This window comes from Lepidochelys kempii, chromosome 3 (genome assembly GCF_965140285.1).
Source record: "Lepidochelys kempii isolate rLepKem1 chromosome 3, rLepKem1.hap1, whole genome shotgun sequence".
NCBI lineage: Eukaryota > Metazoa > Chordata > Testudines > Cheloniidae > Lepidochelys > Lepidochelys kempii.
The window spans coordinates 150084588-150143113 of record NC_136382.1 but is presented as its reverse complement, the minus strand read 5'-3'; the positions used below and the strand labels follow the sequence as shown (position 1 = coordinate 150143113).

Genomic DNA, 58526 nt, shown 5'->3' with positions numbered 1-58526 from the left:
CCTCAAGGCTGTGTCGGCCTGGCTGTAACACCATGACTTCAGAATGCACCATCCCATCCGTTCCAACATGGCAGGGAATATTCTAGTCATCAGTGGGCAGAATCCTAATGATTTTGCTGAAAATCAGAACAAACAAATGGGGCTACATTGAGCCCTTGACATCTGGTTAGCAGAACTACCAGCTTCAACCACCTGTAACTGTTTATAGAGCAAAGAATTGGTTGATGGCAGCTATTAACACATGCCAGTATAACACCCCCCCTCATTTTAGCTCTGCCCAGCCTCCCAATATGGTTTAAAAACATCTCTACTCTGAAAGAGGAGGGGGCACACGGAGCACCTGGCATGGGGGTAATAAGGGGTGGGTTACAGCAAGTCCCTGAAATAGAGGAGTATGGGAGGGTGGTGCACAGGTAACTTGTGGGGTAGAATGGATGGGCACAAGGAGTCCTTCGGCCATGCACAGGCCCCCCCCCCAAGTTTTGTGTTCCCCATGGTTTTAGAAAACGCAGACCAAAGAGCATCAACACCTTTGTGAACTAAAGAGCTGTACTGGTAATACACAGACAATGAAAGCAGAGAAATCAACACAAAATGATACACAGCTTAATACAATACATTGTGCAATCAACAGACGTAAACATTCCCTTCAGCAAGACATTCCTCCTCCTCCCCCTGGAGCCAGTGGGAGAGCACAACTTGGGTCAGCCCCTAGCCCTAGGCCAAGTTTTCTACCATCCCTTTGATACTAAGGCATTCCCTGCCCCACATGATCAGACTGAACCCCCTTCCACTCCCCCCACACTAGGGATGAGCAGCTCTGACGCACACAAAGCAGGGTACGTACAGGGCTTTGTCCTCTGGGTTCCTGGCCTTTCAACTCCGATCAGATCCTTTTGGGCATTTCAAAGCAAGCCATGGGTTCCCGAGCCCGGAGGAGCAATGGGGGATAGGAGAGTCTTGAGCCAGAGAGGGAAGAGGGATAAAACCTTTTCCCTGCAGCAGGGAAGCAGTAGTGAGGTGCTGGTGCTTCCCTCCCAAAAGAGGGTGGGAGGTGTGGTTCAGTGCATCCAAAAAATACATCTCCTTGTAAAAAATACAATCTACTAAAAGCAAAGGAAATTGGGGCAATGGGGAAAGCAGGCAGCATCTCTCAAACCGCCTGCAAGCAATTGGGTTTCTTCTGCACCCTGGGTTTTCAGGACCAGGTAAAGGCTAATGGAGGCCTAGATTATCTATGGTGTATTCCCTGCGGGACGTCTCCATCCCCACAAACAGGGAGGGGCCAAGGCCCTCAGTGGGGGACACACCCTTGAGGCTGCAGAAGACACAGTAAAGGACCACAGGAAAAGGAACAGGCTCCAAGGTGGCCTGTTGGCTTCTTGCTGGCATCATGGCTGCCTTGGGGGGTCGGGGAAATCAGCAGAAGCACCAACACTTAAATACATGGTTTTAAAAGCCGACAGTGTGAAGGCTCCGAAGCGAAGCTACTGGAGGCACCATCTTCCCCATTGCTCCTCATGGAGGGGCCTTCAATAAATATAAAGTAGCCAATAATTAGCTGCATGGGGGGGCTGCTGCCCTCTCCAGGAGAAAGGCTGCTCTTAGGCCAGGTGCCACATTCTGCCAAGGCTTTGGAGCACCTGGGACTAAATTCTGCTAAGGGATTTGAGTCAGAGCCACATCCTGCTCTTGGATGGATTGGCAAACCTTCCCCTTGGCTGCTACAGGGCACAGGGAAAGTAGGTCTGACACTTCCTCAGCCACCTTTCTGGAAAGGCCACACACCCTGAGCTTGCAGGAGGCAGTATTCTAAATACGCCAGGTCTCTTCTGGGTTCAATAGGGGGATACCCAAATACAATATGGGCTCCCACCATCCTCCAAAGTTGAGAGCTTAGTCTCCCCGTGCAATGACGCTCCAAGGACAGCATTAGCCCAAGGCTGGGCAAGCTGTGACAATCCCCGTTCTGCAGCCATCAAGCCTGAACGTGCGGATCCACGTTACAAGGCACAGCAAAGAAACCACCCATGGTTAAACTCATTCACACCAAGCAATTGGGGGATTAACAGACAGATGCCTGGCCACCAACTGATCCTGCAGACGCGGAAGGCTGCGCGCTCGGAAAGCAAGGCCTATGAGCTCAGGGTGAAAGTCACCCTGTGCATCACTTGAGCCCTATGAGGCTCACAGATCTTAAGTGATGCCCAGTCCTTGCGCTGCCCCTAGTTGCAAGATGAATCTCACCCACCAACTTCTACTTCCGCCAGAGCTGAACTCTCCACGTCCTAGGATACAGACCCATTCACATCCTGCATTGGTATGGGGAGGATGGAGGGGGGATGAGAATCTGAAAGGCTGCCTCTAGTTTCCAGGAGACCCACAGCTTTCTTTAAGGCACGGTCCAGGTAACCCCCCAGTCAGCTTTTCCCTTATTGCCAACCTGTGTAAGAAAAAATAAGTGACTTTGCTGCATGGACCAGAGCAGCCAACTGCCTATTAACTTCTGGTCCAGTGGGAGAACAGGCCAGAGGTGTTTCTGAAGCCCAGCATGAAGTTAAAACAGGCAATGAGGGCAGCCCTGTCCTTTGCGGGGGCTTTGTGTACATGACGTGTAGAGGGCCCAGCACAGAAATGAGTCATGATTTCTGACTGCGATCTGCTGAAACACCGATGTCCTGCTTGCCATGCTAGAGAGTCCCAGGTTTGTGCCTTCGCTACAGACATGGCTCCAGCTCTGGACCAGACACGGGGAGGGGGGGTGTTCAAAGCCTGTTTTAACCAGGAAAGATGGGTTTCCCCTACAACGGGCCTGGTCGTGGGATTGGATTTGACTAACCAGCATGGTCAGAGTCAAGGTCTCCTTCCCACATGACAAGACAAGGACTTTCACAATCTCCTGTGAAAAACTCCTACACCCAAAGGCCTGCAGCCTTCCCCCTTTTTCTTTCATCCCTGAACACAGAGGGAGGGCCATTGTTAAAGGGAAACTGAGGATGGTTTTGAGCACTGAAAAAGGCAAAACATCTCAGCATTGTCCTAGGGCAGATTCATGAGCTCACACCTAGGCTGCTGGCTTGGAGTTAGGGACCTCCTGCCACGAGGACTGACTCCCTTCCACCGAGATCCTAGCATCCAGGAACTCCCGACAGCCTGCCAAGTGCCTCTGGAGTGGAAGTGCTGGAGCCACTAGCAAAAAGTGACCATCCTCGCATGCCAAGAGCCTGCATTTCCCGATGAGTCACCCAGCGTTCAGCAAAGGCCCATCGGCTTGAGGCAAAGGAGACAGAGGTGGCTGCTGGCAGCACTGCAAGGCCATTTAAATGCACTCTCCCCCAGCTCATTCCTCCTTGCAGTCCTGTGACCATCCTCCTTTCCTCTTGGTGCTTCCAGGGAACCATACGCAGCCTCCTAATCGCTCCGGCACATGCAGGAGGGGAACCCAGAGAGCAGACGCCTGGCTGTAGTTTGGAGCACTAGGGGGGAAAGCTGCCAGCCCCTCATCCCCAGGAGTGCAGTGGGATAGTACAGAAGAGCATCGGACTTCGGCTCCAGGCATCCCACCTCCGAGGCACCCACAGCTGTGCTGCCTGGGCCAGATACTTATATACACTGCTACTCACAGGCTGGAGCTTTGTTCCACTTCTTCTGAGCATCAAACCCCACCCCCCACCCCCCAGGAATCATTCTCCTCCACAGAAGGCTGCAGCTCCTGGATGAAAGACTCCCTTCTCCTGTCTCAGTCTCCCCGCTCCAGTCAGTCCCCCACGATTCCAAGCTGGGGGGTCAGGGGTAGTGCGCCTGGATGAAGGACAGGACTTCCTCCTTCGACAGCTTCTCCGGATCTTGCCTTTTCTGGGAGTCGTGCACTTTGACGCCTTCCCCCCACTCCCAGAAGAGACGGCTGAAGTAGCAGATGCTGCAGGCAGAAAGAGGAGGCAGACAGATCAGCACAGCAAACACTGAGAAGGGATGCACTCAGCATAGGCTGCAGAGACTCTTTAGAGACAGCTGGCCTGGGACCACACACGACATGATTCGAGGGGGTAGCGTCAAGGAGGCCCAGGTTATTTGTTTTATCTACCCCGAGGGTTCTTCACATTTTTCTCTGCCCCAACTCCTAACTTTGGCTCTGCAGTGCCGTGCCCCGCCTGCGTCGTCGGCCGCAGAGGCTGAACCAAGGATCTCTGGATCCAACCTTGAGTGTCTACCCCCTGCGCTGAATCACCCAGCTCCGTCAGCAAAGGCTGTTGTAGGCTCATCCACTTCGGTTTGTGGCCAGCCACACGAGACGGGGCAGCACCACACCAAGTAGGTGTAGGCTACAGCTAGTAAGAATAGCCATCATTTTGTAGGGCCTACTCAAACAAGCATGTGCTGACACAAACCCAGACACCCGAACATGGCATATAAACTGAAGCGTGTTCCATGGAAACGGCCCTGTTAGTTGCAGCTCTGGTCAAAGCAGCAGGAGGGACGAATCAATGTCCGCTGAGACCAGGAACAATCAGTTAGGGAAACTATGTTTTTCAAGTTCCTGAGAGGGTGAAGCAAACAAAGTAATTTCATTAAAGACTCCAGAGAAGGCCTGAACAGAGCACTTGGAAGGGTCAGCGGGCAGAATGGACACAGCAGGGTCTAAGCACTCAGCACACTATGGATATAGCAGGGCTGGGGGAGCAAACTAACCCCCACTTTGCCAACATGGGCCACAAGTACTCCTTTTCTTTTTGCAGATACAGACTAACACGGCTGCTACTCTGAAATCTGGAGATACAGTGACTCTCCAGAAATCCGGCCCTTGACTCTTCCCTGAGCATAGACTCTCCCTGCCCCATCTGGCTATTAGTCACCCAGTGTGAAACCAGAGCTGCTAATTGCTGCAGACACAGCAGCCTTAGATTCCTACAATTACTGACACTTAATATTCACAGCTTATTTAGGTACGCTGTTCTAACAGAACGATATTAGCATAGCGACAAACGCATGTGTCAGCGGCTAATTACAGACACATTAGTGCTCACTAACTACAAGGCAGAGCATCCATTACAGAGTCACACACAAACCCCTTCCTTGCTTTGTTTTCATAGCAGTGGTTGAGTTTGGTGCTGGAATTCTGCCGGGGAGGCTGAGAGGGGCTAGCACCCTCCCCAGTTTGTGAAGCGGAGCCCTCCCAGCACTGGGATTACGAGAGCTTTTTCAGCTAGTTGACAATGGAAAGCCTGAAGGATTCTCAGAGCACAGCTGCAAGCCGAGGAGGAGGCTAGAGGGGCATGCAGGGAGCCCCCGTTTCACATCAGCCTCTCCAACTGGGACACAATCCAGGGGCCTGTGCAGTTTGCATATAGCTGCACTGTGCTGAGAAACAGACTCACAAGACTCACTTACCCAGGAGACAATAGCATAATGATATCACACGGTCCCTATTCTCTGAACCTTAAGGGCCAGACCTCCCTGTCTAAGGAACTCCCAGTCTGTCTCCATGATCTACCGACTCCCAGTTACTCTGTTCTTGGAGTCCCAGTTTCCCAGGAACAGAAGCCAGAAGTCTGGAATCCCAGTTTCCTGCTCTAGGGTGTACAATGGAAGTGATGGGTTGAGTCTGATGGTCGGGAAGAACGCCCAGAGATCCCCTGCTGGGGAGTGCTCAAGTGATACGTTCCTGGAGCTTCACGGAGGGTACCAGGTAATCCGTATCCTTCTTTCCCTAGGAGCCAACACGATGCTCCTGTTTCACAGGTCTCCTTCCCATTCCCACAGTGCTGCTCCGGCTTCATGCCCACAGGAGATCCCGAGACAGACAGTGCTTCTTCCTCTGCTACCACTGGGTAAAGCTGCCTGGCATGCCCAACACCCCAGCCCACCTGGAGTGCGCTGGGAATGCAGCAGGAACCCACACACACATGGTTAGACTGTGGAGCTGCAAGCTCCTCTGGATGTGGTGCCCAACACAAAAGTCAGAACTAGGGCTGTCGATTAATTGCAGTTAACTCATGCGATCAACTCAAAAAAATTAATCACGATTAAAACAATTGATCTCGATTCATTGCCATCTTAATTGAACTGTTAAACAGTAGATTACCAATTGAAATTTGAAACCTTAAATATTTTTGGATGTTTTTCTATATTTTCAAATATATTGATTTAAATTACAACACAGAATACAAAGTGTACAGTGCTCACTTTATATTATTATTTTTATTACAAATATTTGCACTGTAAAAATGATAAACAAAGAAATTTTATTTTTCAATTCACCTCATACAAGTATTGTAGTGCAATCTCTTTTTCATGAAAGTGTAATTTACAAATGTAGATTTTCTTTTTTGTTACATAACTGCACTCAAAAACAAAACAACATAAAACTTAAGAGCCTTAAGTCCACTCAGTCCTACTTCTTGTTCAGCCAATCCTAAGACAAACAAGTTTGTTTACATTTACGGGAGATAATGCTGCCTGCTTCTTATTTACAATGTCACCTGAAAGTGAGAACAAGCGTTCGCATGTCACTTTTGTAGCTGACATTGCAAGATATTTACATGCCAGATAGGCTAAACATTTGTATGCCCCTTCATGCTTTGGCCACCATTCCAGAGGACGTGCTTCCATGCTGATGACACTCGTTAATTAAATTTTGACTGAGCTCCTTGGTTGGGGGAGAATAGTATGTCTCCCGCTCTATTTTACCTGCATTCTGCATATATTTCATGTTATAGCAGTCTCGGATGATGACCCAGCACATGTTGTTCGTTTTAAGAACACATTCGCTGCAGATTTGACAAAACGCAAAGAAGGTACCAATGTGAGATTTCTAAAGATAGCTACAGCACTCGACCCAAGGTTTAAGAATCTGAAGTGCCTTCCAAAATCTGAGCGGGACGAATGTGGAGCATGCTTTCAGAAGTCTTAAGAGAGCAACACTCCAATGCGGAAACTACAGAACACGAACCACCAAAAAAGAAAATCAACCTTCTGCTGGTGCCATCTGATTCAGACGATGAAAGTGAACATGCATCGGCCTGCTCTGCTTTGGATCGTTATCGAGCAGAACCTGTCATCAGCATGGACGCACGTCCTCTGGAATGGTGGTTGAAGCATGAAGGGACATATGAATCTTTAGTGCATCTGGCATGTAAATATCTTGCGATGCCGACTACAACAGTGCCATGCGAACACCTGTTCTCATTTTCAGGTGACATTGTAAACAAGAAGTGGGCCGCATTAGTTCCTGCAAATGTAAAGAAATGTATCTGTCTGAGTGACTAGCTGAACAAGATTTGAGTAGACCTGTAGGCTCTAAAGTTTTAGACTGTTTTATTTTTTGAATGCAGTTATTTTCTGTACATAATTCTGCATTTGTAAGCTGCACTCTCACAATAAAGAGATGGCACTGCAGTACTTGTACGGGGTGAACTGGAAAATACTATTTCTTCACAGCACAAATATTTGTAATAAAAAATAAACATAAAGTGAGCAGGGTACTCTCTGTTCTGTGTTGTAATTGAAATCAATATATTTGAAAATGTAGAAAACATCCACAAATATTTAAATACATGGTATTCCATTATTGTTTAACAGCACGATTAATCGTGTGATTAATTTTTTTTAATCGCTTGACAGCCCTAGTCAGAACCTCTTTACAGGGCTCCAGGAGCAGATTTTCAAGAAGCTCTGCCAGTTAGCACCATTACACAGTGTGGCGCTGCCAGGGCAGGGCCTACCACCATCACCCAAGTGCAGAGCACTTGCCTGCTGGAAAGGATGAGGCACACTGCGGAGGCATGGGGCCCTGCTGTGGTATGCTGCCACGCCTCTGCCCCCCTGGTCGCCTGACTGCTGGGACTGTACTCACTGAAATGGTGCGATGGATTCGTGAGGAAGGTCATACGTCGACTCCTGGGTCGTCCTGTTATAGAAAAATTTCCTCTTGGAGTTTTTGCTGAACGCCATTGTCCAAGGATCTAGGGGCAAAGCCACAGGGAACAAACAGAGGGCGGGACCAGAATGGAAGCACATCAGATTGGGGGTGATTTGAGAGGCCAGCTTGACATTCCACTCTTTTCTCCTTTCAACCCCCCAAAAGCCCTGTGTACCCAAGCTATTGTCAATTCAATGAGGCACACGCTCTGCACTCCCAGGTCAGCCTGAGCTAGTTCGGAGAGTGATCTTTCCAGCTACGAAATCTGTGATGGCAAAAACCAGTCACTATGCATGTGACTGAACTGAAACCCCAGAGCAGCTACTCAAACCACAATGGGGGCAGCGGACCCATCTTCATCCCAATGCTGCCCGATTCAACCAGAACAGGACCTGGGCCAAATTCAGCACCGATTTCCATGGAGTTACACCAGGCAGAGCTTGGCCCTGTATTTTTAAAGAAAAAATTCCTTCCTTTTCCTGAAAATGGTGAGGAAAAAAGGCTTGCAGAGCTCTCCCTACCATTCACAGTCCTAACGATGTAGAGTCCTGTGGGCACAAAGTGCCGGTCATCCCGGCCCGTGTAGGACAGCCGTGGTATTCCGCCTGAGCTCTTGATGATCTTCATCTCTAACCTGAGTGCCGAGAGAAGGGAGCGTGGAGGAGTTTACCCAAGGACACACACGCACTTCAGAGACAGCTGCAGTGGAATTGGATAGCACTGCACATAGCAGAACAAACCAACAGGTCACTGGTCAGTTCTCCATGCGTCTCCCTGCCGGGGCTAGGGAAAAGAAGCCAGAACTCTGTGTGTGCACAGAACGTCAGCCAGGGAGCCAGTGCTGGAACAAGGGCCATGTCAGTGATTTTCAGTATTTAACCAACCAGGGTTTCCATTACAGGTACAATCAAACTGCAAATCTGTCCGCTGGCAACCACAAGTGCAGCTTTCCCCTGGTGCGTGACAGGGCAGGAGGGGAATGGACCTCTTTGGGCCTGGGAACAGCTATCAGTGTGGGAGGCTGCAGACCCGGCTACAAGGCTAAGCGAGCTGCTTCCCTCTAACACAGCGAAGCCCCGCATTCTGCTCCGGAACAGACTAGCCTCTGCAATGCAGAATTAGCAGGGTGACTGTCTGACCCACAAAGAACACCCCAATGGGTGACCGTGGGCTCTGCTACAGGGGTTCACTCCCAGGTACTTGTCTTGCAAATAGCAATAGATCCCTCTTGTCTCTGCGTGGCAGTTGCGAACACTGACTTGCTATGAAGCGTCTCACTGTTTCTAGTCACTTACCTTACAAAAATCTTTTCCATCTCCTCCAGTCTGTACACCTCCTTCACCCTGGGGGAAGAGAGAGAGACGCACACACCCAAGGGTTGGCACTGCAGAACTAGCGGCTATGATCTCAGGGCGAGGCAGTGAATGTGGCAAAGGTTCACCGTGCTCCTGAATCTTAGCCCCTGACACGTGGTTCGTCCCAGCTCAGGAACTGGACACCTGCACATAACGGCTCAGTCCCCATAGGCAGCATGCAGGGTTGCTGTTCTGCTGCTCAGAAGTCAGCCCACATTGTTTCACACAACCACAGTTCCACACAGCTTGGGGATCTAAGAGATCTTTTGCTAAAGCCACACAGAGAAACCTTTTTACAGAAGGGCAGTTCCCCCAACCCCACCCACCCTCTGTGCCCCCTTCCCATATGTGGCTACAAGCATCAGGCTTACTCGGGCAGAGTTTTAAAGCCCTTCAGAAGCAGCAGTGTGGGAGCCTGTTGGATCCTGTGGGCACTTCTGACATTATAGCCTGTTCTTTTCCCCATCAACACCTCGGGCTCCCCCAGCTGCAGTTCCTGGATGTGTGTTGACATTAACTGAGATCCACTTGTTCTCCATCTCCAAGCCTCCTGCCCTCACTGCCCAGCCCCTTCTCCACATATTACCCTGCCCTTCCATCTTCCTATCCCCTTTCCATATCTCCCCCCACCAAACAGCAGAACAGAACTTACCCAGGAAATAGGAAGAGGCTTAAAGGGGAAATGACAGGAATAAGGCAGCCATTTTAAGCCCCCCCCCCCCCCAATGCCTGCCCTCCCTTTTTTAAGCAATTTGAGCCAGCCAGCAGTGCACATGGCTAAGCTGGGGACCTGTGTCACTGTTCCCCTCCACCTCCAGCCCCTCTTCCCTCCAACAGCTTCTTCTTCCAAGCTAGACTCTATGTTCTTTGGGGGCAGGGACTGTCTTCCTAGGTGTTTGTTTGATGCCCAGCACCATGGGGCCCTGCTCCTTTCGGGGCCTCTGCATAGTACCAAAATAAAACTAACAAGTAAAGATGAAAGGTCAGCAAGCGGCCAACAGCTGGAACACTCTATCAGTACCTTTCTCAGGGGTGTTTCCTAGCAGCACATGTGCTTAGCCCTGTACCCAAGGCCTTATTTCAGACTTTTAGCGATCAGACCTGTAGTCCTTGTCTGTACTAGGGAACAGCCCTGATTCAGCCATCAGCGGTCAGCAGCATAGCTGACCCGTCAGTGTAGACGAGGGCACGTTGTGGTTTGGGCCTTAACTGGGCCTTAGCTCAACTACAAGTATGCATGTGAGATTAGCACCAGCTACTCATGAGATGGAGAAAGCATGAATGTCTGATCTCCAAAAGGTTAATCTTAGAGTACCTAAAACATCCAGCCAACAGCATCATCTCCAAGATGTAAAGGGCCACTTGCCGCCTTCTAGCAAACATGATGAGACTATGAGCTCTGGCTATATCTTGTGTAGGCCTGGGAGCGGGCCAGGCTACGTTTCATGTCTTCCTCCTCCAGCAAACTGATCCCAAAGCCCCAGCAGTCCCAAGATGAAGGGGGATGCAGAAGGAGGGGTCACTCACCGGATGGGGTTCATATCCGGCCGGCTAGGCTTAGAAACGGCTTTGACAAACTTCTCCGCTAGCTGAATCCTGAACAAATGGGAAAGAGAATTCTGTGCTTTAGTTGCAGCTCTGGTGTGTTGGGTAGGTGCGGCTTCCTTGGGACAGGAGGGAGGGAGGGAGTGCCAACGGGACCTCTACAGCCCAGGCTGATACCCAAACATACTCAGGAACTGTCGGCTCACCCAGCACTCCCAGCTTGGTGTCCTGCAACTAGCAATTATACAGTAGGGATGGTTCCCCATAGGCTCTGCTCAGCAGACCTAATCTAGTAACAAATTCAGTAATGAGTCCATGTGCTGATGAGCCCATTCATGTATGAGCAGGAGAGCAGGACTGGCAGATGTGCTCTGCTAAGGAAGGAACCGTAGGGCTCTTCCCCCTCCGCAGCAAGTCACAACCCTTCCCATTCAGGCTGCCAGCGGTGCTTGGTCTATCCGTTTTGGGAACAGCTCACTCCAGTCTCAGAAGGGAATCAGGCCTTCTCTGCTGCACAGAGGGGGTGGGCGAAGAGAGGATGCACCCACTTCAGAGAGGGTTCTTCCACGACTCATCTTTGTACAAACGCATCAGCTAAGTGCCCTCGGTTCCTCGTGGCCAATGATCAATAGCGCGGCCAATGAACCAACGGAGTTCCCGACAGCGCTCATCCACATGCATGAGAGGAGCTCCCAAAGGCCGACCTACCTCTGGTTAAAGTGCTGCTCTCGGACATCATTGCCATTCAGCACCAAGACATCCAGGATATGGATAGCCTTGATTTTTCGCTGGGCTTTCCCCTAAGGAGAGAAACACAGGGAGTTACATTACAGGCTGGCTGTGGGTATTCCGTCTGTTTTATGCAGAACACGAGTGTCTGCATGACTGCCTCCCACCATCGCCTTGCTAACTTCAGAGGAGGAAACCCCACCTCCTGCCACTGGGAACTTGTTTCTGCTGCAGGTTCTCCCCCTCCCTCCCACATTTCCTCTGCTTTAATCTTCCATCCTAAAATAGCTGTACATGTCCAATGCACCAGTCCCTCAGAGGAGGGCTGGGCACAGCTCTCTGAAGCACGTTACCACCTCTCTGAGTCAGCTGGATGCCCTACAAAGTGCTCCCCTCACAAGGCTGAGCTTGCTGCACCATCTCCAGGAGCAAGGACATGAGCCTGGGCCCTGAGCTCCCATGTGACAATGCCACGTAGCGTGGGTAAGCCTCCAGACTGGCCCCACCTGTCTGTTTTTAAGAGCTGCAATCATCAAGTGGCTGAGCATATGTGGACACACAGGCCTGTTCTAGGGTCAGTGACTACTCAGCCTCATACAAACTAGCCACAGGAATCTACTCAGCTTAGTTCACAGCAGATCAGTGCAGTAACAGCACCATCTTCTACACACAGTTCAACCTCGACCAGCCGAGTTAGCAAAGGGTCACGTTTCATGACCTCTATTGGTTACACTGAAAATTCCCTTGATTATCAGAACAAGTTCAGCATTCCCCCCTCCAGGACAGTCACAGAATCAAAACTGAACAATATTTCAAGAAGCCTGTGCATTAAATATTCCCCGTATGTTGTTTGGGACAACTAACGTGCTCAGTTACAGATCGTTTTCACGTGCATGTTACCGAAATAAAACAATGCCAGCTGCCAATCAAACAGTTCAGCAAATGATCAAAGATCAATGTTGGACCAGAGACAGTGCAGGAGGGTAAATGCTTCTGCAAACACCACCCACCAGTTGGTGCTTTTGTAGCCCCTGATCCAAACCCACTTCACAAACACAGTATATTCAGCATCCTTGAAAGGCAGCCACCTTTGGAGCAGCAGGGGGCAGGCAAGTGGAGCACGGCAGTACTGCACAACACATGCATGTATATGTGAAAACCAAAAGCCACTGAGGCGTATTCAATTAGACAGTAAGTCAACCATGGAGGTGGTGCAGAACAACCACCTGAAGGGAAGCAAACAGTTATCCACGGATCTCTGGTTCTGAACAGGAGAGGAGAGCTTATCCCACAATAGCTTCCCTGGGAATCCTCTCTGAAGCTGCACAGCTGGACCATCTACCATGTAAAACTAGCCATCACAAACTGCAGGCAGACTGCATACTGCCCCCTTACGGGGAAGGAACAACATCTGACCTCTCCTTTCAGCTCATGAACAATCTCCACAGACAGAAGGGTAGCCCGTGGCAGCTCAGTTTTCAAGTCCAGTTTCATCCAGCGATCTGACTGGCGACCATCCCAGGTGTAGATCTGGGACTTCTGTGTGCAGACAAAGAGGAACAAGGCAAGGTTAGACCCAGACAGGAATGGGACAAGTTCTTTCTGCCTTAGTTGAAAAGTAGCCCTGAGAGTATATTCCTTCCTTCCTGCTGACAGCAGAGAACATTTCTTTACGAGACATGTCAAGGAAGGAACCTACAGCTCAGCTGCAGAGAAACCAATACATAGATCCTAACACAGCTCATTAGGCAGGGTCCCTTGCCATCCCACAAAAGATACTGTTCAGAGATGGGCAGTGAAATGAATTATTAGATGGAGGGAATGCAGCATTCTGTGTGAGGAGAGATTTTCAAGACCAAGATTATTTAATGTGGGGAGTAGACAGCAAGGAGAAAGGAATACAAAATAACCAGTGGTCTTAAGAAAGGTCCATCAGTCACTCCAATCCCTCTATCCCATAGTACAAGGGCAAGCAAGTTGGGATGAAACTGCTAGGCAATATCTTTAAAAGGAATTGTAAAACACATAGCATAATTAGCCGTGGAACTTCCTGCTGTCAGGTTAGATGTCAGCACTTACCCCTAACCCTAGCAGGAACTTCTGTTCACTTCCAGACACCATACATCTGTAATCTAAGACGTGGCGGATCTTCTCCAGGGTTTTTGAGTTGAGTGGTGTTGGTTTAAAACTAAAGATATCGATGTCTGTTCCCTGAAGCACAACGGCAGGAGGAGAAAGGTGAGTTACACAATACAGATACAACGACAGGTGGTACAGCAAACACAAAAGCTTCGGGTGCATCGGGATGTGCCCTGATTTCGGCCACAGCTGTTAGCTACACTGGTGCGAATCCGAGCATAGACAGGCAAAGCTGCTGTTTGCACCTGTAGGACTCAGCCTGGTTTCAATCGCACTACTCAGGGTTCTAAAAAGCCAGCATTCCCAGTGTAGACAAAGGTCTAGGAGAAGTTAGACAGCTGGAGAGATCATGAGCTCTGCTCACAAAACTGCTCCCTTGTACTAAGGGGCTATTTTAATTTCCCTGCTGAGGAAGCACCAAGGTAAGAGTGTGAAGGGAAAAGAACAGGCCTGGATACAGAGCTATTTACCTACCTTCTACAGAATTGGTAGTCCAGGCCAAAGCTATCTCTTAGCTAGAAGGGGATTCATTTCACCTTCACAGTTTGTTGGGTGCAAGCGACTAAGCTGGCCTCCCAGCCACAATGAGTGCTTCCACTGCCCCCCTACAGCATTAGAAAGGGAAGGAACCTGCCCCTTCTGAGCCCAAAAGCAGCACAGGCTTACGAGAAGAAGTGTGCCCAAAGGAGGGGACAGAATACGAGGGGAAGTGCTGCAGGGGATACTCCAGAATATTCATAGCTCTCTGCCAAGGGCCGATGGATGGACCAGGCTCTCTTATGGGTTTCCACTCTTCACCACACACACCCTTTTCTATAAATGAGTGTCACCGTACAGCATTTCAGTAACAACAAGATCACAGGTTTCAGAGTAGCAGCCGTGTTAGTCTGTATTCGCAAAAAGGAGGACTTGTGGCACCTTAGAGACTAATCAATTTATTTGAGCATGAGCTTTCGTGAGCTACAGCTCACTTCATCGGATGCATTCAGTGGAAAATACAGTGAGATTTATATACACACAGAACATGAAAAAATGGGTGTTATCATACACACTGTAAGGAGAGTGTTCACTTAAGATAAGCTATTACCAGCAGGAGAGCGGCGGGGGGGGGGGGAAACGAACGGACACGGGACGGGGACCTTTTGTGGTGATAATCAAGGTGCTGCTGGAAATGGCCCACCTTGATTATCACTACAAAAGGTTTTCTCCTCCTCCCCCCCCTTGCTGGTATTAGCTCATCTTAAGTGATCACTCTCCTTACAGTGCGTATTATAACACCCATCTTTTCATGATCTGTGTGTATATAAGTCTCCTCACTGTATTTTCCACTGAATGCATCCGATGAAGTGAGCTGTAGCTCATGAAAGCTTATGCTCAAATAAATTGGTTAGTCTCTAAGGTGCCACAAGTCCTCCTTTTCTTTTAACAAGATCACAGCACACCTGGGCAGGATGGGAATGGACCAGGAAACAAAAGGGCCTCATGGGAATTCAATCCTACTACAGGCTTAAAAAAGTATGCAATTTTCTCGTGCTCCTTCACTTAGGGGCAAGACCTCTTCTGCCAAAGACCTCTTTATTCCCTGGCTCCCATATGGTGTCAGAGCTAACAACCTTAGGGAGACACTGATCATTAGACATCTATCAAGTCTGTGGAAGTGTCTCTCAAAGGAAATAATGGAAACCCCATTGTTTAAGTCATTTTAAACTAGGCTGCCTTGTTTTTTAAAATAGGCACCCATCACCACAGCAGCTGAGTGCAAACCCTAAACAATATACTGAACTGAACAGCCCAGTGCTTGTCTTTTCCATCTCTGACTCCTGTGAGTAACAATAAGCATTTCACCCACGTGTTCAGAACAAACTTCAGTTTAAGGCCTCACCTGGATAAGTTCAAAGAACTTGGACCTGGGATCGGAAGAGGATGGAGCAACTCGGGCCTGATCTGGAATCTGGAACAAGACAAAGGATCGATTATAAGTCGTACTCCTTTTTGCACAGTCATGTTCCCAAGGCCAAGGCTCCTCTGCCACCAAGGACACTCCAACCCCTGACCCCAAGGTTCTTTCCATTCATATTGCTGATGCCGGGCTCCCCTCGCACAGAGGGGAGGTACGCAAAACACATGTGGCTTGACACAGACACAGCATCTTTCATAGGATATGGCAGGTGATTTCAATATGGAATTTAGGTTTTAAGCTTTTCAGGACTTGTATTATTTCTGTATGTTTTTGGAAAGTGCCTGGCAGATTTTGTGTGTGCTATACAAATAAACAAACAATAAAGGGAACAGCAGCTCCAGATGAAACAATGCTTTTTCACCCAACACTCATGATTAGCCTGTGGAACTCACTGCCACAAGATCCCCACAACCCTAAGCTCATAGGGAAGACAGGCTGTCATCTAATAACTAAGATTTTTTTGGAGTGTTTTTCTGCCTGGGACCTACTGGCCACATAGCTTATTCAGTGCATTATGTAATATTCTCAGCTGCAGTATAACCCTGCCCTTTTGTGTACCCAATGGCCTGCTCCACAAGCAATACACACCGAGCATCTGTTTAGCTGATAGGTTTCAGAGTAGCAGCCATGTTAGGCTGTATCTGCAAAAAGAAAAGGAGGACTTGTGGCACCTTAGAGACTAACACATTTATTTGAGCGTAAGCTTTTGTGAGTGCTTATGCTCAAATAAATTTGTTAGTCTCTAAGGTACCATAAGTCTTCCTTTTCTTTTTGTCTAGCTGATGTTTCCTGACCTGCACAGCCCCAAATGTGCACAGTGATCTCAGATACTAACATAGTTCTGCCCTACAGGAAAGGTGTTAATGCTATGGGGGTTCATCGAGTGTCAGAGCCCCTCCCACTCCCCACTGTGCCACCGCAGGGATGGAACCCACAACTGCCTTGTCAGTAGCATTACTCACCCCCCACAGCCGGAGGCATTCCTTTCGGATGTCAGCCTGCCGCGGCTCACTCAGGGTCCTAAAGGAAAAGCCAGCAGGTTGTTAACATGGTGCAAGTCTCTTTGGTCTTGCAGCCCTAACATACCCAGCCCTGTCAGCCTCCTCGGAATAGCTGCTTTGGGAGTGAAACACACAGTCAGTCCTTAGTGCCAGAGGGCTGCTGTATTCAAGGGAAGCCCTTTTCCCAATCATCCACCCACTTCATAACCTGAACCAAAGATCAGCAGCTTCTGCCTGCCTCCTAGCAAAGAGCTGATCACTGGAGGCTGCAGGGAGGCTTCTATCACCAGGACTTCAGTGCTTTTATGAAACACACTAAAGCACCGTTAGGACCTTAGCTTTTCACAGTGCTGCATAAACACAAACTTATTCTTTCCCACAACTGCCCAAAGTTACACATAGAGAAATAGCAGCACAGAGAGGTGTAGGGACTTGTTGAAGGCTATACAAAAGTTGGTGTCAGAACCAGCGTTCATTCCCCAGAGGTCCCTGGCACTGAGCCCTGTGGTCTGTGCATTACACCATGCTGTCTGCAGATGGTGTTTGAGCAGCAAGTGCAACTACCTCTGCGTAGCACACAGCTCTATGCCACAATGTGTTTCACTCTATGTGCTACTCCTCTATGTCCCCTCTCAGAAATAGACCCATGTATGGGAACTGGAAGGTATGCAGCCCTTTTGCAAGTCCCTTTCATAGGGGGGCCTAGTAGCAGTTATAAATCATCCCAAGCCAATCAGACTCCTTTAGCGATCCCCGTGCTGCAGAGAACAGCACATGCAGTGACACTAGCCAGCCTCGTAACTGTAAGTGCTACTAAGCCTCCTGCTTCAGGGCCAAGCCAAGGATCAGGAAGACATTTAAAGCAAGCAGGCCACTGAACACAGCTGTCCAGCAGGTAATTCAGTCCTCACCCAAAGCCCCGCTCCCTCTTGAGGTAGATACTCACGTGTCTTGAACAAAGGCGTGAATTTTGGCTAGTGCTTTGATCTGAACTTTACAGTGGCTGAAAGAGAGAGTGGGTTTCAGTCAGGGAGTGAGTTATCAACCACGCAAATCGTCCTGCTGCACAAAGCAGGATGAGCAAGTGCTGTGGACCAGGAGCAAGTGTGACTGCTCTAAAGCAGAGCTGGACTGGCACAACCCAGAATGCCATCATGACGACTGCAGGGTCACTGGGGAGAGCACCCTTTATGTTCCCAACACTGCAGGTCAGATCTTCCGGTGTATCTCCCTTTGCTGGGCCAGTCTGCTGCACGGGGCCTCTCCCAGAGTAGGACTCTTGTAACCAAGCAATTTGGCAGCTTAAGGTGAAAAGGCCCCCACCCCAGCTTCAAACAGCTGTAAGTCACAGTTGTGCTGGAACTGGCTTTCCCTCTTGTTGCTTCCGCACTCACCTTTCATTTGATCGGACCATGTAGTCGTAGAACTCGTGGTCACCCTTGATCACTTCTACGGGGACGACAAGATTTACATCCATGTCAGAGCTGAGTAGCTGGTTGAGTTTGATGTTCACCATGAAGAGATATTCCCGCACTTCATCAATGCCTGACTTTAGCCCTCTACACACCACGTACCTGCCAAGCAAACCAGAGACTCCGCTTGGAATCAGTCCTCCCGCACATCCAACTTGCCTTTCACACTCCCACCATCTCAGCAGCCCGCCCCTCTGGCTTCCCCAGTGTCAGGAACGTCTTTGCCCCAGGATACCCTTCCATAGCTCATGGTAGTGCAGGCTAGCCCTCTGCAGGGCCGTTCTATATCCTCCCGCTTTTCCTACTCTCTGCAAGAGCTGGTGACCTCAATCCTTCACCAAAAATCCCCAAACTTCACAAGCTCAGATCTCTTCAAAGAAATAAGCCAGCAGGACTAATGCTAAAATAGAGAGTCAGTCTTAATCCTGTTCCGGCCGCAGGTGTAACTAGCCCATTACCAGCTCACAGCTCTACCACAGCCCTGGTATGGCAGTGTAAGGTAAAGCCTCCCTGTACAGGCTCAAATGTCTGTCTCACTTTATTTCACAGCACACTGCATCTGAAGGACACCAAAATCAAGCATGGCCCTATAATAGGTTAGAGCATGGGACTGGGTCTACGGACACCTGGCTTCTAATGAGGGCTCTGGCGTGTCTTTCATATTTTCCACAGCTCATAGACTGCTTAATGCAAAATAAAGATTAAGAAGGACAAGAGATACAGGTTTCCAGATGATTTTGGAGAGAGACAGCAGTCAGATGAAAGGCAGAGATAAAAGGAGGATGTTCTAAAATGATGGAAGTTGCAGTGGAAAAGGCTCTCAAACTAACAATCGGCAAATGGTGTGAAAGCACAGAAGTGTTACTTAAAAACAGATGTTCTGTGTTGACATTAATGTTCCCTTGGCATGTCTTGTAAGAGCTGTGGCCTTGGAAAGTTTCTCTTCCTATCCCTGTTGTGGGGCATGCTGTGTGCTGTCTGGCTGCTATCATCCTCCCCAGAGATGGCTGCATCTTAGGGGTGCCACATGTACAGTTTGTACAGCATTAAAAGATCCAAAGAAATGAAAATACACGACTGTAATGTACATAATATGCCCTAATTTAACTGGATCCTTAGATTGCATCTTGCAAAACAGAACAGATTTTATAGTAAACTCCATTGTTCTCACACTGGAAGTAGACAGCATAGGCAGAAACAGACCATGGTAATTTGGTAAATAGCCTCTTAAACCTGTCAAACACTGTCACTTTTTAAACATTTAAAAGTATTTCCTCCTATGAGGCAGACATTAGATGGCTCCCAGCTGAGACAGTTCGTGGAGGTTACACTAGACCTGCAGTTACACAAACAGAGCTATTGCACTGTTTAGGAGAAAGAGCTGCTTTTAATTCTCCCTCCAGAATCTCACCTCTCCGAGTTTGCGGGACGGCTCGTCACAGGTTTAAAGAGACTCACTCGCTCGAAGCAGCAGTACAGTAAATATACAAGTCCCACGCTGAATGGTGTGAACAGGTCGAAGGTTTTGCAGACAAAATGTCCTCCTGTGGCAGAGAAAGGAAGCACATTGCAGCTAGCAGGTTACAGGAAGAGAGGGGAAAAATACTAAGTGTCTCAATCCACACACACACACACACACACACGGAGGCTTTTGTACAGTTCAAAACTGCATCAGAAAAACAGTTTCATAAATCAATGTAGTAAGACTGACCAACTGGGTACCATGTACCATCCCCCCACTTAGCTTCCCGCCTCCCAAAGACCCAGGAAAGAGAGAGGCAGCTCCCAGCCAGGTGGAAGGGATGTCACCTAAGAACAAAGCACTCTGCCTGCTGCTTCCACAGCACTCCCACCCCAGGGGCCCAGACCGCCAGCATGGCACCACCCTGTGTGCAATCCTTGACAGTGCGCAGCTCTCATCCCTCCCCAAGAGCCTCATGCTGGGGAAAAAACTGGATCTGAAATGAAAAGCTAGTTTAAAAACACAAGTCATCTCAGTAGAGGAGTGTGTGTGCTCTATACCTTCAAGTGAGTCTCGTTACTTCCTCAGGGCAAGACAAAGACACTCAGCTTTGAGGTTCTCATTCCCCCAGGAGAAAGCCCCAGAGGAGATGCTTGACTAGGAGAGACACAACGAAGGCCACTCTGTCAAATCTCACTGAAAGGCAACTTGCCCGCTGGGTCACGGCTTCAAATACTTGTGAGCCCAGCGGACAAGACAAGCAATCACTTGGCGAGTGTTTCTAACCGCCTCCACTCTGGCTTCTCAGTGCAGGACCGCCCGCTCTGAAAGGGCGCACGGAACGCTAACCGATCCCATAGGATAAGAGTCATCAAAGCAGATGCAGCTATGGCATCCATCGCTAAGGAATAGGTAGGAGAAAGGGAAGCATCTTCTCACTCTGAAGCCAGGTGATGATTTCAAGTGGGAAAGGCTGCAAGTCACAATTGCACAAACTCTGGGTTGCTCTTACCAGCCAAATGGTTTGCTCAGGAAGAGGCTGCTTTAGCTGGTAATGTGTAAGAGTCAACAGTAAAGCAGAGATTTTACGAAGATATTTTGCCCCTTCTCCAGCTGGAGGGAGCACAGCACTGGCACAGCATGGTTCCCTGGCCATCTTTGGCAAACTTATCTCAGGGTTTAGGGAACACACCTACTAGATTCAACAGAACCTAACATTACAAACGGGAGTGACTCCATGCACTGTTCTATAGCATCCATCTGCAAAGCCACCCAATCTCTGGAGAGGAAGGGGAGAAACAAAGAGAAAAAGATACCTGTCCGGATGATAGAGAGTCCTGTAAGGAACTGGCAAAGCATCAGCTGTTTGCTTAGAATTTCCTGCAGGTTCTCCTGACCCTCCACAGAGAAACCCTGAAACACACATCAAATGGTGAACATCTTCGCAAATCTGTTGGTTAAATGAGGGAGTCTTAAGGAATTTACAGCTAAATTTTGTAACTCGCAACAGTTTCTATTCCCTGGGATAAACTGCTAATGTCAGGACATTTCATGGCAAGCCTCGCCAAATCTCATGCAGTAACTGAGAAGATGTCACGTCATCACTGTACTCTGGCTGATGGCTACGGTCACTCATTGCAGAGCAAAGGAGGAATGAACGCACCCCATCCGCCATTAAGAAATGCACCCCCTTGCGATCAGTGTTGTCCAAAACAAAATTCCGGAAAGCAGTGATGTTCTCTGGGCGGGTGATATCTCCATCTCCATCAATCCCACCCTCTCCTAAGAGGAAAAGAAAAGGCAGTTATGAGCATGTTTGCAGAGTGCTTGCAGGAGACCGGGACACACAAGCGATCAACACGCTGACCTCCAATGATCAAACATTACCAACAGTCAGTGAACGAGTACACGCACCTTGGACACTGCATCAGGACCACTCCCAAGAACTCTCACAAACACGATTCTTGCTAGAAAGGGGACAGCACAACTTTCTTTGGCTAGATTGGCTTCTGCTTGCGTTAGCCAGACTGAACCAGCCCACATTATAACTTGGTTTTAAAAAACTGTGATTCAGCCTTGGGAAAGCCTAGATTGTTCCCTCCTCTCGCGGCTGAACAGGGCCTGACTATGCTACAACACAATGTTGTCCCAGGAAGGAACAAGACCAAATTGGTCTCATCAGAGCTTTAACAGTGTCCATTTCCTAGTGCAGATAGATCCTTAGTCGGAAGCACAGCTTTCTCTATGCCAGCCAGAGAAACTGCATTAGCAAACTTTCACTAACATCCATGATCATCAGCGTTCTCTGGAAAGGCACTAACAGTTATTTCCAAACTCATGGTAGTTTGCCTTTACAGAACCCTGCTCATGTGCAAGTGTGCTCAGCAATCAGCTAGAAAGGGGGAAGATATGTTCAAGAGCAGAACTGTTTTTAAAGGCAGCATTTTACAGATTTCTCATATGGCTCTTTTAAAGGGTGGGTCTATATTTTCCCATAGTTGGTATTTTAAAAGGTTGTGTCCTAGAATAGACTCTAGATATTCAACTAACTCCCAGTCCTGTGGTATCTGTAACGTACTGTTGATTTCTATTCTCTGCACAGTTTCTTGGTCTGCTGTTTCTATTAATTGAATGACAAGTGACTAGAAATGAACATTATCAAGAGAAAACAGCAGAGCTCGGGGTGCACAATAGTTCTTTGGTAATGAAATGCCTCATCAGTTATTCTGCCACTGAGAGGAGTGGGACTGGCATTTTTTTCCAGTCTTCTTTGCACTTGGCGCAGGGTTCAAGGTGTTTTCCTCCCATCACCAAGAGAGGAGTTTATACGTGACTCAATACATTTTAGAGTGCATTAGGCCCAGACAAAAAAAAGGGAAACATGAAAATGCATCAAAATCATTGAGCTATTCACTCTCACAGCTATCAATTCCCTCCATAAGAGCACTGACCGAGAGTGAAATATGAAGATCCAAATGCTAGGATGATCCTTTTATCCACCTTGCTGCTCAATGAGAACTTTCCTCTTACTGAGCTGATCCAGAGGTGCCAGACAACCATCAAATTTCATGATTTGCAGATGTCAAAAGTGACTTTGGCTTTTCAAAATCAGCCAGAAAGTAACTCACTGGCACCAGCGATAGGTTGTTTGGGGTTCTTGCTGCAAAGGCAGACTGGTTACTTCATTTTTTGCAATTCAATCATACTTAGGTTTCCTTAACAAAGCCTGAGATTTGCTGGCAATCCCCTTATTCCACTTTCTACTAATAGATGCAGCAGATGGAATCAGAGCTACTTGCAGTTAGCAGGAGTCCAAAATAACTTAAATCACCACATAAACAGTGGAAAGATCCTGTAAAGAAGCAATCTAGTAATTAATGCTTAGGGATGGAGTCAGATCTAGGTTTCTATTCTTGGCTCTGCCAAATGATCCTTGGGCAAGCCATTTCATTGCTTTATGCTTCAGTTTCCCCATCTGTAAAATGGGAGCCAAACCACTGAGTTATCTTAAAGCGCTTTGTCAGCCTCGGACAGGAAAGTGCTGCAAATACAAAGTATTATTATAATACACACAAGCTGGAACCTGAACTGCAGAAATATAACTTGATGTTCAGACTTGCCACCCTCAACCCATTACAGGGCAGTTCCTCTTCTTCTATAAGGATGGCTCTGGATGGCCATTGTGAACAGGTTTCTTTTAGATCCCTAACACTAACAGGCTATCAGTCCTCTGCCTACTCTGAAGCTGAACCTCTGCAATGCAGGCGATGAGACACACACACACGTACGTGACCCATACCGTAATAAGGCTCAAAGAGCTCGCTGGAGGCAGAATAGAAATCCTCCAGTTTAAAGTCATTTGGTCCTTTCAGGGTCATGCCGAACCCTTTCGCGTGCCACTTCTTCCTCCAGAGAACGTATTCTGAGAAACCACCGGGGCCAGCACACACATCAGCAAAGTAAAGCAGCTCTGCGTCCCGCTCCTTGATTAGGGGCTTCTGCAAAAGGAAATTGGGAAACTTCTAGTAGTCCAATAGCAACTTCCCACCAAGCAAGCAAATTACTGCAGCCCACTGCTATACTCTTGTACCTCTAAGCTAGAGTCTCTGCCTCTTTAAAGCAGCCTTTGTCCCCAATGGTGCCCTGAGGAATCTTCCCCCACTCCTTTCCCTTTTCTTTGGGAAGGCATTCAAAGGACAAGAGAGATCCTCACCCCATGAGAGTCCTTTGGGTTTGTGAACATGTGGTCAAAGACGTAGTCCATGTTTGCCATCTTCATCGCCGCTCTGTGAATGCACAAAAAGGGCACCTGTTAGTTTGCCCCAGGCTCACCAGGCTGCTGCAACCCAAAAGAGAAAGGTACTGCAAACCCAAAGGTCCTGCAGACCTGTTCAGGAAGAAGACTCCCCGGATCATCTCGTAGGGGTTGGACCTTGTCCGGGCTCGGCGCATCTCCTCTCCATCCAGCTCATCGAACACGCTCTGCAAAGGCAGAACCAAAACTACACTAGCCACGGCACCGGCAGGAGGGACAGCCAGCTTGGGTGGTTCCTAACCCCATGGTGATTTCCCCCTCACAGTTCTCTCTAGACTGGGTGACACCCACACAGGAACATTTCCTGAAGCTGGCATCCTTCTTCAGTCACATATCTACATCCAGTCGTGGTCCCACAATTCTTACAGTAAGCTCAGGGATGGGGAATGGTGCTGGACTGACAACTCCACAGCGTAAGGCCTACTTAGCCAGAGATTAGACAATCACAGCACAAACTCCCCCTCCCCCCCAGCCATACACACACATCCACCCTGGGAGGGAAAGGGCAGGAGCACAGCAGACCAGGAAGAAAGTGTTTATCTCCACAGCCCCATTCAGTCTCTGCTGACACTGCCATTGAAGGGGCAGTTATGTCAATTGCCTCTGTGGTTTGTGTGCTGTCCACACTTGTCATTTCACACAGGTTGCCAAACAACCAGGCAGTAATGACTTCCCACTGTTACCAACCCACGCTGAATCTGCACTGGGAGCAAAAGGCTTCCTATTTCATTGCCAATGGCCTACGCTTCCCACTCATGCCTTTTTACGAGCTCTTCCCTTCTCCTCCCTAGCCCTAAAATCGCTCTCCAGCAGCATGCGCTCACCTTGCACTGCAGGACACTGTGCAGAAACTCTTCTCGGCAGAATTCCGTTTCATCTTCAATTACCAGCTTCCTCTAGGGCAGAGCAGTGAGAAAACCCCCCTCAGTTAGCTGACTCTGTGCCATTTCTTTTAGTGGGGCACTTCCCAGAACAAGTTTGCTGCATTATTCCTGTGTGTTGCAATGCTACAAGTGAGAGAGCCAGGCTAGGACTGGGAGCAGTGTCAAGCGGCAACCCTAGTTTGCCCTCCGTGTGTGAGCTGAATGCGGATCGCAGAAGCACTCCCCAGGCTGTCGGACCCAATTGAGGGAAGCGGACAGCCCTGAACTGCCTCCAGCCCTAACCACCCCTCCAAAGAGCAAGGAAGAGGGGAGGGGGAAGAGAAGGATATCGTACCAAAAATAGTCACAGAGCGCAACCAAGACAGAAGTAAAACCCAGATGCTATCTTGTGACATCTGTATCTAGCAAATGGCAGCAAAACATAACGATGAGATAACTCAACTTGATAATGCAATCCCCACAAAGCCATCAGACTGGGACTGGTCTGACTAGGGACTTATCTGACCTTCATCCCCATAATATCTGTGGCTCTCTGCAACTCTGTTTGATGACAAAGCAGTGTGCCAGTTACACAAGATTGAGCACCACCAGTCTAAACAAAAGGAACTACTGGGACTTTGTTTTTCAGAGCTATACCTTCCCAACGGTCATCCACTCCTTCATCTCCTGTGCATCGGGGATTTCAGTGGTGCATTCTGGGAACCAGTCCACCTGTTCATAGGCACTGGGCTACAAACGTAAGATAGGAGGATTCAAAGAAGGCTCACGCTTTTTCACAGAACCTGACAACCTCATAATTACAGCAGGCTGGCGTCCCAACCCCATCACGACCTTTACGTGGTAGGCTTTGTCCCAGGACTTTTAGGGCTAAATAAGCAACTTTCTTCCTAATGTGACACACTCATCAGAAATAACTTTAGTATTTCTAGACAACCAGAATGCTGACAATATCCGGAAATAAAACAGCTGAAGCACACCACCCCAAAGGGGTTCATTTCAGCGAGACAGCAGGGGAGATGCTTGTATGCAAAACCCTCTTACTTCCTACGGGTGCTTAACATGTACACTCTCCCCATGACACTCTGAAAGGCCCTCTCGCTGTAACGTTTTACAATCTCAAGAGGAAATCATTTAAGCTGTTGGGTAAGCCTAAAATAACTCCAATCCTCCAGGAAGTGGAGCTGCACCCACTTGCTCTGACATTGGAATCATTATTTGTATTACTGTAGTGCCCAGAAACCCCAGTCACGATTGAGGCTTCATTGTGCTGGGTACTGTACATGCTAAGACAGAGTGTGCCTGTCCCCTCACAATCTATATAGATCATAACTGTGACATTCGCACTCAGTGTTGGTTTTTTACCAGATATGTACCAGATGTTTTAAATTTCATATTATTAGCACCTTATCTGTCACTGCTGGGATGCTGATTAAGGATTTGTTTTCATGTAATGACCTGTCTGTCCTTCCCAAATTTCCTCCATGCTGGAAGACCTGAGAGGATGCAGGAACATAGTTCCTCTGCATTTCATATGGAACATACTAACAAACACCCCTGGAAAACATACTAATTATCAGATACATGGGAATGAAATTTTACCGCAAAATTTTTTTTGTCCCTTCCTCCCCCACCTTATACCAATTTCTATCCAAACTGATGACCCCAAACACAGTGAACAACTATCCAGAGGAACTGCCATGGCAAGTCAGAAGAGTGATCAATCTCAGGGGCTCTTAACCTTTTCCTTTCTGAGCCCCACCCAACATGCTATAAAAACTCCATGGCCACCTATGCCACAACAACTGTTACTCCTGGGGGGATTCTGCACCAAAAAATTAAAAATTCTGCAAAATTCTACATATTTTATTTGTCAAAATAATGCAATATAATCACACCACTTTCACTTATTTTGGTAATTTACTTAAACTACCATACAGAAAAAAAAATCCACAGTAAGTGTTCAGCCTTTCCTAAAAACATGAAAGTTAAGTTATTAATAGTTGGTAACCAGTACCCTGCATTCCAGTTATAATTCTGGATTTTCATTTAAATTACATTACAAAACACCAAACACCAAAATAAAAGTAAAGCAGAGTGTCATTTGAAATTGCTCAAACTTTCACACATGAAAGTCACACAGTTTTGCTAATCATTGTCCTGTATTTCAGTACAATCTAATATTTTCATTTAAATTATAGTCCAGAAAACAAAGAGCCTTCAAGTTTTTCTCACTTAGTGATTTCCTTCTGGCAGAAAGGATCAAACTGTACAGTGAAAAACTTCTCTCTGCAGCTGCAGAATTTGAGACTGCATTTATGCAATTCAAGGCCAGCTTGGCGATATTTGGAATTCTCTCTTTCACTGAAAGCCAAAGCACTTACGGGTCTACAAAAATAGGTTGACTTTGAATAGTTTCAGGCACAATCTTTTCCCTGTTCAGGTACCTCAGAAAAATGAGGTATTGCTTGAAAATACTCTCAGTGTTCGGGCAGGATATAAACATGATGAGGATCAAATAACCTACAAGCCTTCAGAAAATTCAGACCTGGTTGTCCAAATCGCAAATATTTGTCAAGCTTTCCAGAAGCTTCATGGAATATCTCTTTAAAGAAATCTGACAGGCAAGTCTTTCAACAGTAGATAAGTTTTCTGCCTCTCTAAATTGGAAGAGCTCTGAGGTGCTTTCTGAAGGCAGCTCTAGATGTGAGCTGAAATAAATTTATTAGTCTCTAAGGTGCCACAAGTACTCCTGTTCTTTTTGCGGATACAGACTAACACGGCTGCTACTCTGAGTCAAACCCTTTAACAGTGCAAGGCTTCCTGCTCTCAAATGCCAGATATAAACTCAGAATTTGCTCACATTTCTGTGCTAGAAAAGTGATCTGCACTTTCAACAATGCATACTTAGTTGGGTCATTCAGCATATTTTGAATAGTTTGCACAGAAACTGGAGAGCTGCTGTTACACTCTTCATTAAAGAACTCCTTGTAGAACTGAAAGTTCTTGCAGTTTCTGGTTCATTAAACAGAGGTATCTCCCTTTCGTACTACCGGAGTTATAGAACATGTTTTTGAAGCACCATACAAATGCATCAACCAGCTAAAAAGGCTTTCTAAATGATTCACCAATTAAGTTTACAGTATGTGCCAAACAGGTGATACGCACAGAATTTGGAAACAGTGTAGTAAACACAGAATCAAATACTTTTTTCATGTAACTAGCATCGTTAGTATCAATTACTACAACATTTTCATGATCAATCTGGTACTCATTTACTGCTTTGACTACAGCCTGTGAAGCAGTTGAGTGATTAACAGGATCTAAAAACACTGTATCCACCAAAAAAAGAGTAAACATGCCCACTGCAATCAGGTTCTAATGGTGCAAGCAGTACATTCAGAATTGATCTCGCCTCATCATCACACCATTCAAAAACAGCAGCAATTTTCTTGTCTTTAAGCTTCAGTTTTCCTTTTCTTTGAGGTACACTTCAGTCAGCTGTGTCCTACCAGCAATTGCACCACCATTCCCAGACCCTGCTGTCAAGAAATTCTCTCACAAGTGGGTGGTCAGTCTTTGACAAGGTGATGTTGGCACCTGCTAATGTCTTCACCCATGGTGTACAAATCTGAAAGCAGAAGAAGTTAGATAAGTCTTGAGAGAGGACAAATGTTTACTACCCCTGTAACATCGTTAATATTAGATTAATACATTTATTCGTATTATATTTAGTCCTGAATTTCTAGATTTTAATTTAGATTTATAATAAATGATCACATGATTACACACACAAATACACACACAGAGTAATATTTAGTTATCTGGCTTATGCCTCTATCCATGAAGACTAACTCAATAACAAAAATGCATTATTAAATTACAATCAATTGTAAAACATCATGTGAAAGCTAGTGCAAAAGTTACATAGTGTAGAGTGTATTATCAATAGAAAACTGACCAAACTCATCACTTAAAATAAAAAGTTTAAAAACAGAGCTGTCTATTCAAGATCTTTGAGCAAGTGAAGAGACCACATCGCTATAGCTCTTCTATGCTACTTATCTTATATTTCAGTATTATAACATTTTCTTAATTTCCACTCACCTCCACATGTTCTTTCTTTTGTTTTTCAGTGTACTTGTAATGGCCTTCTGATGTTGGTTTCTGCCTTCCTCTTGAGTCGCGTCTTCCTTCAATATGTGTTTTTTTGATGCAAAATGATCCACAATTGCAGACCGTCGGTCATGATTGAGAACAACATTACAGGATGTGCAAAATAATTTGTCCCCATCTGCATGCAGTTTCGTAGGGGATTCTGGAGTACAAGAAGCTGGTGCAGCCATTTTTGATGCATGATATGAAGGCTGTTCAGGTGGTGCAAAACAACAAATATCCCTTTGGTAACTTCATCTGGACCTTGCTGGCTACTCTGGGAACTGCTTGGTTCTGACTGTCTTGACATTTTATTGACTGCTTGACAAATGTTTTATTTGCCCTCAACGTTGTTGTTTTTTTAATATGGTAAGTAAAATAGACTCTGAGCTGTAATCTAACCCCATTGTGCCACTCTGGCACAGGAAAAAAGCAAGAAAGCACATAGACCTTCTTAGCTGAGGATTCCCTTATGTCATTTACTATAAGTCTCCTTTACACCACTCTGGCCATGTAAAGGAGCCTTCAAACTTTTACACCTGTTTTAGGTTCCTGGAGGAATTGGGGTGACCAGAAAGAAAGTGAAAAATCATGACGGGGTGAGGGCTAATAGGCTTCTATATAAGAAAAAGTCCCAAATATTGGAACTGTCCCTGTAAAATCAGGACATCTGGTCACCCTAGGGGGAATTGACTAAGAATAGGAACAATTAACTGACAGCCGGAACATTAGAAGCCTGCTTACTTAGCGGTTACATTTCTGGTCTGCCTCAGGGGACAGAGCCTGGCTCACAAAGCCCTACCCCTCCAAGCCAGGGGCACCACGAGTCTCTCACGCATTTGCACGCAGGCACACACCCAACCCCGCCCCCTAAATGTCTCTCCATGCATGCATGCACGCCCGCCTGCCCAGCCCTCCTCTTGCTCCCCTTCCCCATGTGGTGATTTAGGTCTGCCGGCTCCTCCAGGCAGATGCGCCTGGGCTGCTGGGTAAGGGGCCTGGGTTCCCCACAGATTTCTTTGTTCCCCCATTTTTCTGCAGGGCAGCAAAGAAATCTGTGGACAGTATGGATTCTGTGCCCTCGAAATGGTGCAGAATTCCCCCAGGAGTAGAAAGTTTTTCTGCAAAAGCCAGGGCCGGCGTTAGGGGGTAGTGAGCAGGAAAATTGCCCGAGGCCCCATACCACATGGGACCCTGCAAAGCTAAGTTGCTCAGGCTTTGGCTTCAGCCCCAGATGGCAGGGCTTGGAGCCCTGGGCTTATGCCCCACGTGGCAGGGCTTCCACTTTTCACCCTGAGCCCCAGTGAATCTAAAGACAGCCCTGCTTGACGGATCCCTTGAAACCTGCTTGCATCCCCCCAGGGGCCCTGGTTGAGAACTGCTGATCTATCTGATCAGGCATTTGGCCCCTACCCGTAGCCAGCTGCAAGAAACCCCCAGGATGGTGAACCCAGCCTAGAACAAAGCAGAGCAGAAAAGGGACGTGACACGGTGAATAGTTAGTTACCTCTGGCTCGTCCCGCCAGTCAATGTTCAGATCCCCATCGAACCCTTTCAGGGTCAGTCCCAAGCCTCTTCTTCCCTTCTGATTAGAGGCCTCAACAATATCCTTCCTTCCCTGGTTGTATTTCCCCAGACCTTCTCCTTCTCGGAAGCCCATCTTGGCCTGGAAGACAAAGCAAATAGAGCATATTGGAAGCATCCAGACACAAATGTATGCACTCCTGTGAGCTGTGGGCCAGCGGGATAAATGATACCAAGTTGCACTGCTGTGATTAAAAAGTATGGAGTGTGCTTAATGAATCTCAATTGAGGCTTTCAGGATTCTCCTTCCGGCTCATTCCCATGATGAAGTGGGAACTTGATCTAGAGAATTAAATTTGTAAAGACAACGTCATTAGAAACGGTTTAGCTTTACAAGAAAAACCTGCTTCATTGAAAAAACAGTGGGGAAGCCAGCAGCCATTTGTCACCACAGAGCGTGGATGGTACAAGCTCTGCAAAATGCTGGTGCAGAAAGTTTCACACTGGGATGAATCTGGCTGCAAACAAACAGATGCCCACAACTACCAGCTAAAATGCACCTGTAAGAACCTGGAGCAATGCAGGATTCTCTCCCCCTTAAGAGCAGCTTTTATGACTTAGCCTAAGAGAAGAATTGTCATTAACTTGCACTTCTTACAGCTTTTCTCTTTGTAGGTCTCAGACACTAGACCGTGAAAAGAACCTACATGGTCACGTTTCATTCTATTTAGTAGAGGGGGAGCACACACACGCACGCACACTTAAACATGGGCTTAGGAGGAGTCAATTTTAATCGCTAAATTGTCTATTTCTCCCTTCATTTGAAAACCATTGTTAACTACCAGCCTTTCTGAGAGGGGAAGTTAAACACATCAGATGGGCAGCAGGTATCTCCATGGGCAGCTGTTCTACTGTCTATTCTATCTGGCAATGAATTCCTAACACACACACTGGTCAAATCTGACAACTACTGAATCAGTTACATATTGACTTCTACGGCCATTGAATTTTGAACAAAGATTTAGTACCAAAGGGTTTTTGGTTTTTAATTTCCTGCTAATACAAAATTGTTAGTCTCCCTCTGGCAAACACTTTGACGGATACCATCAAATCTTTATACCCAACAGTGTAAAAAAAATTAAACTTCCCAAATGCACGTATCTGTGCTAGGTGCTTGAGAGACTCTCAGGGCAGCAGAAAAGACAGTTCGTAGTTACAGCACTGGACTGGGATGCAGGAGAGCTGGATTTGATTCCTGGCTCAGCCACGGACTTCCTATGACACCTTTGGTAAGTCACATGCCTCAGTTTCCCAGGTATAAAATGGAAACAGCACTTCCCTACCTCACAGGGGTGTTGGGAGAATAAAATCCTTTAATGATCGTGGCGCTCAGATACTATGGTGATGAGGGTCAGATATTTATTATTTGTATTAACAAAGCACTTACGAGCCCTAGAGATAAAGGCCTACACAGAACTGGATGCACAGAGAAAGACTCTCACCCTGCTGTCTGTCTACTCTAAGCACAGGGATGCTGTAGTCCATTTAGGGCATATTACAAAGAGAAATCCTATTATTTTATTAGAACAGACAAAAGTGGTGTAATCCATGGGAGGGGGTTGGTGATCGTCTTTAAAGCTCAGCTGGCAGCCTTTCTATAAAGATTCTGGCTCTAAATGTGATGGACGTAGCTTTAATAAAACAAAGTCACAGGTGCTTTCTTTGCAGAGGGTTAAACATAAATTTTATTTCACCTTTCCCCAAACTGCGAAAGGACGTGCCAAAGCATCAGAAACAAACCAAAAGAAATTCTAATTTTACAGCCAGGGTTTTCAGTATGCAAATCTTCCTCGATGCTGCACCAGCTCATGAGGTTGAACCATCCCAGCATCCAGATTCGGCCTGCCTGTAGCTTTCAGCCTTCAAACTGACTGCATAACAGTTTCAGTACTCTGCTCTCAACTTCCTGGTCTGAGCATCCGGGTTTTCATTCTGAAGGCAGCAGTCTCAGTTCACAGGCTTCAGCCTTACCTGCACGCATAAGGCTTGCAATCTTTCAGAACTACTCCCCATTCACACACACAGGAAAGCTGCTCTTACCTGACCCTACCCCTGCCTTGACTGGCCCAGACTCTACCTTCCTCACCAAGCCTCACTGGATCTTTTCATAGTTGGATTAGTTCCTGTTTTCCTGGCTAACTGTTGTCATGACAGCCTCAACTTATTTCAAGGTGCCTGCACTCAAACTCTGGAATTTATTTAATTCCCAAAGAAAGTGAAAAAGGAACTAGAACAGGAAAATGCTGCACCATAAATAGACAAAACAGGTGGGGGGAGGAAAGGGAAACATTCATACTCCATTCATATAACTTTTACTCAATCATATCTCATGCAACACAATTAGTTTTATAAGCCACAGAAACTTCTTAAAAGAGGAAAAAGGCTTCCCTAACTCATACAGCTCCACAAAGCCTCAGACAACCCTGTCACATGCCCTTCCCCTTAAGAGGGAACTACTGTTTCCATCTGCATCTCTCTATATCTCAACAGGTGGTCAGCATTTTTGTGTTGACTTCCTGCTCCCAAGTGTTCTCTCCAATTAATACAGTTGTAGGGCTAAATACCACCTAGTAAAGCATGTGTTCTTATCCTTCATTGTATTTAACCAGGTGAGCAGATGGTGATGAGTTACTAGGATGAGAATGGAGCCTAACAAGTAATATCTTTGCATTTCTACATCTCATTTTATTGCAAGACATTCTTCTTCTAGTGCACTGACCCATTGCTCCCTTAGGAATAGTTTCCTACTAATACAGGAGATTAGGTATTTTTCTCCTTTCTTCTCTTGGATTAATACAACCCCCAATCCTACTTCAGATGCTTCTGGTTAAACTATAAAGGGTTTCTTAAGACAGGATTTACAGGAGGAGTTCTGTGCTACAGGCCTTTTTTAATGCATCAAAAGCAATTTGACATTCTTCAGTCTAGTTTAGCCCTTTTCTTTTTGGCTTTTTTACTAAATCCATCAGAGGAACAGTAATCTGTGATAACTGGAGAATAAACCTATGATAATAGCCAGCTAATCCCAGGAAAGATCTCCCCTCTTTCTTTGTGAGGGGGATTGCAGCCTCCATAACTGCTTTAACCTTGGACACTTCTGGCTTAATTTTTCCATTGCTAACAATATATCCTCATTATCTGGTCTCAGAACTGCCCAGCAACACATTTGAAGATTAACAGTCAAATGGCTTTAGCTATCGCACCTGTCACCAACTCTATGTGCTTCAGGGGACTTTCCCCATCAGGACTGTAAATGATGTTATCTAGGTACACCATAGCATAGCCTACATAAGGCCATAATAGCCAGTGCACAAGGCACTGGAATGTTGCTAAGGTTCCAAACAAGCAAAACAGCATTATCTTAAACTGATACAGTCCCTGAGACAAGGTAAAGGCAGTTTTACATTTGGACTCCTTCTCAAGGGGAACTTGCCAATAACCTGAGGCTAAATCCAAGGTACTGTATGTAGTACTGCCTAATAAATCTGACAAATCATCTATCTGTGGCATAGGGGAATTATCAAATTTTGAAATGGCATTCAGTTTTCTTAAATTTATACAGAAGTGGCTTTCCTCAGGTTTGTTTGTTTTTTAGCTATCACTATTGGAGAGCACCCAAGGGCTGTTTGATGGCTCAATTATTCACAGAGCTAACATTTGCTTTATTTCCTCCTCCACTTTTAAGTTTCAAGATGTCCTGGAATCTGACATGATCTTCTGGGGAGAGGAGCATGCCCTTCCCTGTCAATAACATACTGAATCACATAATTTGTTCAAGGCACAGCAGAAACTATATGCTGGAATTTATTGATACACCAGTTCTAATCTGCATGTTCAGCAATTAATCCACTGCTTTGTGGGATGATCTCCTGTCTCCTGTACTTTTTAATCTGTCATAATTACATTATTATGTACTTCAGGGAGAACTGATGTTAAATTCCTAGTTTTCCTTTAAATCCAGAGTTTAACACATTTAACAAATGTATCTCTCTCTTTTCTGAGAGTTTGATGTCATAATCCACCAGTTTTACTGGTCTTATTATAATAAATGGGCCTTGCCATTTACCTAGCAGCTCATTTTCGGTAACAACAGAACTTTACTCCCCATCCTAAACTGTTGTTCCCGGGCCTGTTTATTGTACCACCTAGCTTGTCTAGCTTGGACATTCTCTAAATGTTCTTTAGCTAGTGGAAGTGTTCTGCAAGTATGTTCCTCATGTTTATAACATAACACTAGAGGAATCAACCGTTTGTCTCTCCCAACTTTCTTCAATCACGTCTAATGGACCACGAGGGCTGATGGCCGCACAACAAATTGAACTGAGCTTGGGGGACTTCTCAATATGAAAATAAGAGACAAAGCAACACTGTAACCCTTCATCTAAGTTCTGACTACATAGCTTTTCAACGTCTTTTTTAAGGGATTGAACAATCCTTTCCACTAGGCTATATGGGAATAATAAGGGGTCATCTGCAGGGGTTTAATGCTCAGGAGTTGGTATAATTCTTATCAGGGATGCCTGGAAATTAGCTCCCTGATCCATCTGAATTTCTCTTGGGATTTCCACCTGTGACCCTAAGAACCACTCATTGCCAGCTGACAAAGGGTTCACTACTTAGGCTATGTCTACACTAACACTTTTGTCAGCAAAACTGTCGCTCAGAGGTGCAGAAAAAAAAAACACACCCAAGGGCTGGTCGAATTTAGCCATGTTAGGTCAATTTTATAAGCAATGCGGCTACACAACCAACCTCGTTTCGTCGCCCTAAAGAGTTCTTAAAATTGCCTGCTGTACTCCTCCCCGACAAGGGGAGTAGCGCTAAAATCGACCTTCTTGGATCGAATTTGGGGTAGTGCAGACGCAGCTTTGTGCAATTCGACAGTATTGGCCTCCAGGAGCTATCCCAGAGTGCTCCATGTGACCGCTCTGGACAGCACTTTCGACTCCAATGCACTAGCCAGGTACACAGGAAAAGCCCAGGGAACTTTTGAATTTCATTTCCTGTTTGGTCAGCGCAGCGAGCTCAGCAGCACAGGTGACCATGCAGTCCCAGAATCACAAACGAGCTCCAGCATGGAGCAAACGGGAGACACTGGATCTGACTGCTGTATGGGGAGAAGAATCTGTGCAGGCACAACTCTGATCAAAAGGAAGAAATGCTAATATCTATGCCAAAATCGCACAGGGCACGGTGGAGAGAGGCTACACCAGGGACACACAACAGTGCTGCATGAAAGTTAAGGAGCTCAGGCAAGCCTACTACAAGACAAAGGAGGCAAACGGTCGCTCTAGGTCAGAGTTCTATACATGCCGCTTCTATGATCAGCTGCATGCCATTCTCTGGGGGGGGCACGACCCTATCAGTACCCCACCACTGACCCTGGACACCTGCAAGGGGGGAGTCTCACGCAACACGGAAGAGGCTTTTGTGGATGAGGAAGAGGAGGAGGAGAATGCGCAGCAGGCAAGTGGAGAATCCATTCTCCCTGACAGCCAGGACCTTTTCATCACCCTAGAGCCAATACCCTCCCAAGGTGAGTTGCTGGACCTTGAAGGTGGAGAAGGCACCTCTGGTGAGTGCACATCTGTAACTACAGTACAGGGGTTAAAAGCAATTGTGTTTAATGTTTGATTTGCCCTGAAGAATTGGGATGCATTCACAACCAATACAGCTACTGGAAAAGTCTGTTAACGTGTCTGGGGATGGAACTGGAATCCTCCAGGGACATCTCCATGAAGCTCTCCTGGAGGTACTCTGAAAGGCTTTGCAGAAGGTTTCTTGAGAGAGCTGCCTTATTTCGTCCTCCACAGTAGGACACTTTACCACGCCAAGCCAGTACCAAGTATTTCTGGAATCATTGCAGCACAAAGCAGGGCAGCAAACGATCCTGGGTTTTGGTCGCACTCATACAACATTCGGGCTTTATCTTTCTGTGTCAGCCTCAGGAGAGCGATATCATTCACAGTCACCTAGTTGAAATAGGGGAATTTTTGTAAGGGAACAGTAAAAGGACCCTGTTCGTCCTGGACTATCTGTGCTTGGCTAAAAGGGATCATCCTGGAGAATAGCCACGCGGTGGCGGGGAGGCATGTGCTGCACATCCACCCCAAAACTGCAACCCCTCCTTTTAAACAGCAAACCCTACTGGCATTGCTTGCTATGGGAAAGGAGGGCGCTGCAGTCTGAAACCATTCCCACATGTTATGAAGGCGGAAGAAGCCAACCCCGTGTAGTCTTTGGCTTATCATGGCTGCCTGAAAACCGAATTCTGTTGCCCAGCTGTGTGTGATGTGTCACCATACCAGCAGGCGCTCAATATAAAAGGCAAAATGCGACCTTATACCTAAAGCACAGGTGCTGTCTGCTATGAATTGCTTGATTCACTGTGAAAGTGTCTCCCTTTTGTTCTCAGAAATGTATCCTCTTAAATTTTATTCTCCCTTTTTATCCCCCCTGCAGGTGCAAATATTTCTATGCTCCCCGTATCAACTCAGTCTCTGAGATTATCACAGATTAGAAGGTGGGAAGAAAAAAAAAAAAAAAAAAAGCACTTGCGATGACATGTTTTCCAAGCTCATGCAGTCCTCCCACGCTGATAGGGCACAGCTGAATGCATGGACCTTTCCTGACCATTCAGTGGCAGCGGCCAGGAAAGCATTCAGTGAGCGTGATCAGAATACGCAGGAGGAGATGCTGCGGCTGATAAGGGAGCAAACGGACATGATCAGGCATCTGGTGGAGTTGCAGGAAAGGTAACAAGAGCACAGACCGCCACTGCATCCATTGTATAACCGCCTGCCCTCCTCTCCAAGTTCCATATCCTCCTAATCCAGACGCCCAAGAAAGCTTGGGGGGGTGGGGGAGGGAGGGAGGAGGAGAGAAGGCTCCGGGCACACAGCCACTCCAGAGGATAGCCCAAGCAACAGAAGGCTGTCATTCAAACAGCTTTGATTTGTAGTGTGACTACAATAAGCAATGTGGCCTTGTCCTTCCCTCCACCCCACCCGGGCAACCTTGTCAGTGATCGCACTTTTTTTTTTTTAAACAAAGACAGACTACATGGATTCAAAACAATAGGGACTTTATTTCCTTTGTCAGCTGTGGTCAAATCGGGGGACGGGGATTGGCTTACAGAGAAGTAAATTCAACAAAGGGGGCGGTTTTGCATCAAGGAGAAACACACACAACTGTCACACCATAGCCTGGCCAGTCATGAAACTGTTTTTCAAAGCCTCTCTGATGCGCAGCACACCTAGCTGCGCTCTAATCGCCCTGGTGTCTTGCTGTTCAAAACTGGCCGCCAGGCGATTTGCCTCAACCTCCCACCCTGCCATAAACGTCTCCCCCTTATTCTCTGATATTATGGAGCACACAGCAAGCAGCAATAACAATGGGAATATTGGTTGCACTGAGGTCTAAACTAGTCAGCAAACTGCGCCAGTAGGCTTTTAAATATCCAAAGGCATATTCTACCACCAGCCTATAGTTGACCTGCTCCTTACCCCTGTCCAGGATGCCTGTGTATGGCTTCATGAGCCTTGGGAGCAAGGGGTAGGCTAGGTCCCCAAGGATAACTATTGGCATTTCAACATCCCCAACGGTAATTTTCTGGTCTGGGAAGAAGGTCCCTTCCTGCAGCTTTTCGAACAGCCCGGAGTTCCTAAAGATGCACCTTTCCTGACCATCCCTCACTGATGTCGGTGAAACGTCCCTTCTGATCCACCAGTGCTTGCAGCACCATTGAGAAGTACCCCTTGTGATTTACATACTGGTTGGCAAGGTGGTCTGGTGCCAAGATAGGGATATGCGTTCCATCTATCGCCCTACCACAGTTAGGGAACCCCATTGCAGTAAAGCCATCCATTATGACCTGCACATTTCCCAGTCGCTAACCTTGCTAGCAGGTGGTCACGGATTGCCTTGGATATTTGGATCACAGCAGCCCCCACTGTAGATTTGCCCACTGCGAATTGATTCCTGACTGACTGGTAACAGTCAGGCTTTGCAAGCTTCCACAGGACTATTGCCACTCGCTTCTCAACCGTCAGGGCAGGTGTTATCTTGTATTCCTGCGCTTCAGGGCTGGGAAAAGCAACTCACAAAGTTCCAGGAAAGTAGCCTTATGCATGCAAAAGTTTCGCAGCCACTGGGAATCATCCCATACCTGCAACACTATGCGGTCCCACAAGCCTGTGCTTGTTTGCCGGGCCCAGAATCGACGTTCTACTGTATCAACTTGCCCCACTGCCGCCATGACGTCCCAATTGCCACATTTCGTGCTTTCAGGAACATCTCTGTGCATGTCCTCCTCACAATTGTCCTTGTGCTGGCGGCTCCTAGCCAGGTTCTGCACATACTGCAGGATAATGCACAAGTTGTTTACAATGCTCACAACAGCAGCGCTGAGCTGAGCGGGCTCATGCTTGCCATGCTATGGCGTCTGCATGGATAACCCAGGAAAAAAGGCGCAAAACGATTGTTTGCCATTGCTTTCAAGGAGGGAGGGAGGGGAGACTGACGACATGTATCCAGAACCACCCGCGACCATGTTTTTTGCCCCATCAGGCATTGGGAGCTTAACCCAGAATTCCAATGGGCAGCAGGGACTGTAGGATAGCTACCCACAGTGCACCACTCCATGAGTCGATGCTAGCCACGGTATTGAGGATGCACTCCGCTGACCGACTGTGCTTAGTGGGGACATACACGATTGACTGTATAAAATCGCTTTCTAAAGTTCGACTTCTATAAAATCAACCTAATTTTGTAGCGTAGACATACCCTCAGTGACATACGTTACACCAACAGAAGCACCAGCGTGGACAGCATTATGTCCGTTCGCTGGGGGTGGTTTAATTATGCCAACAGGAGAGCTCTCTTCCGTTGGCATTGAGATCTTACAGCGGCAGAGCTGTTGTAGCACAGCTGTGCCGCTGTAAGGGCTCTAGTGTAGACACGGCCTTAATGTCAACAATTCCTAACAGATCTGAAACTCACTATACCTAATACTACTTATGGATAAATACCATGAAAGAGCTGTGCCTTGACCAATGTCAAACAAAAGCTGGTATCACACTGGTCATTAATATCGCTATGATACGTATGTCCAGATGATATTTAAAGAGGTATGTGCTCCTACTGAAAACGTGTTTTAAACTATGTAACAAGGCAGAGTTGACCAACAGATTTTCTACCAGGCAAAGCATGTCTATTCACCTATCCCTGTCCTCTGATGTGAATTAAACATTATAACCCAGACACAATGGGAGCTACATTTGCATGTCAAGTCAACATAAGGATGCGAAGTTGACATGGGGTCAGCACACTAGAGACCAACCAACCAACGAGGGCATTTCAAATGTTTACGGGACTCTACCTGGAGAAAAGAAAGCCATTTGAGGTGTCCATTTACTGAAGAAATCACTTCAAGGGGATGGGGTATTCATGAAAACTTGGATCCTGGTTTTGATTGAAAACCAGCAGCACTGTCAAAGACTGAATCCTTGGGAGAAAAATCTTCATTAAATAGGAATCTACTTTATTAAATAGGAAAAAGATTTTATTAAATAGGAAAGGTAACCATTAGTAAGTATGGACGTAGGATTGCATTTTATGTTATATGTGTAACCCTGTTTCCATTTATCTTCACTCGCTACCTTTTAAAACTTAACCTTTGATTCACAATAAATATATTTCAGTGCTGTGATGTTATAAAGGACTTGATTTTTTACCAGTGAGTTTGACTGGTGAGTTTTACCAGTCAAGCAGTGTGTGTACACCGTTGCTTTTGGGAACAACATACCTGATAATTTCTGTGAGCGTCCAGTGGTTAAGGACTGGATACTACAGGGGGATGCTTTCAGAGGAGCTTAGGGATTGGAATGCACCTATTGCTAACCTGCAAGGGGAAGTGAGGGCTTGCAAGGCTTTGAGGAGTCTGCTTGGGTGGCTAAGACTGGCGGATCAGGTCAACCAGTTTAGCACCAGCCAGACTCTCTCTTGGTGAGGTAGGAGGGAAACAATGGTGACTCCCAGTCCTGGGCACCGCAAGAAACTGTCACACCACCCTAGTAAACATGGTCACCAGCTCCTCTGCAATTCTCCTGGCAGTAGCACTGTGTAAATGGAATGCCTCAGGATATCGGGTTATACAGTCAAATAACTAAAATGTATCTGTTCCCCTGGGTACTCCATTCTGACGGGGTCCACAATATCCATTACAATCCTTTCAAATTGTATGTGTACAGTAGGACTCAATCAATGGATATCTGTCTTAATTGCTTCTGGTGCCACCAACTGACATTCAGGGCAGAACTGACACCATTAAGCTACTTCTTCAGGAACACTGGGCCAGAAAAATCTTTGTAAAATCTCTTGTTCCTTAAGTGGGCCTACAGGGAGGGACTTGATGAGCCATCTTCATGAGCCCCTGCCTAAAACCCTGGTGACTACCAGCTGTTTCACTCACTTTTCAGTCTTAGGGTGCTCACATATCCATACAATATACCATTCTGGACTATACGGTAAGGGAATTTAGTTTGACCAACATTCTTCTCACCTAGTCCTTTAGAGAAAGGTTTGAGGGCATAATCCCTCTTGCTGATATTTAGCAATATCCATATTGTATATATGGATACTTGCAAGCCCTTAGCCCTTTTCCTTTCTCCCCTGGTAGGGTGAGTCTTTCCCCTCTCCTTCAAAAATATCTGAAAAAAGGGAAGATAGATCCTCATCCTCTTCTTCCTTAAAACCTTTTCCCAACTGATTATGACTGTTACTACTTGAAGTCAGGCTATCAGTCTCCTTTATTAAAAAGTTAGTGAAATTAGGAAGATCTTTCCCAAATACTACAGGGAAAAGGAAGCTTTTCAGCCATGCCCGTTCTCATAGGAATCTCTTGTCCATCTACTTGGAGCTTAACTGCTGCCAGGGAACATGCTTTAGTGTCTCCATGGACACACCTAACTGTTATTGAGTTTATTGGCTGTGTATGTTTCAACATGTTCTTGAACCAGGGTCAGGTGACTCTCAAATCCACCAAGGCTTTTACTAGCCTTCCTTTTAGTACTACTAGTTTTGAAGCGAAGGTCTCCCCCACCCAACATGGAAAAGTTACCAAATTTTCCCCAGGAGTGGGTCTTAGCCCTGGAACAAAACCTCCTCAGGTGCCACAGTTTGTCACATTGGTAGCGATCTTCTTTTTGGGTCTCCCATCCCACAACGTTCACCTCACAAGTAATGATGGGATTTGTTCTTAACCAGATTCAACATTGTTCCTGCTTCTGCCTTACAGAGAGAAAATCCTGACATTAGGAGAAAGAGTTCCTCAGTCTCTGCTCCAGAGCCCAGATCTGAAGATCACCTAGCAGGTTGGATAGAAACAATTCCAGGACAAGTATCTTGGTCATTTGAGCAAAGATGCAACGTTTCTGGACTTAATCCATTTTTTAAATAAATTCCTTCAGATGTTTACTATCTTCAAGGGTCTTCAGAATTTCTATATCAGAAGGACTAGGACTTTTGTTGCTAGATCTCTGGATTATACTACCATCTCTACAGGGTTTCCATAACCCTTCTGTAGCCCTAGGCTTCTTGGTTCTCCAGTCCACTAGGCTTGTAGAGCCTTTCCAGTGAGATATGGGGTAAGCCAGATGATCTTGTGGCCATCTGCAGGGCTGAGTTACCCTTTTGAATGTCAAGAGACTTGCCTCCATATCTTCTTCTATTTCTGGATTCTCCCATTCTGCGGTCAGGCGGGGTCATCTCAGCCCACTGCTGATCCTCCTATTTGCTTTGCTCTTCTTGGCATTTTCTGGACTCTGCTGTTAGTCACTGTTCAGTCTCCATCTGCTATCCATCTTAACATCCCCGTCTCTTTCAATGTTTTAATGTCTGCAACTGGGGACTTTAAAGACCACCCACCCTCCACTTGGGGCCCTACCTCCAGTATAGCATCTCCAGTGGCTCCAGCTAGCTCTTCCTCTGACCATCTTTCTTTCCTGGGCAGTCAGCAGCCAAGCAAAAGTCTTCCCACTGGGTCTTTTGGGCTTTGGTCCAAGTTCCAGGGCTTCAGACCACCCTGTCACAATGCTACAGAGAAGCAAAGGCTGGAAGAAATATGCATCATGTAGGCAACTATCAGAGACGGGAGGATCAAAAAAAAGAATTGGTCACCTGAAATTACAAGTTAGGCAGGCATGTGCGGGACAAGGCTTGAAAAGTGTAGTGCAGCGTCAAGATAAGTGGTTAATATTGTATGGCATGAGCACTTCACTGACAAATGCCACACCCTAGAAGATCGAGCTAGCAGTCTTTTCTCCAACACACACAGGGCTAGTTAGTGAAGTATACTCAGAAAGCCAGGTGTTGGATTTGCCACTGTTGGTGTCCAAAGTGGACTTAATTTGCAAAATCCCTCATTTGGTGACCAAACTCACTCTGTCCATGCACACACGTGCACACCACTGTAGTCAGAACTCACACTGAATCCATTGTGCTCTACCAGGTGAAGTCACCAGCTCTCCAGTTGGCTGTGCCATTAGTACCTGTGCTATTCCCATGTCACAAAGGGGTATCACTACTTTCACGTCCCCTTTTTCTGATATTTGTTAGCTCTAGAAGTTGCTGCCCACTCTCAGGCTGACGTCTCAGAAGCCCACAGGGGATCTGGTGCTACTTGAAGGAAAGATTATTTTTAGTAACATTTGGAAGGCCCGCTCTGAAGTTATAGCAAGGTACTTATAGCAAAGTAAAGCCTGCATGACACTTTAATAAAAGCTTCTGCAGTTGCCTCAGTGGAAAGGTCCCCAATTTGGAAATGGTGATATAACAATGATCTTCATCAAGTTTTACAAATGATGCAGGACTCCAGCGCCTCAAGCTCACAAATGCATTTACATTTAAATGTATTTCAAAGATTTGCTGAGCCACAAACTTCCTTGAAATTCTGCTGCCTGGGGCTAATAGGAATAAGTTTCTGTACAGAATGTGTGTGCAGCAAGGCTGACTTGGATTTGAATGGATCACAGAGTTAGTTGGACTGAGTCTCCCTTGCTACTAAGAAAGATGAAATTCACCATGGTTCTAGCCTTCTAATTAGCATCTGATCTGCCCGCCGTCAGTCATCACTGACTGCGATTAGTGCAAACAGAACAGCGCTCTGCATAAATCCTGAGCTTGAAAGATACAATGGTGAATGCCAGGGGCATCTCTCACAGCAGAATGTACTCAATTTTGCTCTCAGCTGCTCATCCAGTTTTAGCAGCATGCTCGAAAGTGACTTTGACCTACCATGAGCTTTTGGGAGACGCTGTTATACATGGAGTAGCGGGAGGAGGTGCCCTCCACAAGAGAGTCTGCTTTGAACTCATTGCTGCCAGAGCCGAAGACTGGACGCCTCTCATCGCTCTCACTGTCAGACCCACTGCCGCTACTGGAAGACTCTGAAAATGAAACAGAGGGGAGAAATTAACAAGCGTTTGTTTCGCTAATCAGAGGGGAAGCTGTATATGGGAATTCCAAATTCACATCCCAGAAGGCTAGGGGATAGTAAAGAATCTGCTTCAATAGCTCAGACTGGCTGTGGGGAGCATGCAGACTTCAGATACAACTCTCAAGACAAAATACCAGCTGTCTTGCTACCTCATTCCACCATAAAGAAGGTGAAAGACAACCCTCTCCCCCGGGCTGCCACTTGACTTCTCCCTTGAGAACAAGCTGACATTTACATTTGTGATAAACACCAATTCACACTCTTTTCCGACTAGTAGAAAATGTTTTAGATATGTGGATTTACCGTACCTGATAATACCAATGGGGAAAGTGGGGGTCATTCTTGACCACAATGATAATCCACTTATGCCCTGAACTAGGATATTTAATTATCCTTATCTTGCTGCATATAGGTAGGACCAAATTCTTTACCTTGCATATGTAAGGTGCAGATGTACCATAGCCTTGTATTGAACACATCTTCTCCTTAGCCCTCTATAATTGAGCAGTACACTGAAATGCTGTCAGAAAGTGATCCGAATTTCAGCAATCCTGAGGAGACCCCCATATGGCAGAATCTTCCACAACAACAAAGAGTGGGCAGCTGCCAAACCTCCTAGAGGTAGTGTTATCGGGCAGTGGGACTGTTACTGAATGAGATTATGTGGGAAAGTTGGTGGACAATACTCCTCCTTGAGCAGATGCACAGCTCAGCGAAGCATGCCGGAGACCTAGAGTGGAATACCAGCCCAGCACACTGGATTCCAGGAAGGCAGATGCTGGTATTTATCAATAAAAAAAACCAAGAACAAAATAAAGCTTTTTACATGAAACCTCTGTTACACTGGAAACCAAACTCTACCCACTTGCTGGGAGTAGGTCAGTGTAAAAGGCTCCAGCTCTCTCTCAAATACCTGCTCACCAAGTCTCTCTGGCCCAGTCAGCATTGAGGACTTTACACTGGTGTAATTAGACTGATGGAGCTACACCAGTGCAAACCTCCACAGACATGCAAACCCTTCACATAGACATCATTTATTGCCAGCTCTTGCTACCTCCACAAAATACTGCCTCACCCCCACAAAATCAAACTTAAATGTTGGACTGTAGCTTCCCAGTGTGTGCGTGCGTGTCATTTCCCAGCCACCCGACATATAAGATCCTTGGATAAGGTGGCAGGGACTGAGTTTTCCCTCCTCCTGAACCAGACCCCATCTCACCCAAAAACAGGGAGCAGTGGGCTAAGGAGCAAGGCAGCCCCGGCTGGCCTGACCACCACTGGTAGCAAGCCTCCCGACTACCTTCCTACCACAGGGTTCTGTGGGGTATCATCCAACTTATATAATCCTACCAAGCAGAGAGCTCTGTGGGAACCCCACAGTGCAACCCTCTGCTTGGGTTCAATGGTCCAAATGCTGACACCCATCAGTATCCCCTGCTGCAGGGAGTGGTAGAGGACCTGCCCAGGGTCATTTACTCTTTGAAGCAGTGGCTGGGGTTCCAGCAGCAATGACCGGGTTCCCTGTGCTCCTAATAGCAGCTGTCAAGTCCTTTCCACCTCCCTACTCCCCTCCCCATAACACCACAAGCAGCACAAAAGCAGCCATGGCTGCACCAGGTACACTTGGGTCACTTTTGGAAGGTTTCCTTCACAACCATAAGGACTAACACAACCTCTCTTAAAAGGAAAGCTGACTCAAGAGATTGAAGGCACTTGCCCAGGAAAGATTCCTGATCATCCTGATCGCATGAGTTTTTCAAGCCTTGCTCTGGCTATCAGAAGTTCCACAGATTGATTGTGCGTTGTGTGGAGAAGTGCTTCCTTATGTTGGTTTTAAACCTGCTGCTTATTCATTTCATTGGGTGACCCTTGTTTTTGTGTTAGGTGAAGAGATAAATAACACTTCCTTATTCACTTTCTCCACACCAGTCATGATTTATAGACCTCTGTCACAACCCCCTTTACTCCCATTATTTTCCAAGCTCAACAGACCCAGTCTTTAATCTCTCCTCATATGGAAACTGTTCCATACCCCCCCGATCATTTTTGTTGCCCTTCTCTGTACCTTTTCCAATTCTAATATCTATTTTAAGATGGGGTGACCGGAATCACACACAGTATTCAAGCTGTGGGTGTACCACGGATTTATATAGGGATGTTATGATATTTTCTAGTTTATTATCCATCCCTTTCCTAATAGTTCCTAACACTGTTAGCTTTTTGTTTGGTTGGTTTTTTACCACACACAGCCGCTGCACACCGAGTGGATATTTTCAGAGAATTACCCATGACGACACCAAGATCTTTCTAGAGTGGTAACAACTACATTAGACTCCATCATTTTGTATGTCTATTTGAGACTATGTTTTCCACTGTGCATTACTTTGCACTTATCAACATTAAATTTCATCTGCTATTTTGCTGCCCAGTCACGCAGTTTTGAGAGATCCCTTTGTAACTCTTCACAGTTAGCTTCGGACTTAACTATCCTGAGTAATTTTGTATCGTCTGCAAATTTGCCACTTCAGAGTTTACCCCCTTTTCCAGATCCTTGGGGGACCCTACTGTTTACCTCTCTCCACTATGAACACTGACCATTTATTCCTACCCTTTTTGTTTCTTATCTTTTAACCAGCTACTGGCTCATGAATGGACCTTCCTTCTTATCTCATGACTGCTTACTTTGCTTAAGACCCTTAGGTGAGGGACCTTGTCAAATGCTTTCTGGAAGTCCAAGTACACTATAGCTAATGGATAACCCTTGTCGACAAGCTTGTTGACACCCACAAAGAATTCTAACAGACTGGGAAGGCATGATTTCCTTTTTCAAAAGCTGTGTTGACTCTTCCCCAATATACCATGTTCATCTATCTCTCTGATCATTCTGTTCTTTACTATAGTTTCAACCAGTTTTCCTGGTACTGAAGTTAGGTTTACCAGCCTGTAATTGCCAGGATCACCTCTGGTGCCTTTTTCAAAAATCAGTGTTACATTAGTTATCCTCCAGTCATCTGCTACAGAGACTGATTTATGCAATAGGTTACATACCACAGTTCGGAGTTCCGCAATTTCATATTTGAGTTCTTTCAGAACTCTTGGGTAAATAGCATCTGGTCCTGGTGAATTATTCTTAAATTTATACATTTGATCCAAAACCTCCTCTATCGACACTTCAATCTGGGGCAGATCCTCTGATTTGTCATCTAAAAAGAATGGCTCAGGTGTGGGAATCTTCCTCACATCCTCTGCAGTGAAGACTGAGGCAAAGAATTAATTTAGTTTCTCTGCACCTCAATTATCCATTGGCCCACTGGTTATTTGGCAGGCTTCTGATGTACTTTTTTTTTTTTTAATTGCTATTTGTGTGTCTTTTGCTAGTTGGTCTTCAAATTCTTTTTTGGTCTGTCTTATAATACTTTTACACTTGCCTTGCTAGAGTTTATGCTCCTTTCTATTTTCCTCAGTAGGACTGACTTCCAATTTTTAAAAGGATGTCTTTTTGTTTCTAACTGCCTCTTTTACTCTGTTTAACCATGGTGGCGTTTTTTGGGTCCTCTTACTGTTTGATTTTTATTATTTGGGGTATAAATAGAGGCTCAAATTAAATTTTAGTGTTTTTAAAATAGTTTCCATGGAGTTTGCAGGCATTTCACTCTTCTGTTTGTTTTAATTTCTATTTAACGAGATTCCTCATTTTGTGTAGTTTTTTGAACTCCCTTTTTGAAGTTAAATGCTACCGTGATGGGGTTCTTTGGTATTTCCCTCTTACAAAGATGTTAAATTTAATTACATTATGGTCACTATGCCAAGTGGTTAGTTATATTCACCTCTTGAACAAGATCCTCTGCTCCTTTCAGGAGCTTGCCTCTCCTCTTGTGGGTTCCCAGAACATCTGCTCCAAGAAGCAGACATTAACAGTGCCTAGATATTTTCTCTCTGCATTTCGTCTTGAGGGGATATGTACCCAGTCAATATGGGGGATAGTTGAAATCTCCCATTATTAGTGGGTTTTCTGTTTCTGTAGCCTCTCTGATCTCCCTGAGCATTTCACGATCACTATCATCATTCTGGTCAGGTTGTCGGTAGTATATTCCTACTGCTATTATTCAAGTCTGGAATTCAGTGGTACAGTTTGAATCATTTAAGATATTTACTATATTTGATTATGCTTTCTTTCACATATAGTGCTATTCCCCCACCAGCATGACCTACTATGTCATTCCTATATATGTCTAATTATTTATTTTGCATCTTGGCACAAACCAGAAGCAAAACTAAAGTAGTAAAGCAGCAATACCACTCACAATTTTCTAAACATACTAAAAATATACAATAAAAATCTAAATATTAAGCTATATAATTGCTTAAATAAGTGTATATAGTTATACTGTACCCTTCTACGTAGCAAAAAGATGTACCAAATCTAGCATAAAGGCTCTATGTAGTTGTAAATCAACATGTTTTAATGGCTATATCAACCTGTAAAAATGCACCTTTCTTTAGAAAATAACTGAAGCACAAATGGAAAAGTTGATTAAAACTGGTTATTTAAATTGTGGCTTTCCACGTGGTGATTTAAATTGGTGACTGAAATTAATCCACCCTGGCCCCAAGGGTCCTTGGCACCGACATGTCGTTCCCAGTGAGGATGAAACAGCTCTTTCAGAGACATCAGGTTGCCAAGATTTTGTAGAATATTTTTAGTGATCGCTCAATAATTCTCTCTATTGGCTGGGAACATTTAGCAAGAATAGAGACCAGAGACTGTCTGGCAAGTGTCACCACAGCCACATCCTAGTTAAAGAGGCCCAGCTCCAGCCTGGAGCACCCACGGAGTCAGCACCTATAGGATTGACTGGGAGCTAGGAAGGTTTCTGCACTGCAGGGCACAAAGCTGCCTTCTCCCATATTGAGCTGGAATACTGCCTGAGGCCTAATATTTTCAAAGTAGTCTGAGTGGGAGAAGACATTAGCCACAACTCCCATCTTAGTCAATGGAAGTCACTCAGTTAACACTTTAGCACAGCTTCGCAATCAGCCATTCAGCATAAGCAGAGCTGCTGGGCACCACTGTGGTTCCATGGCTAATGCTATCCAGTTAGAACCCAAGAGTGGGCAAAGCTATTACATTTAAAAAAAAAAAAGTCTAAATGTGAACATAAGAAATCAGGATTTTACAGGTATATGGGAAAAAAGGCAAAATGAGTTTAAAGCAGAAAAAATATACTTAAGAAAGTTCCATTAAGGCCTTAATGGGCAATATTGTAATGACAATATAATTAACCTGAGTAATATGACCATCCTCCTTTAAAAAAAAAATCACAAATTTTTAGGCAAAGAATTACTCTGCCAAAGCAAGAGACAGGCATAACTGCCTCTACAAGGACCTTGTCAGTTAATCTGTAAAACATTATTGAGAATCCAAGACATTATTTAGGATTGTCATTTAAGACTTTCATCTGAACTAATGCAGCAGTTACTCTTATGGCTCTAGGAGAAAGGAAACAGATCAGGAGTAAGAGATAGCACATTCTTCAATACATCAGTGATTCATAGATACTAAGGTCAGAAGGGACCATTATGATCATCTAGTCTGACCTCCTGAGCAACGCAGGCCACAGAATTTCACCCACCCACTCCTGCGAAAAACCTCTCACCTATGTCTGAGCTATTGAAGTCCTCAAATCGTGGTTTAAAGACTTCAAGGAGCAGAGAATCTTCCAGCAAATGACCCGTGCCCCATGCTACAGAGGAAGGCGAAAAACCTCCAGGGCCTCCTCCAATCTGCCCTGGAGGAAATTCCTTCCCGACCCCAAATATGGCGATCAGCTAAACCCTGAACATATGGGCAAGATTAACCAGCCAGATACTACAGAAAATTCTTTCCTGGGTAACTCAGATTCCACCCTAATATCCCATCACAGGCCATTGGGCCTATTTATCATGAATATTTAATTATCAAAACCATGTTAACGCATCATACTATCTCCTCCATAAACTTATCAAGTTTAATCTTAAAGCTAGATAGATCTTTTGCCCCCACTGCTTCCCTTGGAAGGCAATTCAAAAACTTCACTCCTCTGATGGTTAGAAACCTTCATCTAATTTCAAGTCTAAACTTCCCGGTGGCCAGTTTATATCCATTTGTTCTTGTGTCCACACTGGTACTGAGGTTAACTAATTCCTCTACCTCTCCGGTATTTATGCCTCTGATATATTTATAGAGAGCAATCATATCTCCCCTCAACCTTCTTTTAGTTAGGCTAAACAAGCCAAGTTCCTTGAGTCTCCTTTCATAAGACAAGTTTTCCATTCCTCGGATCATCCTAGTAGCCCTTCTCTGTACCTGTTCCAGTTTCAATTCATCCCTCTTAAACATGGGAGACCAGAACTTCACACAATATTCCAGGTGAGGTCTCACCAGTGCCTTGTATAACAGTACTAACACCTCCTTATCCCTACTGCAAATATCTCTCCTAATGCATCCCAAGACCTCATTAGCTTTTTTCACAGCCATATCACATTGGCAGCTCATAGTTATCCTATGATCAACCAATACTCCAAGGTCCTTCTGCTCCTCCGTTACAGTTGAACAGGGCAGCAATATATCTGGTATTTAAAAATAGAGTAACATCTCACAGGGCATACTCCCTGATGCAATGTATATCTAAAGTGAGTTCAAAGGAAAAAAAAGACATGTGTGATGAATTTTACAGAACACAATCGCACCAATTAATAAAGTACTAAATTTCATCTGAGTTACAGCCAAATGGTGAATCATTAAACCAGCTTTAATAGCAATCTTATTTTTAAGAAACCATTTGACCAAGATGAAGGTTAGGTTTTAAAACAAATAAATTGGTTTGGGAGAAGGAGTTAATCAATCCAGTGGTCAAATACCATTTTACATTTACAAAATAAATTTATCAGAGTTCATGCTAAATTCAATCACAGCCATCTGCAACCAATGTGGCAGAGCCTACTGTGTGCACACAGAGATGCCTGAGGTGTGCCAAACTGAAGGCTATACTGGCAGATTCCCAAGAGCCTGAATGTGACACCGATACCTTTTCTGCTTCTTCCTAATGGACAGATAGATATGGGGGTAATGAGGGGGTTTGTGTGTGCGTTTCGATATTTCAGGCCTGTTTTTTAATGTTAGAAATCCAGGTAGTGACTGAAGAACAAGTGAAATGAGGTCAGCAGAAGAACAGAGAACTGTGAAAGTTATAGCAGTGGAGAGAAGAAGGGAAATGTAACGACTTTTAAAAACCTCTGTTAAGGTTATTCAACTTCAGTGACTAATTAACACTACAGAGAATGGATACATTTGGATTCAGCACACTGCCCTTTCAATTAAGGTGCATGAGCTCACAATATGCATCTTTTGAGAAATTCAGAAGGTCGTCCAGGTAAGTCCATCCATGACACTCTCAATATTTCTAATGTACAAAAGAAAAAGAGTAGATACAAGGGACAAAGCAAACAAAGGTTATATGATTCGTTGTTATTTTCAGATGGCAGTAAAGAGTGTCCAGATAAGATTATGGAGGGGAAAAAATTAATTCCCCCCCACCCCCAGTTTGGGGATAGAAACTGTATAGTCCTTCCTTCTAGAGAGGAAGGATGGTCTTGGGGTTAAGGCACTGAATTGGGATCCAGAATACCTGCATTCAATTCCAGCTGATTAATTAAATCCCTGAAGAGAAAAGCAGCCTTTCCTACAAGGCTATCTCCTTGCAACTCTGGTGCCCGTACTACTTCTGATCTTACCTTGAGTTGCATGATTACTACATGGAGGTTCATCATCGGAAGTGGAACTGAGGTTCAGTCCCAGATCTTCTGCCCTCTTTTTCTGCTTCTGGTTGCTGTTAAATTCAGGCTCTGCTCGTCTCTTCATTTTTACTGCAAGGAGAGAACAAACAGTAAGCATCCAGCAAGTTCATTTCCTCCAATACTGGGGCAAGGTCTGTGTTGTTGCTGCGGTCCAGCAGAGTGCATGGTTTTTCATGCTATTTGGGCACTATGCTTTGCCTCCAAAACCTGCCACAGATAAACGTCGTTGCTTTTCCCTGGCTGCCATCCAAAGCTGTTAGTTCAAAAATAGGGAACCAGGACACACAGCAGCTTTCCCTACTGTTGACCAATTTAAACCACAACTGTATGTGAAACCCCGCAACCAGGAGAAGAAAGAGTAACTGGTGAGAGGTCTCCCCACACTTGGGAACTCAGACATTTGATTTGGCTCCAAAAGGGCTTTTTAACAGTGCATATTAGAGATTCGTTCTGCACTAGCAGTACATAATTGAGGAAATGTAAGGTCAGTTCAGTGGGTGTTTTCAGTTTCCTCTGAAAAGCTGCATAAAGGAGTCAACTTCTTCTGAAGGAGGCAGAACATTCTGAAACCTGATCCTGCAAACGCGGATTTTTAAAAATAGTTTTCCCACCCTTTTTATAGCAAAGCTGTAAATAAGGATGCATACAGAAGTCTCTTTCCCATTACACTACATTAGTTGGGACCTGTCTTTCCTATTAAATTACATTAGTTGGGACCCTCCTTCCAGATGACATCATGGTATCCTCTCGCACTGAGGATCTCTCTCTGGGGGAGGGAACTCCAGTTATTAGGAAGAGACAGGTAAGTTGTGGGGGATTTGATCATTAGAAACACAGATAGCTGGGTTTGCAATGACCAGGAGAACCGCATGGTGCCTTGCCTGGCTGGTGCAAAGGTTGTGGATCTCCTGAGACATCTAGATAGACTTATGTGTAGTGCTGGGGAGGAGCCAGTGGTCATGGTACATGTAGGTACCAATGACATAGGGAAGGATAAGAGAGAGATCCTGGAGGCCAAGTTTAGGCTGCTAGGTAAAAGATTGAAGTCCAGGACCTCCATGTTAGCATTCTCTGAAACATTTCCAGCTCCATGCACAGGGCCAGTTAGACAGGCAGAACTGCAGGGTCTCAATGCATAGATGAGATGATGGTAGAGAGAGGAGGGGTTTAGATTTATTAGGAACTGTGGAAACTTTTTGGAAAGGGGGAGCCTATACAGGAAGGATGGGCTCCATCTAAACCAAAATGGAACCAGATTTCTGGCACTTAAAATTAAAAAGGTCATAGAGCAGTTTTTAAACTAAGGGCTGGGGGAAAGTCGACAGGTGCGGAGGAGCACGTGGTTCAGACAGATACATCCCTTAGGGGAGGATCTATTATTGGAGATTCTCTATGTCCTAAGAAGGAGGAGAGGATGGAAGATGATAAAATACAGGTAGGATCTGATGAGAAACAGTCAAATGAAAAAAAGTCCAATTCAATTACATCATGTACTGGCAGACAGCTAAAAGTGACAAGTTTTTAAAGTGCTTATATACGAATGCTAGAAGTCTAAATAATAAGACTGGTGAACTAGAGTGCCTCATATTAAAGGAGGATATTAATATAATAGGCATCACAGAAATTTGGTGGAATGAGGATAATCAATGGGACATGGTAATACCAGGGTACAAAATATATCGGAAGGACAGAACAGGTTGTGCTGGTAGGGGAGTGGCACTATACGTAAAAGAAAGCGTAGAATCAAATGAAGTAAAAATCTTAAATGAACCAAACTGTACCATGGAATCTCTATGGATAGTAATTCCATGCTCTAATAAGAAGAATATAGCAGTAGGGATATATTACCAACCACCTGACCAGGATGGTGATAGTGACTGTGAAATGCTCAGGGAGATTAGCGATACTATGAAAATAAAAAACCTCAAAAATAATGGGGGATTTCAACTATCCCCATATTGACTGGGTACGTCACCTCAGGATGGGACGCAGATAAAGTTTCTTGACACCTTAAATGACCGCTTCCTGGAGCAGCTAGTCCTGGAACTCACAAGAAGAGAGGCATTTCTTGATTTAGTCCTAAGTGAAGCACAGGATCTTGTCCAAGAGGTGAATATAGCCTGGCAGTAGTGAAGATAACATAACTAAATTTAACATCCCTGCGGCCCAACTTGTAGCATTTCATTTCAGAAAGGAGGGCTACACAAAAATGAGAAAGTTAGTTAAACAGAAATTAAAAGGTACAGCGCAAAAACTGAAATCCCTACAAGCTGCATGGAAACTTTTTAAAGACACCATAATAGAGGTTCAATGTAAATGTATACCCCAAATTAAAAAACATAGTAAGAGAACCAAAAAAGTGCCACTGTGGCTAAACAACAAGGTAAAAAGCAGTGAGAGGCAAAAAGGCATCCTTTAAAAAAGTGGCAGTTAAATCCTAGTGAGGAAAATAGAAAGAAGCATATAAAACCTGGCAAATTAAGTAGAAGAATATAATTAGGAAAGCAAAAAAAGAATTTTAACAGCTAGCCAAAGACTCAAAAAGTAATAGCAAAAAAAATTTAAGGACATCAGAAGCAGGAAGCCTGCTAAACAACTAGTGGAGCCACTGGACGATCAATTTGCTAAAGGAGCACACAAAGATGATAAGGCCTTTGCGGAGAAACTAAATGATTTCTTTGCATCAGTCTTCACAGCTGAGGACGTAAGGGAGTTTCCCAAACCTGAGCCATTCTTTTTAGGTGACAAATCTGAGGAACTGTCCCAGACTGAGGTGTCATTAGAGCAGGTTTTGTAGCAAATTGATAAACTAAACAGTAATAAGTTACCAGGATCAGATGGTATTCACCCAAGAGTTCTGAAAGAACTCAAATGTGAAATTGCAGAACTGCTAACTGTAGTCTGTAACCCATCATTTAAATTGGCTTCTGTACCAAATGACTGGAGGATAGCTAATGACACGCCAATTTTTTTAAAAGGTTTCCAGAGGTGATCCTGGCAATTACAGGCTGGTAAGCCTGACTTCAGTACCAGGCAAACTGGTTGACTATAGTAAAGAACAAAATTATCAGACACACAGACGAACATAATTTGTTGGGGAAAAGACAACATAGTTTTTGTAAAGGGAAATCATGCCTCATCCATCTACTAAAATTCTTTGAGGGGGTCAGCAAGCATGTAGACAAGGAGGATTCATTGGATACAGTGTACCTAGCTTCTCAGAAAGCCTTTGACAAGGTCCCTCACCAAAGGCTCTTAAGAAAAGTAAACTATCATGGGATAAGAGAGAAGGTCCTCTCATGGATTGGTAACTGGTTAAAAAATAGGAAACAAAGGGTGGGAATAAATGGTCATTTTTCAGAATGGAGAGCAGCAAATAGTGGTATCCCCCAGGGGTCTATACTGGAACCAGTCCTATTCAACATATTTATAAATGATCTGGAAAAAGGGTTACACAGTGAGGTGACAAAATTTGCAGATGATACAAAACTACTCAAGATAGTTAAGTCCCAAGCAGGCTGCGAAGAGCTACAAAAGGATCTCTCAAAACTAGGTGACCGGGCAACAAAATGGCAGATGAAATTCAGTGTTGAGAAATGTAAAGTAAATGCACATTGGAAAACATAATCCCAACTATACATATAACATGATGGGGTCTAAATTAGCTGTTACCACTCAAGAAAGAGATCTTGGAGTCATTGCAGATAGTTCTCTGAGAACATCCACTCAATGTGCAGCACCAGTCAAAAAAGTTAACAGAATGTTGGGCATCATTAAGAAATGGATAGATAATAAGGCCGAAAATATCATGTTGCCTCTATATAAATCCATGGTACACCCACATCTTGAATACTGCACGCAGATGTGGTTGCCCCATCTTAAAAAAAAACTGGAATTGGAAAAGGTTCAGAAAAGGGCAACAAAAATTATTAGGGGTACGGAACAGCTTCTGTATGAGGAGAGATTAAGAAAAGACTGGGACTTTTCAGCTTGGAGAAGAGACTACTAAGGGGGATATGCTTAAGGTCTATAAAACCATGACTGGTGTGCAGAAAGTAAATAAGGAAGTGTTAATACAAGAACTAGGGGTAATCAAATGAAATTAATATGCAGCAGGTTTAAAACAAACAAAAAGAAATATTTCTTCACACAGTGCACACAGTCAACCTGTGGAACTCCTTGCCAAAGGATGTTGTAAAGGCCAAGACTATAATAGGGTTCAAAAAAAGAACTAGATAAATTCATGAAGGATAGCTCCACCAATGGCTATTAGCTAGGGTGGGCAGGGATGGCGTCCCCAACCTCTGTTTGCCAGAAGCTGGGAATGGGCGACAGGAATGGATCACTTGAATATTACCTGTTCTGTTTATTGACTCTGGGGAACCTGGCATTGGCCACTGTAAGAAGACAGGATACTGGGCTAGATGGACCTTTGGTCTGACCTAATATGTCCATTCTTATGTTACTGAAGAGTTTGCTGACAGATAAATAACCATTGCATAACCCCGGGGAGCAGCAACAAATGAGAGTCAATTACCCTCCATTGAACTCAACCAAGCCTGAGGAGTTTGCTGGGAAAAATGCCAGGGAACGGAATGCGACATAGGGATAAAAATACATACACTACTTAAGAGCAAGAGCTAGGTTCTGTTGGGGTAGGTGAAGTGCTGCAGGAATCTCAGTTAAATATTTAACACGAAGAACAAACAATATCAGTGTTTGTAGTCTAACAGGATTAAAACCCAAGGAAATAAAGAACTGAACGCTAACGGTCCGACAGGACCACAGAACCATCCAGACTAAAAATCCACCCAGGTGGAGCCACGGGGCCTTGAAGCTACTCTTACAGTAGCGTCAGCAGGAAGGAACTGAGCAGTTCTGCCAAGAGATACACGTCGAGGGATGTCGCGAATGTAAGTGGGTGTTGCGGGATTGTAACCAATGGCAAAATTAGACCCACAGGTGCCAGCGATTCTCTCCTACTCGGAATTAGGAGGTACGTACAAAGCCCTTCACAAAAGACCGCAGCATCAGCCAGATTCATTAGCCCAAGGGGGCCCACTGTCTGCTCTCAGGGCGGCGTCCCCAGAGGGCAGCGCAGAGCGGGACACCGTTCGCAGGGATTCGTGTTTCTCCAGCCTCTTTCCACCGCAGGCCCCCGGGAGCGCTCCGCGGGCCGGGAGCAGGGGCGCGCCCGCGATGGGGGGAGGGGAGGAGGGGCAGGGCACCAGGGAAGAGGCACAGCACAGCCGCCGCGCAAGAGCCAGGCCCTGGGGACTGGGGCAAACGCCGACCCCCGGCAGCTCCCCGCGGGGAGCAGGAAGGCCCCTGGGCGGCGGGCGCGGCAGGGCTGAGGGTCACGGGCGGCACTCACTGGGGCGGGGTCTCAGGCCGGCACCATGGCCCGCAGGCGGCAGAGGCGAGAGAACCAGGCCGACTCCGCTCCGCTCACTTTCGTTTCTCCAGCTCCCCGTCGCGCTCAGGGTCCTCCCTCTCTCCTGGCGCCTGCCAGTGACGTATGAGCCGGCTCCGCGCCTGCGCCCAGAGCCGCTGGGGCCGGGGGGCGACCCGAGAGCGGGTTGAAAAGAGGGCGGGGACGGGAGGGAAATGAGGAGGAAGGAGAAGGGGGCGGGACCATTAGTCGGGGCCCGCCGCTGCGGGGCGGGGCATCCTTGGGCCACGCCCCGCCACTAGGAGGGGCTAGAGCCGGACGAGCAGGGCGGCGCTCTGGGGTACCCGGCTTTCCCCCGTCCCCACTCCCCGCGCCGCCCTGGGGGCTGGCCCTGGCAGTCTCTCTGCATGGACGCAGAAACCCTAAGGCCCCGTGGGCTACTGCCTAGGGCTGGACGGAGAGGTGGAGCTAGGCCCAGCTTCCATAGGAGGAGAGATTAAAAAGACTAGGACTTTTCATCTTGGAAAAGAGACGACTGAGGGGAGATAGGACAGAGGTTTATAAAATCATGAGTGGTGTGGCGAAAGTGAACAGGGCAGCGTTACTTACCCCTTCACCTAACGCGACAACGAGGGGTCACCTAAGGAAATAAACAGGCAGCAGGTTTAAAACAAACATAAGGAAGTATTTCTTTACACAGTGCACAGTCAACCTGTGGCGTTGGTTGTTAGGGGATGTTGTGAAGGTCAAAAGTATAACTATGTTCATAAAAAGAATTAGATAAATTCATGGAGGACAGGTCCAACACTGGATATTTGCCAAGATGGTCAGGGATGCAACCCCATGCTCTGGGTATCCCTAAACCTCTGACTGCCAGCACCTGAGACTGGATGACAGAGGACTGATCACTCCGAATTGCCATGTTCCGCTCATTCCCTCTGAAGCTTCTGGCACCAGCTACTATCGGAAGACAGGTTGCAGGGCTAGATGGACCATTGCTCTGACCCACTATGGCCGTTCTTATGTTCTTGCATCAGGAACAAGGTCGATGACTAAGACTTACCAAGGACCTTAAAACTGCAAAGGGTTAAATGCACGATGCCAGGTTTTAGCCTTACTCTTGTTTTCCAGTAGACATTCACTTACCAGACCATGTATTCTGTCACCACCATAAGGTAAATCTTATTTTACATGCTTTACTAATATCTATTGGACGAAGAACTCTATTTGTGCCTTAGAACCCAAAATACATGAAGCTGCCAACTATTGCTCCATTTGAACTATTGC

At 45.9% G+C, this 58526-nt stretch overlaps 1 protein-coding gene across 6 annotated transcripts; it reads right to left on the bottom strand.

Moving 5' to 3' along the window:
* Positions 1 to 531: 531 nt before the first annotated feature.
* On the bottom strand, positions 532 to 57376 carry CMTR1 (cap methyltransferase 1). 6 transcript variants are annotated; one of them, XR_012158190.2, is made up of 25 exons: positions 57222 to 57376; positions 51785 to 51916; positions 43810 to 43961; positions 30440 to 30598; positions 25417 to 25509; positions 24721 to 24792; positions 23969 to 24063; positions 23795 to 23867; positions 23381 to 23579; positions 21245 to 21363; positions 20898 to 20994; positions 19531 to 19663; positions 18042 to 18221; positions 17594 to 17650; positions 16609 to 16666; positions 15569 to 15637; positions 13627 to 13758; positions 12964 to 13086; positions 11527 to 11618; positions 10801 to 10869; positions 9214 to 9261; positions 8440 to 8552; positions 7853 to 7906; positions 3065 to 3919; positions 532 to 2443 (listed from the first exon to the last, which is right to left on the bottom strand). XR_012158190.2 is itself a non-coding variant. In XM_073338530.2 (24 exons), exons 2-24 carry the CDS (start codon positions 51909 to 51911, stop codon positions 3684 to 3686), a joined length of 2550 nt encoding a protein of 849 aa, XP_073194631.1. In that variant the 5' UTR covers positions 51912 to 51916; positions 57222 to 57376; the 3' UTR covers positions 532 to 3683. The 6 variants fall into 6 exon arrangements, 5 of the variants coding, with proteins under 5 accessions (XP_073194631.1, XP_073194633.1, XP_073194634.1 ...); XM_073338530.2 differs by having other exon boundaries at positions 532 to 3919; XM_073338531.2 differs by lacking the exon at positions 532 to 2443 and having other exon boundaries at positions 3694 to 3919; positions 7853 to 7961; positions 57222 to 57375.
* Between the last annotated feature and the right edge of the window lie 1150 nt (positions 57377 to 58526).

Bases quoted from the DNA above. Each gene is read 5' to 3' on its own strand.
- CMTR1 (XM_073338530.2), bottom strand. From the start codon at position 51,911: ATGAAGAGACGAGCAGAGCCTGAATTTAACAGCAACCAGAAGCAGAAA. The intron at 13,087-13,626 runs GTAAGTGCTGAC...GTCTGCACACAG, and splicing joins AGTTCCTGCTAGGGTTAGGG to AAGTCCCAGATCTACACCTG. The intron at 9,262-10,800 runs GTGAGTGACCCC...CTCTTCCCCCAG, and splicing joins CCGGATATGAACCCCATCCG to GGTGAAGGAGGTGTACAGAC.